The following is a 72,089-nucleotide window of genomic DNA, read 5'->3' as shown; positions in this document are numbered from 1 at the left end:
CATTTAAATCTTTTCTGTGTTTTGACAGAGAACTGAATGTTTCTTTTGTGGCTGCAGTTGGGAAGGAACACAAAAGAAGCCTGTAGGAAACTGAGCTGGAGTAGTCTTTAGCCAGAAGTCAGGAGAAAGTTGACCTATAAAGCTATTTAGTCTTTCTCAGCACCCTACATGCTGGGTTGTTCTAATTGTATCTGTGTGATGTTTAAAACTGCTTGGCAAGAAAAAATTAGTCTTCTCAGATGACAGTGCTTTATGGTTTAAGCTAAATACTTCTGCAGAAGAATCAACAAGGATAATAAAGAAAAAGGAACTGTGCAAACAACACTTTACTGAAAAGTTGGTCATTTATCCACTGATTAGTAATCCTTCATTGTAACTGAGAGCTTAAGAAAGCAAGACTTGTTTGGAAAGATTTTTCCACTTCTCTCCTTCCTATGGTAGCTTCTGGCAGTTTTTAGCTGCTGCCTTAGCAACTTTCCTGGATATACTGTCTGAAAAATAGAAAGCTAAAGATGCTCCACTGGGGAAATTAAAAGTGAACAAGTCTTTATACTTCCCAAACCACCAGCATTTTGAATGTCTACTACTTAAATAGTAACATGATTCAAAAGTTTGTACAGCTATCTTGCATCAAGAGAGCATCATGAGGTGCAAAACCATAATAATCTGCACAGGGAAATGCAACAATTTTTTTTTCAAATTCTTTGTATTTCATGGCAGATGATGATGTTTATGTTGATGGGTATTCAAATTCATCACAATCAGAAAAAGAAATATGAACACATATGCCCCTTGTGCAGCTTGATGTCATTATTACCATTTCTTAGTATTTCGATGGAACTCCGTACTCCTAAAATTGCATTAATGGTATTATATACATACAAAGTTACATAGAGAATACTGCAGTAAGCAAATGAGCTTGTAAATGCAAGATAATCCCCTAAAACACACAGAATTGCTATTTTCAATTGTGATGTCTTTATTTTATATATAGATGTTTAAATTCATTGAAATTTATCAGAATAGTCAAAAATGTCATACTGAATTATTTCATGTTATAATCTAAATTTTAAAACTAAACTCAATTATTATAAATGTTACAAGATGTTTCTCTTAATAGGCAAGGCATTTGGAATTTAGATAGTCATTTAGCACTGTTCCTTTTTCTCTGCCATCCTTGCAGCCTCCATTTTACTGACACATAGGAAAATTGTGTATTGTAAAAGTAAAGTTTAATTGTGTAGAGTAACACCCCCTAACTTTCATGCAGAAATTTTAGTCTGGTAAAATGGCTAACATTAATAACACTGTTAAACTTATAAGAATGTTGTTTTGTGCATTAGTTTTGGTTTGTCAGTGGACCATTTTTATTGCAGAAACAGTGAAAAATACATAAGTACTTTGCTGATGCACAGAAGCAATTTCTTCAGGTCTGTGGAGATGGATTTACTTTGGCTTTTTAGTAGACTGATTATATGTAGTATTTCATCATTAACAAGAATGTATTTCTAAACAGCGCTTGAAATTCTGGGATGTCACTGGCATGGAAAGCAAGATTCAGAGTTCAAAATAGAAGAAAGACTAGAAAGAAAGTTTCACTGCTGAGGAAATTTCGCTTCGTGAGTATTCAGTAAAAAGTCCCTGTAGAGATGAGGCTCTGCTTAGAACATGACCAGCAATTGCCTTTGATATTTTTCTTTGATTTCTGGACTGTTTCTGCCCCGGAGAACCAAGGACAGATGTTGCTGGGTACCTCCATTGCATGTCATGCACACATTGTCATAGTAATGCCTTTGTAAAGAAGAGGAATCATCTGGCAACTTAGAAAGGACACAGAAAACTTTGATGCAGTAGGTAACCATTTAACTTGAAAATACTCCCCAGCCTCTAGTCTTGGAAATAAGCACCAGATACATCCTGATTAAGTTTTGGGATGAGACCCAGGAGAGCATTATCCTTCCTCTGAGGTCCATTCACCTTCTCCCTGATTTTTCCATTGCCATCTTTTCTTTTGGATGAAAACACAAGTATCCAGCAGCAAGTGTCCTCTGACAGGTCTCCTGTCATGAACAAGGGCATGGAACCAGGACTGCAGGAACAACACAAAACTGTCCTGTCTGACAGTTTGGATGCAGCATTTCTGCCAGCTACCAGTTTAGGAGCCAGGGCCATTTATCCAGAACCTTTCTGCACCACAGATATAATTGTGAATTTTTACAATTGGCGATTAATAAAAGGATTACTGAATAACTCTGATTTGAATCAGGAAAAATCCTTATGTGGAGTACTTTCAGACATCTGCTTATCACCTGTACATCACTGATTGATTCCTCAATTGTGGCTGAAGATTTGACTAATGTTCTGTAAATGTGAGAAAATGGATGAGGCCCTTGGGAGAAAGAGTCCCTTGGGAGAGTTTTAGGGTGATTTTTGCACACCCATGCATTCCTTCTGTACTATCAAACTTACAGAGGAATTATATTAGATTTATCTTTGTTGCATCCTTGCAGTTTTTGTTTGCTTCTGCAAATATCTCTACCTACAAACAGTTCTGTTTTAGCAAGAACTTTCTAATAAATGAAGCCAATGTTCAGAACAACTACAAAAGTTGTCTCAAAAAAAACTGAAAAACATCTCTAGAAAACATATAAGACAACATTAGAGATACTCAGGCAGAAATACAGCAATTGGAAATGAAACTTTTTTGGTTTCAAACATAATCATATGGCTGTTCTCCAGTTCCAAAACCAATCCAATGTGTCCCCTTAGAGTGCAGTGGAGTCATCTGGGAATTGCTCACACAGTGAAACAGAGAGTACTGAGGAACAAAGTGTTCCTGTGTTTGCTTTACACTTCAGAAATGCCTTTCACTGACAACAGCAGTACCCAGGGAGTGAAATATAGCTCTCTGCAGGCATTAGAAAAGTAAAGTTTAATTTTTCTTGTGCTGACAGGCTGTAAGTTTTGTGCCATTTCAATTAAATATATGGAATAATCTGCCCTTAATGGTTCATAGAAAGACTGTAATTCCATCAGAGGCCTATGTTTAAACTGAAACGTTTGAGTTAAACTTGGTTAATATTACTATGATTCCAAAAGTAACAACTTCAACACACATTTTCATTATACACCATTTTTTTGGTCAGAGGGATCCAGCAAAAGCAGAAATATTAAACACCTCCTGAAATTAATATGATTTTATGTAAATGTTCCTTTATTGAAGCTAATTCAGCAAATACATACTTTTCTGCCAGAAACATTACTCATCTCATAGGAGGTATTTTCCTCCTGTCATGAATACTTAGTATTCTGCTGCTGCTTCTCACTGAGGCTTCATAAATGGGATTTATTTCTATTATGTCCTTGGGAAAACTTAACTGAAAGACAGCCAGACTTCTAATTTGACCTGGCTAGGCTTTCTTTTTCATTATTTCTGATGAATTTATTTACAGCCTTTGACTAAGTGTAGCATTTTGGAGCCTGGACAATTTAATAGGTTTTTGCTAATAGAAATGTCCACCTTCATTTCCTCTTGTGCAAACAAAGGTGATCCATTGGTGAGTTTGACACATTACTCATTTAAAAGAAATTACAGCTATTCACCCTAGTTAGGTCAGACTCCAAAAAGAACTCTCCCTTGATTATAACACTTATAAATGATGCAAGAGGTTCAAGAAGTAGAATTTTTAAACTAATGTAATGTCAGTTGAATATTCCGTTTTATCTTGGAATCACATAAATGTTCATAAACTTGTAAGAAAATGTAGCTATGATAAATCTGAATCAAATAGATGTTATGAAAATTTGGAAATAAGGATTTTATTTGTTCTCAGATTAAATCCATATTCCTATACCTAATGTCCAGAACAGCAGAACAGATTTACACTGAAATGATAATCCACTTGGAGGGAACTTTTCATAGTGAAAATTTCCAGAAAGGCTTGAAAATGTCTGCAGTTCTGCCACAGTTAACGAAAAACTCCTATTTTTCTTTTCAGAGAGAATGATGGGATTGCTACAGCTACTGAGCACAGCCAAGGACCTGTGCAGTTTTCAGGGTATGAACTGTAGTACTTTCTGTAAAGCCATCTTGATTTTATGCAGTGTATCTAAATCCAGCTGTGGTGGATTGACCCTGGCTGAACACCAGGTGCCCACCAAAGCTGCTCTATCACCCCCCTTCTCCACTGGACAGGGAAGAGAAAATAGAATGAAAGTCTCATGGGTCAAGATCAGGGCAGGAGAGATCATTCACCAATTACCATCATAAGTAAAACAGACTTAACACATAGAAATTAGTTTGATTTATTGCCAATTAGAGTAGGGTAATGAGAAATAAAACTAAATCTTAAAACACATTCTCCCCCACCCCTACCATCTTCCCAGGCTTAACATCACTCCTGATTTTCTCTACCTCCTCTCCTGGGGCTCCAGGAGAATGGGGAATGGAGGCTGAGGTCAGTTCCTCACACAGTTAATTTCTGCTGCTTCTCCCTCCCTTGGGGGAGGACTCCTCACACTCTTCCCTTGCTCCAGCACAGGGTCCCTCCCACAGGATACAATTCTCCACGATCTTCTCCAATGTGAGTCCTTCCCATGGCAAGCTCCTCACTACCTCCATGCAGCTCCTCACTAACTAGTCCAAGGTGGATCCTTTCCATAAGGTGCAGTCCTTCAGGAAAAAAATTGCTCCAATGTTGATCCCCCAAGGGGTCACAAGTTCTGCCAGAAAACCTGCTCCAGCATGGGCTCTCTCTGTGGGTCCACAGGCGCTGCCAGAAGTCTGCTCTACCAAATCCTGACCAGGGAAACCCAATACATAGTGCAATGTTGAACTCAACTCTGAATCCTGTAAAACAATCCCAATCTCATCAAAATAAAACCAGGCAGGCTACTGACTTCGCTGCCATTAGTCTTACCCAACAAAGTGTGACTCTAAATCATTGCCATTAATGTCCCCTCTCCAGATATTTCCTGTTTACACTAACACAAAATATTATTAGCTTCATTGCTTCCTTTTCCCATGTATTCCTCCTTCTCTATTAGACCCTCAGGCTGATATATTATGCTAATCAACTTACATGTAATTGTTTTCTTAGCCTGGAATCACCAAAGCACAGGTTATGAAGAGAATACTAAGATAATTCTTGGCAGATAGAACTCCACCCTGCCTTATGCATGAATAAAATGCTAGGTATCTTCTGAGCATCCACTCAATCACTCAACTGAGTGGCATGTTTCTTACTTTTATGGTTTTTACCTTTTGTGTTATGCTGCCTATTATTTCTCTAAAACAAACTTTTGCACATTTTGGTGTTTCACCTTTTCTTGCAAATTCATAAGCAAGTTTATATTTTGCTGATAGAACATTCTGCTTTGCTCATTAATTTTCCTTTATCAGTTGACATTGTTACAGACATACTTTGATTTTTTAAGTTTTTGTTTTATTAAAACATAAAGCCTACCCAGCCAGTTTCTTTTTCAACTTCTATTTTATTCCACTAGTTTCTGAATAAACTACACTTATATTGAGATATTTTTCTCCTGTTTCATCCTCTGTACTTCTGAGAAGTATGAGGAATTCTGTACATATGAAAATTCAGTTTATTTTTTAATTTCTTTCAGCCTGTTGTAGTGCCAACTCATAATGTAAGTTCTCATGAGGTTCTTCATTTTCTGTGACTTAGGATTTACTTGCCAGATGTTATGGAGCTCCATTTAACAAGGGTTTTCAGTATCATCTTAGTATGTCATCTACACAAAGTAGTTGCCTAAAAGAAATCCAAGTCTTGTTTTCTCACATGTGAATTTTCTACTACCCTCTATAGAAGTTATGAATATTGTGGTAGCCATGAAAATCCTGTAGAACTCTGTCATTACCTGCTTTTCTTTCAATCTAACAGGAATTTTTCCTTTCTGACTTTAGTTATCTGCGATGTAGTCATACAGACCTGAGCATCTATAGCTCATTGGGGAAAATTTCCAAATCTAAGGTCAAGTTCACCTCTGCGTGTCATCTGTAATAGCACGACATGAACTTCAGGTTTGAAATATCTTTGTTGTGACTGCTCAGGGGATCCCCTAGTCTACATTGTAGACATCTACATTGTGCCTACAGAACTTATTGTTCTTTCTCATGTCAGGTATTCCACAGCTATACTTTTCATCTAGCTGAGCCATGCAGGTAGACTGCGGAACCTCATGGTTTTGTTTCTTCTCACAGTGTTGAAATTACTGAAATTGTTAGTGACACACAGCGCCATTTAATGGCTTCTGACCTTCTGCACAGAAGATAGTTCTAGTCTTCTCCAAACTGCTCCCTCCTGCAGAGTCCACCTGGACCCTCAGTGTCTCTGGGGGAAGAACGCGTGGGAGAAACATGGATAAGGTTTTCTACAGCTCCACTTTATTCTAGCCTCTCACTGCCTCTGCCCATTCTGGAAAGTAATCAAGTCCACAATAACAGTGCTAGCCTACTGAGGGATATGTAAAACAAGCCATTATACTTTTCTCATTTAAAACTAAGTGGACTTGCTAAACTAATTTCCATCTTAACTTCATTTTGGAAAGAAAAGCAAGGATGGGTGAGATGTTTTAATTAGCCGGTCCACTATGGATGCTGCAGTTCCAGGTAACAGATGTACCCTCAGCTGATCAATATGCTGCTCTGTAGTTTTCTTTACATGAGCACCCCAGCCTTCACCTGCAATAGAGACTGTCATCTTGAATGAACAGTTCAAATTATTCTCCAGGGACTCTTTTTAGAGGCACAATAGAATAAAGAACAGTACAAAACATTGGCCTTTTGAGATGCTATATTCTCTCTTTACATAATGCATTCTATGAGATCCAATCATTATCTTCAAGGACCATCTATCTAGGAATATATTCCATAGCATTGATCTGTGGAGGATATATAGCTAGTGGGTTAATTACACAGTTAGATCATGTACTAATTAAAGTGACTCTGAAGTGTTGACCTACTACTGGAAAACGAAACAAACAAAAAAAATTGATGGCTGAGATTTAATACCAGACCTGCTGGAAGCTTCTGACATAGAAGAAGAAGATTGCAAAGAATGACTTCATTTGATATTTTATGATATACTATGAATGGAAAAGTAAATAGTCTAGGAAGCCTCTCAGGCTGCAATAAAGGAAAAAATTATTAGCATTTTTATACTTAAGTGGAGGGGAAAACTGAAATCAATTGATAGATGTTATGGCTTTGAAAGCTAAGCATAATGAAATACATTTTGAAAATGAGCTAGTATATACAAGTGTAGAAGTAAGAGACAAAATGTCTTGGTTTGTAAACAAACCAGCAGGAGATGGCAAGTCAGGATTAAAATTTAATGGGAAAATTAAAGAGAAGGGAAATAACATAAGGAAAAGCACTGACAAAGTCAGATACAACCTGACACCCTGTTAGGGTGGTGGTAGCAGTCCAAATGAAGTAGTTCAGTTGAAGCTGTGATCCTGTGAAAGGTCTGGTCTCCAGCTGAAGATACAGTGATAGCTCTCATCCTCTGGGAACCCAATAGACAGGGCTGCCTTGGGCAGTTCCAAGGCCAGGTTATATCCAGGTGGGAATGCTTGGCTCCTCCCTTCTGGGTGGAGCATCTCACAATAGGATGAGATAAGTCCATGAGTCATGTGGTGGGTCCTTGATGGCCAATTGTCTGTTATCAGGGGTGAGTCACAGCAGGAGATAACAGCTAATGCCCCACAGCTGGTGGTAATAGAATACTAAATACATCTATATTGTAACCTAGGACACAAAAGGATCTTTTAAGGATCTTTAAGGAGGAATACAGCTAGCAACAGGCTGCTATCTTGTAAACTTAGCGTAGTTAAAATAAAGATCCGAAATGAAAAGGAACATATCAGATTCTTTTCCTACACAAAGTGTTTGCATTTTCAGTAGCTCATTCTAGAGCAGGGATCACACTTGTCTGTAGTGGTAGGTGACTGTGCTTGGGTTGCTTTTTTTGGATGCAGAAGTCGTGGATAAAATTTATAATAAAAGTCTATTTTGTTGGTGCTTGAACCATTCATAGACCTTATAGTTTGTGTTGACAGTTATTGTCATGTACAAATACACACTACATAATCTGTAATTAGTAATTAACCTTTTCTTTCCAATTATGGCACTGCTTTGAAAGTATCACATCTAGAGGGCACAAATAACATTTCAGCCATCAGCTCTATGTGCCACATGCTGGACAGCTTTCTACACAACACTGACCTCCTGTTGCAAAACAAAAACACTGGATGGAGAATGAGAATCATGAACATGATCAGTGTGGCACCTTCTGAGAAAGTGGCAGCAGGGAGTACAGCCTGACAGCTCACATTTAAGAACCAGTTTAATAGCCAGGAACCACAAGATTTTTAATATTATCTAGACCAGGCAAAAATGCCTCCAGTTAGTTGTGGAATAAACATGAGCTTAGTTTTATACATACTACAATCCATTTTTCCTTCCAGATATTCCAGTTGCAAGCTGGTAAACCTGACCAGCAAAAAACTAGCATTTCTGATCCTGAAGGTGTGCATAGTGCATGCAGAAATTTTTCCATTTCCAGAATTTTTACCCACAAAAGCAAAAATTCTTTTAAAGCTAAGCATTAGATTTCCCATTACTGTGTAGGCCGCTTTGCAATTCATGCTGTATTAGTTTTTGTGAAACCATTAAGACTTTCATTAGTTAGAGAATGGTTAATGGAATGCAGTAGTTATATTAATGGTAAAACTGGAGGAAGATTTTTTTATCAAAACAGCAATTTAAAGCTCCAGCATGTTTCAGCTTGTTAGGTGAGAACATACTTTAACCACCATGTCACCTGCTAGAGGTGAGTATTTTTAGGAACAAATATATATTTCCTTATCTATTTCCTTCTACCACAAGTAACTAGATGCTCAAAGCAAAACAGAGTTTTTAATTCCTTCAAATTTTAGAGTGCCTGTTTTCTCATACAGGAACATAGGACTATAATATAAGGACTAATTTTACATCTATTGCTTTATAAAATATTTTTTGATAAGAAGAGTAGATAAAGGCAGAGTCTTCTTAGAAGTGCATGGGAATAGGACAATTGACACAAGTTAGAGTATGGGAAATTCCAATCAAATATTAGGAGGTTTGCTTGTTTGCTTGGTTTTCAATGTAAGTGTGGAATGGCCTGGATTTAATGAGACCTGTTTTGAGCAGGGAATTCAACTGGATGAAGTCTGGAGCACTAACCTAAATTATGTTTCTGTAGTTCTAGCTCTGATTCAGAAAAAATTTAATCCTATACTTCCATCTGTCTCTTAAGATAAAGATCTTTATCTTGAGATAAATATTAGCTGTTATTCTGGGTGGACTGAAACCAGCGGACATACATTTAAGTGATGTTCTGAGCAGGGAAATGTTCCTTCATCAGGGCTCAGATACACAGGAAATTAAACTACATTGTGATAAATTTTGTTTGCAAAGAATGAAGAGTCAGCAAAAGTTCTGTTTCTCTCTGTTTATTTTTGCAAGCTTGTACAAAAAAAGCACAAATTAAATTCTTTCATGGGGATCATCATGAAGTCCTACAGTTGGAACTGTAAGAAGGACACTTAAGTATATTGGTTAATATTCCCACATGGCTGCATTTCTTTCTTTCTCTTATTTTTATTCTTGTTACTACTATTCAGATGTAACACCAAAATACCTAATTAACCTTTTACATAACTAATAATTTTCTGTTATGTGACAACATTCTTGATGTCTTTCAGGTTTGATTTTGGTTTTTTCCCTTTAAATTATTAAAACTGTTGTTCAGCTTCCTTATTTCTCAGTATTCCCTCTCTCTGCTCATGGAGACAACCCAACAGAAAAATGTTTTATTTCATAAATGTGAAAATTTTGAAATTCTAACAGAATAATAGGGTTTGTTTTAGAGAAAAAGCACACCAACATATTAGCTTCATGAACATATTGAAATAGCCTTTTTCCAGTTTTCCAGTTTCTCTGGAAACTGGAAACACTTGTGTGTGTAGAGTGAGATAGGCAGTCGTGGAAACAAGGACAGAGAGTCCTGGTATAAGAAACATAAAATTTCCATTTTTATATCTTCTTTAATTTTTAACTACCATGTTTCCACTGTAATATTTCTGTTACAGATGGCAAATGAACCCAAATACGGAACTGTCCTTCATGACAGTAAACATCTGCCTGGGGACCCATTCTAATTTTCATATGTTCAAATTATATCAAAATTACTAAGGAAAAGCAAGAACAAGCTTATACTCACAGAGAATCTGTACCAATCTCTCTGTTTACTGTTGCCCTGAAATGGGGAATGTGAGTGAGCAGAGAAGGGATGGAAACACATCCCAGGAGGGGAACATCTTCACCTCCCAGGACCAGAAACCTTGAGGCGAAACCAGATATGAGAGTCTAATATCATCCAGGAGAGAGCAGGATGACAAAGAAACTATGCAGTCACATCTTCTGCTTCCTAGATCTGGCTTCCTAGATCTGGCCAGACTCAGCATCAAAGTGACAGCAGCATCAAGGCAGAAGGGTCATGCACAGATTCCTCTGATTTCCCTGATAAAGCTAAAGCAGCCATGCAGGAAGGATAGTGGGGGAGGCAGGGGATGGCATGGGGGGGACTCCATCTTGCTAATATTAGTCAGTGTTCAAAAACCCTGAGGATAGTACTGTAGAATTATATACTTCTATTTGAAGGGAGTTTGCTCCTGCACTGATTTCCTGTTTGTTTGCTACTGAGTCATCAGTAATTTTTCAAGTATTTTTAAACGTGGAAATTCCTCAGCAAGTTTGCTAATGACTCCAAGCTGAGACGTGCAGATGACACAACAGAAGAAAAGGAAGCCATCTAGGTATTTTCTGTGGAAATGAGAAGTGCAATTTACAGTTTTTTAATGTTTTATACAATTTTATGCATTTGTAGTTATTCAACAGAACAGACTAATTGCAAATTGTAATTCTAAATGGCACAATGGAATCTGATAAATAGTGTTATATTGTGCCAAAATAGTGCTACCTTTAGTACATCTTTACTTCTGCATAAATACTATCAAGTCTTATTCAAAACACCAATTGCTAAAAGCAGTGGCTGATATTTTTATATATTTTCTATAGCTTTGCATATAGGATTCAATTTTAAACTGTTAATTCAAAACACATAGCCACCAGACCTACCTACTTTTTTCCCTGTAATTACATTTCAGGAATGTCTAGACTGCAATGTCTGCCTACTTAGATACCAGAGATTAGATCCTGGCCTGGAGATTCCAGAATTCATGGAGATACTGATAAAATGTCTTATTATTTCTGGAGGTAGTGAGCAGCATAGCAAATGTCAGGATATTAGTCTGGTTAGTACCAGGGATGGTAGGAAAGGATCACAGAACAAGTTGACAGCACAAAGCTTAACTTTTAAACTGGTCCAAGCAAGAGATTGGCTGTCAGGGAAAACACACACACACTCACACACATGTGCACACACAGGCACCATCCACCAAGGATTCCACATCCCACTGTCAGTGCCAGACATCAATGAGAGGAGCCCCTGGAGATGTGGAGATGCATCTTTCCAGCAGTTTCTGCTGTCATTCTCCTTCCTGTCCTCTGCCAGTCCATGGCCTGGCTCACCAGAGTCAGACTGTTGGCTGAAGTGAGTGTCCTACTCAGCACCTGGCCAAAGTCAGACCTTGCACTGCTGTATTTCAGGTCCTCTATGTTACAAGGGTTTGAGGAACTGGGATTTCACCTTCTGCTCTCGGTGTTTTTTTTCCTCTAGCCCTCTCCTTGTAGCTTTTCTATTTTCCCTAATATTATTATTGTGATATTCTGAGCTCTGATAAGTACACAGTATCATTAAAATCAGCCTCTAAGTAATCTGTGGGGTTTTTTTGTAAGATCAATACATAATTTCTAAAGTTAAATAAATTGTATTTGCCTAGCAAGACAAAAAATCAAAGTATGTGAGTAGGTGTTTGTATGTTTTATTTAAAGCAGTTTGTATCTGTTCCTAAATTTCACATTTAATATTCTATTTGATGCTGTAGAACTGTAGAACTCTTGACTAGTGTGTTTCTGTATTTGAAGCCCGTGTTACAATCCAAATTCATCAAAATGTCAACCCCTCATTGCAACAGTCTGCTCTTTTTTTATCAGTTTTCTGTATTATTAGCTTGTAGATGCAATCACACTTGGTGCTGCTAGAGGTGTGTATGTGATCTGCCTTCATCCCCCACAGATCTGACAGTTTCATGGGTATTGATAAAAAGCAGATGTAAAATTTGACTCTGATCTGTTGGCAAATCTACACTGGCAAGCACTGACACTCCTGGCAGTGCCTGACATTCTCGTGCAGGAAAAAATAACAGCTGCTTATCAATGATGTATTAGAGATGGGCACAAACCAACTGGTGTCCGCATTCACATGAGAAAGGAGAAAACATTCACTGGCAAAGGCATCTCTAGCTTCCTACTATGTATATGGCCTACATCTGTACCTTCTGTGGTAACTGCTTGTTTTCAGACTCAAGATCATAGAGGTGAGTGCCCAGAGTTAGCTACAACAACACTGTCAGTAGAGAAACAACTTGAATATGAGCTGTCCTGGTTTTCCAAACCTGGAGAGTCAGCTGGCTCCCTCAAAGCTGGAGCTGAGCTGCCAGCCAGCAGGCTGGTGGTGTGAGGGTTCAGCTGGGCTCAGCTAAAGTGATGGTATTGTCTGCCTGGTTTTGTTGTCTCTGTGCTCTTTGGTAAGTGGCTATCTTACTGATTTCTAGATTCTGTAAACCTAACAGCTGGATTTCATACCACATGTCATTCCTGTTTATGCCATTGCAACTTGGAAGGTGAGAAATAAAAAGTCTCCTATGGAGCAAAAGCTTCCATAAACAAATACTGCCAAAAACAGACCAAAATGCTGTCATAGCAGGAGGAATTTGAAATTCAAGACTGTGTCTGCTAAATGCTTGCTAACTTAATAGTGGGTTAAAAACCTCTTGAAAATTAAAACTCTGGCCAGATGCATGAAAAGGATACATCTCTTAATTCCCACTAGTCAGATTTTAAAAAGTGCTTATTTATTTGGGCTAAATATAGTCAGACTAGCCCCATTTTTCTTAAAGAACAAGTGACAAGTTAACCTCTTTGTCTCATCCTTCCCTTATCAACCCCAAGATATGGAAATTGAGCCTACTGGTCACTGTGGTTAGGGTACTGTAAACAGATGTGAGGAAAGTAAAAGAAAGATGTACCACGTTTTGAAGGGATGTCTGCATGGAGTGGCATAGAGGATCTGGCAGGGCATGAGGCTGTGGGGGAATAAACATTGCACAGTGCACTGCAGGGTGTGCATTGGTACAGTCAGATATCCTCAGGCAGCATGCCCCAGCCTGCCTCTGGGGATGCAGGGAGGGTGAGGTCAAAGATCAGGTCTTCTTCCACTTGGTTTTCCAGCTAGGTCACAGAGATGCATTCAAACATGAGCCCGATCTTAAAATACCTGCAATATTTTGCTACTCTGGCTCTAAACTGAATATTCAGTATTATTTTCTATGTATAAAGTATAAAAAGAGTGAGAGACTCCATATAATAAGAAAGAGAATATTTCAAGTAAAGTACCATGTAAGTTAAATATCTTATAATTGTCAGTATTACACTCATCAGTTTAATTGGCCCTCTGTCTTACAGTGCAAACTTGAAGAGAATTAGTTTATTCAGAACAGAGATCACAATGTAGCACAATCAATTATTCCTCTGACCATCTTCCTCAGATGAAAATTGAGAAGCTTCTTGGTGTAAGATTTTGAGAATCACCTCAGCATTTCTGTGGTGTCTTGTTTAGACTGTAATAGTAATCCAGTGGCATGATAGATATTTTTCAAGCAGAAGTCCATACTCCAGAGACATTTTAGTCATAATATATTGTTTCAAAGCCTTTCTGTTACAAACAAATTTGCAGTTACTCAGGCTGTTAGATTCTGTTCGTTTCTTGAGTGTGCATATTTGCTCAATATTTGAGGCACTGCCATAGAGCACAAGTGAAATGCTCAGTGCCACTATCACCATAGAGGTGTGCATCTTTCCAAAATGGCTAGATCAGAGGACATCCTCTTGAAGAACACTCCTGAAACAATCCATCCTCAGCAGAGATACAGAGGTGCCAAAAGCGCTGAGAGCTCACTAGGGAAAAAAGATTTCCAGTATTTACCTGTGAATTCCAAGTTAGAAAATAGACCTCAAGTTTGTAGAGGCTTCTTTATATTTGCTTATGACTCTGTGCATGTGTTTGTGTGTGGGTGTGTGTGTGAGAGTGTGAGTGTGTGTGAGAGAGCCCACAAGCATTAAAGCAGTGAAAGGAACCATTTGTGATTAGGAAAAAAGATTAGCAGTGAGAAAAGCTATGCTCTGCTGCACATTTCAGATATGCCAGAGATTCAAAAAGGTCACTGCCAAGAGCGGTTTCCTCTGTTGCAGACACACAGTAAATGTGTAAAGTGGCCCTGAGGGCAAGGCTGATAAGACTTAGTACAAACATGTTTGATCTGCAGGGTTTTCTTTCTTTTTTTTTCTTTTTTGTTCAGTCCTGTAGTAAAGCTGTTAGTCACAGCCATTTGCAGGCAAACCTGTATTTTTAAAGCAGAAACTATGAGATTTTAGAAATGGGAATAAGACCAGTGGAGTATAGCTGCTTAAGGAAATGGGTCTGCCTGCTGACACAGGGAAAAATCATACAATAAGAGCTGAAGCTGAGCATTTCTGCTTTCTCAGGGAAAGGCAAAGGCCAAGTTTTGAACATCTGCAGGCAAAGCTTTATCCTTAATCTTTCTGTTAGGTGTTAGCAGGATCACAGAAAACATTAGCAGTATTAATAAACAGGACATATAATGTAAAAGTGCTACAGTTTGACCACTTTTTTATACTTCCTTTAACTCTAGGTTCGCTGCACATTTCTTAGTTTGTCATGCTAGTTTACACAGAGAGTCAAACAATGTTTCTGTGGTTCTGAGCACCAAATCTGCATTTCAAATGTGAAAAGCTGCACTTGTAGGGAAAAACATAGCAACTTTCTGACTGAATGAGATATAGATGCTGTCACATACTATGTCATATCCCAGTACCATCCAAAAGATTGACCCTCATTACAGTTTCACTCTCAGTTTTTATTTCAATAAAACTTTTTACTGTGTGCTTACTTAACTTAATTTAAATTATTTTGTTTTGTTTTGGGGGGATTTTGCTTTGTTTTGTTTTTTTAATCAATAATACTTCTCTAATGTCCTGAGATTGCCAGGTGGTTCTTTCATCTTTTTCCAGGGATTTTTTATATCTTTTTCCATGTAACCTCGTTACAGCTACCTAGGGGAAAAATTATGTCACTAAAGTTCACAATGATTCAGCTGCCCCCCTTTCCACCATATTTTCAGCAAATAAAGTATGGGATTTTCTGGTTTGTCTTCTGGGTTATTCCCATTCAAGAAACTTAGAGCCCCATGCTATATATACCTCAAAGTCTTTAGAAGTCAAATGATCTGATAGGCAGCAAGGTGATACTGGCTCATTAAATGTCATTTTCCTATCACTAGGTTAATTTCTCTGGACCGGCTGTCTGAGTAGTTCTATCTAGTTTCTGACTAGCTCTTCTGTGTCTCCCAAAGCTACTCCAGAAGGTGTCCAAGTAGTGGGCTACTACATAGTTTCTTTCTTCCTGGGCTGTGCATTGATGTAACATTATTCTGGTTCGTAACAGCTCTGTCTCCTTAGTAGAACTGGCTGAAATTTATTGCAGATGCTGTTACACAGCAGACCTTGGTTACCACTGTTTTAAACATCAGCAGTTTCACTATATTACAGAAGCACCAATTTTACTGGGATAAACATGCTTGCACAGCTACTCTGACCAGTAAATGCTGGGTATATGGCTAAGGGTCCTGGCAGTCACATACCTAAACCCAAATTTGAGTAAAGCACCTCACAGGCGTGAAGGAAGCTTTCATTTCTTACCTAAGTCACCTTCTAGCCCTCAGGTTCTTGAATTTCCAGCTTCTTAAATTGTGTTCTGCATGTCTCCTATGTTAGTTTTCAGAAATTAAAGTGTTGTGGTTATTTAAACCAGAGCTAGGTTAAGAACTCAAAGGAAAATTGCAAGTAGGAGTCCAGTTCTGTCAGTGGAATTTTTGTGTACATATCTCTGCACGCAACACTTAACAAGTTAGACAAGTATTTTAACAAACAATTCTCATGCATTAGATTATAGTCAATCATCTATTTGAAGGCAACAGTAATTCTGCCATGATAATTTTGAGGAATGAATGCTTTTAAGCACTCTAACACATGTTAATATCATTTTGCTTTTATTCATTTTACACCTGCTTATGGGAAATATTCTATCATACTTCACAGAAGCTGTTCTTTTAATGTACATTTAATGAAAGTTTACTGCTGCATGCAAGCTTTGAATTTTAGTTCCCTTTATTTCTGGTAAGTCTCTGACATAATTTTATACTATTGGGGAAGGCCTTGATCTGCAGACCTGCCCTTGAGAGGAAGCATGGAGAAGTCTTAGCTGATGATAGAAACCTGCTAGGGTGAATCAAATCTTAGATTTTTTTTTCTAGAGGACTTTTAAAAGTAGCTTAAAACAACATATCAGGCAATGTTGAGCTTTAAAAATGTCCAAGAAATGATCTTGCATAATCTTTTGGGCAGGGGTAGCCGATAGATTAGATATAGAACTGTCTTCTAGAAACAGCAGTTGGAATTTTAGTTCCTTACAATCTGGAATATACTCCACCTAGAGCAGAGCTTTGCTTTCTTATACATTTGCATCTGAAAGGTAAGACTTTGATTACAGGTATTAACCAAAAACATCCAATTTTCACTGAAAACTGAACTACCAGTTGCAATAGAGAAGACACATGAATAGATAGGTGTTGAAGGACAAATAGCAAAGTATCTTCCTATGGCCTGCAACTCACCCACACCTGACAAAAATTAGACCTAATATGGGGGCAAAATAGAGAAAGACTTATGTGCACTTACAAAAGACTGACTTCTCCATACCCAAATACCATGTGGAGCCAGGAGTTAAGAGGTATGAGGCCTATGCCCAAGCCTGCTCTTGGCACAATAAAACAAGATGAACGATGATGTGAGAAGGAGAGAAAAAGAGAAAGGAACAGTAAGTCTGCACTGATGGCACCAGGCAGAGGCAGAGTTGATATCAGCAATTTCTAGGGATATACAGCAACCTTGACATGGGGCTCTTTGTGTAAGGGAAGTCATGGTACTAACAAAGGTGATGCCCACAGAGCAAACTGTGACACAGAGATAGGGGAGAAGACACATATGTATATTTGTTGCTGATCTACATTAGAAGCCAAGCGTCTCTCACCTTGATTTTCAGTGTAGAAGAGTTTTATTAATATGAGGAAAGTTTAGAATTAAGAAATGGTTTATGAGATTTGTTTTGGGACATTTTATTACTCTGATGTGGTTTGACATTACTACTAGAAAGCAACACCCTTAGCCAGTTGGTTTAGGACCTCAGTATTGAAAGAGTTATTAAGCTCACATAATTATTTTTTTCAAGCAACCTGAGGTAAAAAGTAGGTGTCTGCAGCTGAAAGCCGTCACTTTTTATTTCAATAAAACTTTTTACTGTGTGCTTACTTAACTTAAGCATTTGCAATTCCTTCACGGTCCTCTGAGAGTCTGATTGATTGTGACGTGACTCCTGGATCAATACCTCTGTAGCATACCAAAGAGCTGCCAGAGCGAGCTGTGCAACTGCTTTATAGAGAGCAATCTGTCACTTCTCCCTGTGATGCAGATATGCTAATTCAGCTGTTTTTCTGGATGCAAAGCAGTTTCTCCAAGAGTGATATCTGTGTGTATGCAAAGCGCTTTCATTGACATATTTTTTCTGAATACCTGAGTACTTACTGGACGAAGTGCATTCAGTACCAAAATGGGAACCACAAGCAGTGTATTTTAATATGGTCTCCAGCTGATATAAGTTCTCCAGATTCAGGATACAAGATTGCATCTTTGCTTGCACTTTAGCTGCAGAATATTTATTTCAGCTACTGCTAATCAAGTTATTAACATTTGCTTGAACAAGCAGTCTTGCAAAGCTACTCCTTGTGCTTTCTTGCTTCATGTAAGATGTTTTGTCTTGATAACTCATCATAAAATATACTTTAGAAAATTTCAGTAAATAATATTATATTGTTCTCAGAACAAGTAAAAAGAGAGTTGAAGTTTTCCTTATTACTTGTGGGAATCCATTAGTCATTTAGAAGCTTTATGAGGCATTGTAAAAAGAACTAGTGAGCAAAGAAAAAGTCTGCAGTCATCTTTTTCACAGAGTAACTTACACATTATGTTCTATTTTCATTTCTCTTAAGGCTTGATCTTTCATATCCACCTGAACTGTCTCATAATCAAACCAAGAAGGAGCAAATTTATGCAAATATTAGGGATTTGATCTGTATTGTGGAGGGTGGAATGTGCCCCCTGCTACTCCTAAAGAAAACAGAATTATTTATTAAAGGTCAACACCACATGCAAGTTAAAAAATGTTTACTATGGACTAGATTTTCAATGGGATTTCACAACAGAAGGTAAAGCTGAACAGGGCAGATTTACTGCAGCAGCAACCATGCCTATCAATTTTGTCTCAGTTTTTAACCCCAATGAAATGCAAGGTTGTTACGTTACTGGCATTTTTAAAGCACTTCTCTTTTGGGCCATTGTGTGTACTGAAATCGAAATCTGAAACACATTTTTAAATAAAAGGATATATGGCTATGGATTTTTTTTTTTTGTACCCTTTTTTTGCTGTGTTAAAGCAAAAAATTAAAAGTTCTAATTTCAAATTCTGATGGACGAAAATATCTCTTTTGCAATGATACCTACATACTATAATTATGTATATTGAAGACAAAAATCTTTATTTGGCTCATTCAGAATTATTACAGAATCAAGTCATAACCTTTTTTTCTCACAGAACAGTTTCAGAGAAAAGTTTCTAGTTCTCTAATGGTTAACAAGTGTTTAAATTAGATATTAAAGCTTCTTGCAGAGTACTTGAACATAAAATTTCTCTATTAAAGAAATACTGTTAGCATAAATTCTAAGTTTAGAGGGGCAGGAATAAGGACATTTTTAGAGTGCCCACATACAACGTTTAGGTTAACACAGTAAAATGTGTTTGGTTACAGCAACAGTAAATTTAATTGTTCCTGCAGCAGCATCAGCAACAGCAGCAGCAAATGCTTTTAACTAGAGAAGAAGCAAATACACTCAACTGATGTTCAAATAGCAAATACAAGACCAAGGTAATTCTCAGGAATCAAAAATACCAACCTGTTTAAGCTCCTGCATAAACATGTGCAAGGTTCAACTCAATTATAGTTTCTTTTAGAATCAGGGGCAAGATTTTGTGCTTATATTGCTAACTGCATTTAGTAGTCATGCAAAACAACTTGAAAATTAGATTACTCAGAAAAACTCCATTCCAGTAACTGCTTCAAAAAGGTGCCATACGAAATGAACACATGCAAAACCAGCAATTTATAAGGTTTTAATTTAATGAGACTTATAAGAGCACCTGTATCTTATAGTATCTATATCACTAGTTCTATTGTTCAAAGAGAAAACAAAGGTAGTGCTTAAAATTAGAATATAAAGCTTGGTAACAAAAAAAACTTGGTCCAGTGTGTTTATTTCTTTTAACACTGACCCCTTAAAGAGTACAGTAGACTTTCACTCCAGATCAATGTAGGCAAAGCTAACTTTAGGTCCATGGAGTATGATCATGAAATGATTGCTTAGAGCTAACTTGTTACTGAATTCTTCCTTTTTTTTTCATTTGTTAATATTTCATTTTGAGAACACATTCTTTTCTGACAGTATTTATCTTTCTAGCTCTCATAAGGGGAAAAATGAAGCATCTTCCTTGCTTTGGGTAATGATAGATTTAAGAGGATTGCTGCTGCCAAGGATAGTTGTGGAATACAAAGCAAATAACTTAATAATTAAAATTGGGTTCTTCGTAAACAAACACTACAAGGGAACATGAGCATCTGAAAATATGTATAAACCAGAAAACACTATAACTTACTGTATCCTACCTCCCATCAACCCAACTGAAAACATGCCAGATGCCTGTATCTATGCCTGCTCTTAAAGATTTAGTTTTGAAGACTCAGGACTTACTAGCAGCACAAGAAAGTTCTGAGTAAACTTAATTTCCTTGACATAATGCAGACTGAGCACAGTTTTGCCTGTGGGGTGTGCAACTCCTAATGAGGTCAGCCAAAAATCTGTAGTCTCACTACAGATCAAGACTGAATGCTAGCCTAGTAGTAAATTTTGTCTTTTTCTGCATGGGTAAAGAAACTAGAAAAGCACAGGAGCTCTTCCTAGGTAGCACCTATCCAGAACAGGTGAGTGCAATCTCTATAACAAAAAAGCAAAAGAATTTCAAATTTCTGACCATTTGAAAATTTACTCCTCTGAAGGTAGGGAGTAACCACAGATCCCTCTGATAGTCCAGCTTTGAAATGTAAGTTTCCTATAGCTCTGGCAATTGCTGAGAGGAGGTTTAGCAGTCATCACCCTGAGTTGGATGGCAGCGCCTGTCATCTCACAGCTAAATGAAAGATGAGGGATTTGAACTCTTCCTGCTCTATGCCCTGGCCCTCGTGAGCCTCACAACACTCCTGTCTGCCTGTGAAAAGAGACACACAGGCAGATAATGAGAAAGATAAGTGTCCATTTTCCACCTTAAGGTCTAGGGGTTTTAGTTTTCATGACAGAAAACTTCATGGATGGGTTAAGATAAATTTAAGGTAAATTCAGTTCCTAAAAGCTGACACTACAGTGCTCCCAAAGCTCATTTAAAGAGCTAAACATTTCTTCCCCACAGTTCATTATAGTGCCTGAGCACTCAGTAGAAACAATTTCTCACTCATTTATAGAAGATGTTATTGACATCACTTTTATTTAATCTTCAATAACAGTTTAATTGTTCTTTTCAATTGCAAAGATAGACTATAAAAGAGAAGGAACAGCATACTAGAAGATCTTCAGGAGAACTTTAATTTGGCAAACCAATGACCAGCATGTATTTTAAGATGTGTGGTTTTAAGTGTTCAGGACTGAAAATGTGGACCTATGATTTATGGCTCTCTCAGAAGAGGTATAGCTGAAATTAGGGTAAATAATGTCCTGGAAAAAAAGTGAAATACTTTGTGACAGGACCTAAATTCAGCCAAAGCCTTGAGAAGAGTGTGTCTGCTATTTTTCTTAAGGAGAATATGTCAAAAGGAGCACAAGATAGAAAAATCTTTCTAAGCACAGCAAGTTTCTGATCAATTGGCAGGTCAAAATAAAATGCTTTGGGAACACATATATCCCTCACAGCCAGTGTGACCTTGCAGGTTGCTCCAAACTTAATCTCTGTCCTGCAACTTCCAGTGGCTTTTGGGGTTGCAGGAAATAACATCCCCACAGAGTCCATAGGAAGCATCTATCTTTTCATCACGTTGGAATTGTGACTCTGAGTGTTCTCCATTCCCAGCTACAGTTTCCTTTCCTTATCCTCTCTTTCTTCTTCCCACCCAGCAATCTAGAGGTTCACACAGACACACTCTGGCATGCACTTTGCCATGGCTAATTCATCCACCTGTGGAGGAATTATTCTGTCTATAAACCCAATAATAGTGATTGCTTCTTCTGGAGAGAAGACTACTAATAATGGCCCCTGACTGATTGGCTAGACGACTAAAGACTTGCATAGGCATCACAGTATATTTAAATTTCCTTTAATTCAGTAATTTCATAGTTCAGTAATGATCCCACTGAGCTAAAATAAACCAACTGTTCTGTTTTATTTAATCCTCACAAGCTTTTACTTGCATGTGCCAGTGAGATGTTTCTTTTCAGAAAGCCTAATGAGCATTGCTCAGTGATTGTGTGCATACAGGGTATGATAGAGCAAAATTCTATCTTAATTAAGTGATTATTATTGTCTCAGAAGTTTCTGAAGTCAATAAATAGTAATGAGCATGCACAGCTGTAACAAATAGTTTAAATACTTGCTTGTTGCCTTAATTTAAGAGTTCACTTAGGGGAGGAGGGATTTTAAAACTGTTACTGTGGAACAGCCCCAAAGGCTTCAAAGGAGATGGACTTCATGACTTACAAGAGTCAGTTAACTCCTTTACATATTTCTAATATGTGTGTATGTAATTTTAAGTTCTGCATTAATAACAAAGCATTTTCTGGATCTGAGAATGTGATTTTCTATTTTTTTTTTAATTCCTATGCAGGGCTCTACAAGCAATTTTTTTATACTTCTAATAAAGTTGGTGATATTAAGCCTGTGGAAAATCAACTTCTTTCAGTCTATTTATGTATAATAATTGCTTTTAGCTTCAGCTAATGGTAGCGGCCTTTGACAAAAAATAAATGGTGAAGACTTTCAGATTTAGAGATTTCATTCAGGACTGTACAGAATACTGGAGCCTGGACTAAAAGTCTGAAGCAAAATTTAAATGATAGTGAGATTTGTTTTTAAAATATGCTTCATTATCTCTAAGGTGGGTACCCACAGCTTCTTACCTGAGAAGGCGAGTTGTGGTGAGAAAAAAAAGCCATAAAAGTAATTTAATTTAAAATTCAGTTTGAAGCCAGCTTAAAATAAATTAGTTTTTTTCTTTTGCTATCAGTAAGGACTCTAATTCCAATTAACTTTAGAAAGAAAACCCAGGACAATTGCAACTTATGAATAAATCATAAAGTCGTATCCTACATGTCTTGTTCTGATGACAACTACTCCTGACAAATGGAAAATTTGTCAGGAGTAGTTGTGTGAGTCCTCATAATTTGTGGGTGTGGTCTTCCTTATACATGGGATAAAAAAAAATTAAAACATTTTTCTGGGAGCAGAAGTGCATCATACCTTTTTTGAGAAAAAAAAAATTCATTTTATCAAAATTCAGATTTTCAAATTTCCACAAAATGATGAGCTATTTCTAGCTTCACAGCCCGAACACAAGAAAGCCACTGATCAAGGATGGACCCATTTGCTTTTTTCTTAAACCAGATTTTTGTTGAAGTGGTAAGAGGAAGAGGCACTTTAGAAATGCATCTGTTTCTCATTAGGAAAAACACAAAACTTTTGGAAAAGTTTCCAAAAATAGAAAATCGAAGAAAGGGAAAGAAAGAAGACTGAAACAAATTTAACTTTTCTGAGTTAAGTGATAATAATTTTTTAATCATCTGAGTAGTCAATTGAAGGGGAAATGAGAGAAAGGATGAAAGAGAAGTCAAGTTGTGTTTGTCTGGTCTAAACTATAATTTCTTGTCTGAACAAGACAGACTAAGTAAAGATAGAAAGTATTAATATTAGAGCTGAGAATCCTAACCAGTGAAAACTTGAGGAGAGTGAATTTTCACCAAACAAAAAAAATTGTTTTATCTGAAATTTTACTAAAGAAACGTTTTAACAGCTTTTCACCATACAGATATAACATGAATTCCATATTATTTTATGTATTTTTTTACATGAAGTAACACTCATACTATCATATGTACTCTCATACAATTTCAAGGAGTCCTAAAAAATCTAGCTTTAAAAAATACCTCTCCTATTGATTATACAAAAGATAATTTTTACAGCAGGTACCATAACTTGAGTTTAACCAAAATTATTCTCAGCATCTGCAGTCAGTTTAAAAATACTCTGATCCCAAATATTTGGCACCAGGTATGAAGCCTGTTTTATCCTCTTCAGTCTCTTCACAGATGAGAGCAAAGGCTGAGAATGTTACTTGCCACAGACACAGCACAGGTCTACACATCTTCAGAGGTTTTGGGGTGAAGCTTCACTCTCTTTTTCAGAGGCAAAAGTAGCTTCAGATCCAAACCAAGTTACCATGGACTAGTATTGGTCAAATTCGTAATCACTGGAAGTTAAGTCCAAAAAGAATTTTTAAGGTAAGTATTAATTTTGGTATAGTCAGTCGAGAACTTAATCTCAGAATGCATGATAGAGCTGCAGGTTCTGAAAATTACAGTATTCTAATAAAACACTACCATATTCACAACATCTATAAATATTTCCAATAAAACTACTTTTTACCACCTAAAGAAATGGAACCAGAAGGCAATAACAGTAGTCTAGCCTACATAAACAAGTTAATGTGATTTGTACTCTGGATCTGGTTCAGCCATGGTCCATGACTACACTAACACCAAGCCACATCCTGGATACCAGCTGTTCTACTTCTGCCACGTTTGTAACTCCTGAGTTCTTGAGTAAATGCTGAGGTAGCCCTGAGGAGCTGCTTCTCACTTTAAGAGCAGTTGATTTTTTTTTCATATTCACTGAGTTTAAATAATTTGTGCTTTCTCCTCTTAAAAAGAAAACTATGCAAATAACAATCATTATTGTTACTGTCCACACTTGATCCCTTTTTTCCTGGAGACAGCTGGTTTGCATAAACCAGAAATGTGGAAGTTGGTTGTCTTCTTGGTTTCCTCCTTCTCAGGGCTATTTCCCCCACTCCATTCCCAATGCCATTTCTAATCATTTTATAGGCAAGCAAGCCATTAATTTCCAGCAGCAATCTGTGAATTAGTAAAAAGGTTTGTATTTCTTTCATCTCATTCAATAAATTATTTTCTTTTGTTGCACATTTTTAATTGAACTAAATTCTTTTCCTGCTCTTGAAATCTTCTGAACACATCAATATTGCTGTCTTTTTTTTAACTTACTTAACATTTATTGAAATAGGAACTATCATCTCATAAATATTTGTCTTTTTCAATTAACAGCCTTTCCACCTACAAAGACTTTCAAGAGAAGCTGGTTTTTAGCTCTCTGTTCTTTGTCAAACTTGTAGAAATATATTTAAAAAATTCAAAGAACAATTTCACCACAAGTGTATGCAGAATATTTATCATTAATTTTGAAAATATGATCTCTCTGAATACTCAAACTACGCTCATGGGACTTCAGTTGAGAGTTAGTTCAAAGCATAAAAATAAAGTTTTCTCTTATGTTATGATTGTGAAGAAGCTAGGTTCTGGTGCTGTGCCCATAGGAATGCCCAGTGCACACTTAATTCCTTAAGGGGTTCAGGAATTCCACAGCCAGTCCCGTGCCTAGGTGAGATAATAGACCAGCTTGAAGCAATGGACCAGCCTGAAAACTGATGAACACTTCACATTTAAGTATTTGGTTAATGATTACAGCAGCCCTACAGCTGATAGTTTTGAATGGTGGCAGCAATTGCCCCACAGCAATTTCCCCTCTGTTTATCCCAGTCTGTACTCCTAGATGTGCCAATGAACATCCATGGTGGAGTGTCCCAAAGTGTTACTACTTCAGAAGTGTCAGGCTGTGCACAGATAGGATATTTGTAATAGAAGAAAATGTTCCAGCAGAAATGGCCACAGTCCTTGAGAGGTGCTTTGTGTGTAGTTATAATGAATCCATAGCAAGGAGCTCCCCGTGCACTGGGGTGGTCCCACAACATCCTGGTCAGATGACTTTTAAGAACAGAACAAAATGGTAATTTGAGGAGTCTCTCCAGATTCTGCTGAATGCTGCACTGTGAGGATCCTTGTGTCTATAGCCACTGGACACACATCAGTCATTCTGATTTAGAGATCTGGTTCTCCATGCAAGGGTTACCCTATACCGAGATGCCAATTTTTTTTCTTTTAAAATTACTTTTTACTTTCCTTTGTCCAAATGTCTGTGCAACAAGGCCAAGTTTGGATGACAATAGAGTGTAGCAATAAATAAAATTGTATTTCCTACGTTTCCTAGGTCTTTTTTCAGTTCTCTTGCCTCCTAATGACAGGTTTCTCTGCCAGGAGGCAGGTTTCTCCCTTTTTCCAGTGAAGCTTTTTAATTTCTCTTGCAGGTGAGGTTTCATGGAAGATATTTTCAGGCTGCAGCAGGACATGCATGGGATGTGGGAAAAATTCTATAGTAATTAAATTAATTCTTAACTGGTTTGTGATGGATTTTCGCTTCAAAAGGTTTTATCATTAGACTCCTCAGATTGGAGAAAGTTGATTCTCATGGAACAGCATGAACTGATCCTCATGAGCAGTAGCAACACTGAGTGAACTCTTGGTTTCAGTATGTGAACAGTGCAGAATTGCTTCAAATGCAGTTTCTCAACACATTTGCCCTGTAGAGGAGCAAAATCCTCTCTCAGAAATTTAACTAAGAGATTAAACTCAGAAACAGGCATGGATTTGTAACACTGATTAGCTTTCTCCCTTGGATAGGTGCAGTGTTTAATCCTATGTCATGTCTTAATGTCTCCACTGCACAATTCCCCTTTCTCTCTTGGTGTCAGGCTGCACCATCACCTCTTTAGAAGGTGATATAAGCATTGCTCTTTACTAACTCTTTTCAACCTTTCTCTGAGGTTTCCAGGATACTCTGAGGCTCTTGTTTCCCAAGCCTCAACATCAGCAGCACTGAGTTAGTACATACATATAAGTGCTGGAGCATGTGATAACCTGCATGTTTCAGGCCTCCTTAGGTAAACTACTTCACTGGTTTTCCTTTGTTCAGTGACCAGTGAGACTCATATTTTTTTCTGGTAAATAACATACATGGCAAGAAATCTAATTACTCCTCCTTCAGCTCTTAACTAGAAAGGGGGAAATGCTTCCAGAGAAAATGAATGAAAGTGCCTTCACAAATATAATGAAGGTTCAGTGTTCAGGGCTTCCTTATCCTTGGGAAAAAGTCTCAAATGATTTTTCAGAGGATTTGGTTGACTGTTGCTCCAAGTTCTCTTGACAATATGTCCCATTTTTAACCAAAAGATGGACATTTTCTCTCTGAGTATTACCAAACATCGTCACTTTCATGTTTCTTATTCAGTGAGGGCTCACAGGTCTGTAATATATTTTCAAGACTACTCTTCTCCATTTTGGGTAGCTGTGAAGTCCACAACAACTTCAAACCCTCTCCTGAAAAAACTGCCTATGATTTCCTAATTTTTTATGACAACTGTTTCTTGCAAATACCAAATTATTCTTGATTTATCTCCACCACCAGCTCATTCCACTAAACTTTGCAGGAGAGACCTGTGTCTCACTCTATCAAAAGCATACTTTTGAGCAAAACATAGTGGAACCAACAGTAAGGATATCACATTCCCTCTGCTTATGTGTAAACACAATGGAAGTAAACCCCATGGAACCACTTCTGGAGAGTTCTACAATGCTGCTGTGATATAAGAAAGTATTTAAGCTAAATGCTGAGAAGCAGCTGAAGTTGGAAGTTGGATATAAACTGAATATAAAACGGGTATTTTGCCTCCTTTTCGAGAATCATTCTGATTGCTTTGCTGCTGTTGTGCACAGGTAGCTGGTTCCTACTCAGACCTTGGGCACCTAGCTCACTGCCTTCAATTGTAAAACTGATCTCCTCAGGTTCCCTGTACAATCAACAGTGATAGACAGAGCATCTAAGCCTATTCAAGTCAGTGTTTGGTAAAAGGTCATTTTTTGAACAAAGTCCTTCAGTCTAAGCTTTAAAGTATCTTTTCCTATGTGGATTACTATTTAGTAAAATGATGGAGAAATTATGCTACAAGCAAAACACCCCTCTGTGTTGAAAGAGGTTTCAGTCCTGTTGCACCTGATTTGGAATTGCCAGAAATGAAGAAATATGGGACTTACTTTGTGATTGCATGTGAGCTGAACTAAGAAAAAGGAGAGCATTTTGCTTTTCTTTTGCTAATAATTCATGACTACAGCTTTCTCATAAAGATATGCCTTGACTAATCTAATGTTTTATTCTTTACATTTTTTCAGAAATATCATTATTTTATTGTTGTTTGACTTTCATTTTATATCTTAATAAGTGACTTTTACAAAATTGACTAATGAGTTCTTAAAGACTACTCAGATATTGCATGTTAATTTTGTGGGACTTGGTGTGGTTCCTATGCTGAAAAAGTCTAGGGTAAAATTACCTTCATCAAAGGCAGAGGACTTTGCTGTCTCAAAGTAATTTGATTTGCATAAAGAGTTCTCACCTAAAATCTGAGGAAAAACTGTTTGTGGGCTCTTGGTTGAGATTTCAGTGAGACCAGATTTCACTCCCATGTCTTCACATAGCTTGAAAAAGTGGTGGATGCAAAAATTAACTGCCATAAATCCTGAGGCAAACTTGGCATAAAGATCCCAGGAAACAAACTATAGAAGTTCTAGAAAAATAGCAAAATAATGCCTCAAACCACAACCATGGACATCAGGTACATTGCTTATTTAGGCATGGTTCCTATGTCATGGACCATGGATGGGTTCAATGGTCTTTCAGGCCAGAATTCAGAAGTTTGACACACAAATTGCACTCATTTAGAAGATTAAGTCCATAATATGGAAATATGGACTAAGTTAGACATTTTTGTATATTTTTTTCATCTGTTAAAGGGCACTTAGATATAGAACTGATTTATATTATCATTGATAAATTATTTGTAAAACATATACTGAGTGGAAACTTGAGTAAGTTGGCCAGCTATCATCTCATCTGGGCAAATTTAGACGGCTGTCTGAAAATCACATTATTCAGCTCATCAAGACAAGTGAGAGCATGAAACTTCTAAAAGTGACATCTTCTGAGAAGGTTATAAAACATTTTTTGTCTTTAAAAGGCTATGTGGCATTTTCCACTGAAACAATACAGAAATCAGCTATTAAAACAAAATCATTCCTTTTTTTTTCTCTAGGCATTTCGCAAACATATTACCTTCTTAGTATCTATGCAGTCTGACTCCTAGCCTTACGGAGTAGGCAGCAATTGCATTTTGCATAGCTCTGAGCACATTACTGGTACCTAGTGTATAGTAAAAAATGTGAATGAGTGACCATAATCAACCCATGATAAAACACTTTTTGTCTGTCTATTTACCAAAATCCTGTTTGGATACCAATAACCCACAGATCTACTTTTCTCCCCTCTGGTCTATACTGAAGAAGTAATTTGTATTTCAGCTGCATAGAAAACTAGCAAACAACATCATTTTTTCTAGGGCAAAATGTGCTTTAGAATCCTCTTAGGGTGGGAGATGGCTTGGCAATGGGAAGCTATTTAAATTAGCTGCTGTTCTCACTTCCATTTATAACACCTGCAGTATTTGAAATTGGCATGTTGGCTCCTCAGTGATGTATTTTCATAAAAATTGGTCATCCCTGCAGCATTTGTAAGCATACACACTCCCAAATCCATGTATGGAATTACAAGAGCTCAACAAACAAAATGCCCACTTCCACACTGCATTAATTCTAAGAGGGAAAAGATAAGGCCTGTAAATAAAAAGATAAGAGTAATGACATATTCTGCCACTAAAAATAAATACACATCAGCACACTGTGTCAAACAGTGAATCCCAGTGACTGCTATTCTACTTGTTCATTTTAGCTGATGATCTTTTTTCCAGTATGGATCACCATTTAAACCCAGCAGAAGGAAATTCTTGAGTCCGAGACCCACCAATAAAAGCAACTCTCATCACAAAAGACTTCTAGCAAAACTCAGCACCTTTGCAACTTGATTGATTTTTTATTTTGCTGAATTGTCCTAAATATGAAAACTGTGCAAGCAGGAAGGGCATATCTGTTCCTGGTAAATGTAAGGGCAAATTATATGCTCAAGAATAAACATCTTTAAGACAAAGGAAATGTGGAGGTCAAAACCTGCTTTAATGCATAACTGCACCAAGATAATTTGCCTTTCCTGAAATTTTCTTTGCTACAGGGCCAGCCTCTGCAAGTGGGCTAGAGGTGAGGGCTCTATTATCATTATTACCATTATCATAATCATTATTTTAGTAGAAAAAAGATTAAATCTTGAAGATAGCAGAGAGTCTTTAGACTCAGAATATTACCATCAGGTAAGAAAACTAGAAAACATCTTGGGCCATCAGAGCTGGTGTTAATTACTCTGGCACATATAACAGTTCTTCGAAATTGTGATCTTATGACTTAAAATCATTGCTACTTCTGGAGAGAGCACTGCAGATTTTACTGCAGTGTCCAGTGCATGTTTTAGCAGTCGTGCATAATACTGGGAATATCTCTGGACTTGCTGATTAATTTGATTTTCTGAGGGGTCATTTTATTTGTTGATGGATCCCTCAGCCACAAGGGATTAGATAGATATGAAAGGAGGATGACATATACATATGCCTGCTTAATCAATCATTAAAACCTAAAGCAGCATGCCTCTGGTAGAAAAGAAGCGTAGACTGAGTTCAGATTCATGATTCTGAATCCAGTGGATCTCTGAGGACCATAACACAAGCCAGGAAATTTCATCCTCACAATTATTTAAGCATACCACCTTATCAGTAAAAGAGACGATAAATTTTGTATGTTTTCAGCTGGCTTAGTAGAAGCTTTTGAGAAAGTTGTCATTAACCGTGGTGCCTAAAAGATAAACCACTGGGGAAGTTGTACAATATAAAGTTTTATCTCAGTCTGAAGCTCAGCTCCGATTAAATAATATTTTAATGCTTACACATACACATTATAATGAATATAAAATTACTTGGTTTAATATTTCTGTTGTATTTCAAAAATAAAACCAATTTTAAAATATACAATGTATGACAATTTCTAAATGTAAGTTTATGTGTACACACAAAAATATGAATGAAAGGGCATCTTTTTAGCAAAAAAGTAGCAATCTGCTAGGAAAAAGAAAGCAGCCATACAAGAATACAGAATGGTCAGAAATCATTCTCCCTGCAGAAATGCAAACAGTATTCCATAGCATCCTTGATTATAAATATTTCTAGTACAGGCCCTGGCAAAGGCATCATTGATGGTACTTTGGTGGTTTGATGTCCACCACCAAGATTGACAGAGTTCAAGAAGCATTTGGACAATGCCCTAGGGAGCATGGTGTGACTTGGGGATGCTTCTGTGCAGGTCTGGGAGTCAGAGTCGATGATCCTTGTGGGGACCTTCCAACTCAGCTTGTTCTGGGATTCTGTGATGGGAGACTGAAGAGGGGGAAACTAGGAAATTAAATAGATTGCTCTATGGGTTACCAATTCCAGATGAAAGAACAAATGCTAACACAGTTTGAAGATTACACAGCTGAAAAAGGTAGTATATGATAGTAAGAGTTTCTGTGGAAATGCTAAACACCATGTTGATAACTGGGGGAGGGACTGTAGTTCAATAAATACTTTCTACACTCTTTGAGGAGCCTTATAAAGAATTGTGTTGGTTTTGGCTGGGGTAGAGTTAGTTTTCTTCACAGTGGCTAGTGTGGGGCTGTGTTTTGGATTGGTGCTGAACATAGGGTTGATAATATAGAGGCTTTTGTTATTGCTGAGCAGGGCTTGCACAGAGCCAAGACCTTTTCTGTTTTTTGGGCTGTCACACTGGGGAGGAGGCTGGGGATGCATGAGAAGTTGGGAAGAGACATAGGACCCCAACTGACCAAAGGGATATCCCAGACAGGATGACATCATGCCCAGTATGTAAAGGTGGGGAGAAAAGAAAGGAAAGACAAGATGTTTGGAGTGATGGACTTTGGACTTTGTTTTCCCAAGTCAGTGTTACATGTGATGGAGCCCTGGGGATAACTGAACACCTGCCTGCCCATGGGAAGCAGTGAGTAAATTCCTTGTATTACTTTGCTTGTGTGCATGGCTTTTGTTTTCCCTATTAAACTGTTTTTATCTCAACACATGTGTTTTCTACCTTTTATCTTTCCAATTCTCTCCCTGAGCCTGCCTGTGGGTGAGTGAGCAAGAGGCTATGTGGGGCTTGGCTGCTGGCTGGGGTTAAACCATGACAAGTATTTGTATGTATAAAATTTCTAAAACATTTCCAGAAGTACTGGGGTTTGCCTTTGGCAAGATATTGATGCTTTCTTTTATATTAATATAGGTTTTTCAGTAACATTTTACCTAATATTGAAAGAAAAAAGCTTTTACCTACTGATATTAGGCTTTAATTACAACTTTTAGACCCCATATGTTAGAAACAACTGATGTTAAGTATTCCTGTTCCTGCCCAGCCAGAGGCATGACTGGCAAGAGTATAACAGTTATAATGTGGAAAACAATCAATTGATGACAGTCACTTTAATTTGCAGAGAACTGTAAAAAGAAGAAAGCTACAGGCAGAATGTTTATATTCCATCCCTGTTCCTGTTTTTCCCTTCTCAAACATTTCTGACTTTCCATATCTTTAAACAGACTGTAAGTCTTGCATTCTGTTGATTTTTTTAATGTACAATTCATGAAACAGCCCCACATTGCCCCACAAGTTACAAATTCTTTGTGTCCTCATTTCATGCTTTGTCAAAAAGCAGGAATAATTAGACAATAATAGAGGGAATCCTGGCAAGTCTCAAAAGAAAATTCTCAAAAGAGAGATTTTGCTTATGCTTTTACTGCTCAAATTGTGCCTACTCTTTGAGATGACCCAAAAACTGTGGTTCAATAAACACTGAAAGTACAAAGAATTCTTTTTCTCCTTCACTCCCATGTGCCTTTACACACATTAATGTAGGAGGCTCATAAAAGGCAAGCACCAGGGCTGAGCGCCTTTATTTAGCTGAGGTATAATAATTTAATACAAGTGTAATGCACATAATGTGTTGACTTGCAAATGGAATAATCTAGGATCTTCAAATGCACCCTTTCAATAAAACAGTAATTTAAGAACACTTTTATAAACTAATGCATTCAGACAATGTATGCCTTCTCTATTATCTATTAATGAAGTTGCTTCTCCCTCATACACTTGAAATAAATGTTTAATTGACTTTCTAACTAACTATAGAACAGTGTTAAGCAAGTCTCAGCACAGTAACTTCAGCTCTAGTGTCCTGGGTGACTTATGTAAGACTAGAGGCACTTGGATTTCTTGGAAATAAGGAGCTCTGCCAGATGAATTCCTCATCCTGTATTTGTACTACAATTTTTCAGCAGACAACATAAGCAGTGCTCTCTCTAGGTCACTCCTCCACATCAGGGAAATGGAATTGAGGTTTACTAACTGAAATTTACTTTCAGCTATACAGTATTTTCAATCCTGAAAAGACACTATAAAGGTGTCCTTTATCTCTTCATGCTGAAATGCATCCCTCTCATCAATTATGTGGATACCAAAGTAGCTGAAATACTACTAAAATTATGTCCTTACCTATATTCTGCCATACACTGCATAGTCATTCTTCAGACTGCAAATTCCATAAATAAAAATTAAGTTAGTAAATTTGACTATTTTATACTAATGAATACCAAAAAAATATATTTAGCTGTGCTTCAGAGATAAATTCTCAGGAGCTAAAAGCCAACAACATCAATGTCTCAGCAACCATTTGCCCAAGAATGTTCAGTTCATTAGTGATTCCAGTCCCTATAGCTAAAATTTTCCTCAGACTTAAATAAATAGATAAACAAATATATTAATAAAGAAGTAAGTATTCCTGATTGATTTATTGTAAAGTGATCAACAACATTCAGTAGTTCTATGCCAAGATATTTGTAATGTTAGGCCCAGACCCCAGATAAAACTGCAGATTTTCTTTCTGATAATCAGCTGCAGCCAATTAGGGTTTGGTTTGTTCATTGTCCTCACCTACTCTCAGCCTGCCCATTTGATGGCTCTGGTCTAATTAGAGACATCACTGTTAGTGCTCTTTATTGGAAAGAAGAGGGAATTTAGACCCACATGCAATTTACTGCAGCATTTAATGTTGCTTTCTCAGAGATTAGTAAAATTCTTGCTGTCTCTGATGTTGCAGGTCAATATCAAATTCAGGTTATTTCTCACACTACATCTTGTAGCAGTCATTGTTAGGAGCAGTCAAAATGTTGTGACATATATTTTCTGTTCTTTCATGGAAATACTACATATTTTTAAAAAGTAATGTTTGCCCTGAAATTGACAATTTTCTGAATGAAATAAATATGTGGAGTGTGTCTCAAGGAGATTTTCTTGGCTACAGCCCATCATCATGTGCCCCATAAAGACTTCATCCACTTCAATGTAACGTGTGCCTAAAACTGGGGGGGCAGGGGTGAGGGAGGGACAGAACAACATTCCAACAAGAGAAGCAATTTCTGAGAAGATTAGCCCATAAAAGAGGTCTTAAACAAAATTCCCGCTAGTCATCGCAGGAACATATCCTCTCAACATATTTCAGGGATGCTATTTTTCAGCCTGAAAGTCAAGGTTTTATTGAGGTAAAAGATTGTTCTGCAGTCCTGCCCTCTGTTTTACAGCCACACTGTGGTTTCTTTCAATCCATTTTCCTTCTTCAGAGTTGGCTCAGGATAAATGATACAAGTGCCTGCTCTTTCTGAGCTTTTGATATGGCCTAGATTATTTCTTGGCCACAACAAAACACTTTTGGTTTTAGGTATATTGCCTTGTTTTGGTTTGTTTGTTTTTTGGGGGATATGTTTTTGTTTGGTTGGTTTTTGTGGTTTTGTTGTTGTTGTTCTTGTTGTGTCGTTTTGGTTTGGTTTTGTGTGGGGTTTTTTTGTTCAGTTCGTTTTGTTTTGGGTTTTTGTTTGCTTTTTTTTTGCTTTTTTCCTTAACCAGAGATGGAAAGATATATTTCCTAGAGATAGATTGATTCATTCCACGATAAAAAGGACTGCTATCTGCCCTGGCTGTCCTTTCTATCTCATTTTTCTATACCTGTGTAGGTGAGAAAATTATTCTTGTTCTTGTAATGCTTTTTTTTTTTCTATTAGTGCAGAGAACAAGGGGAGAGGAGAGAGAGTGAATGAGCATTGTTATCAACTTAAACTCCGTGAGCCTTTGAGCCATAATGATCCTTACATATAATTAGGGTTTTAGGTGGGTGTGAATGACTATCACAACCATCCACCTTGTGATCCTTTTTTATTATTTAGGGGTTTTTACTTCAAGTCCACCATCAATGAGTTTACATTTATTTGTTATTTGTTTTGATTTCTGTGTATTTTCAAATGCTGCAGATGCTTTAGTGTCCAAAGAGAAGGGACATCCATTTTCAGAATTAGTCATAAAGGCCTTACATAATTTTATAATGCCTAGCAGTTGATGCCTTTCAAGATTAATATCCAATGCTATGTTGTAAAAATGCAGAATAAAAGTGAGTCCTAACATGAGAGAGTTACAGCCTATGCACATTTATCTCAGAAGTACTGAGCTGAACCATTTAGTTACTGGAGCTCTATTTTAGTGGCATTTAGGTGTTTAGAAAAGTGTTTATACTACAAAGGTGGCCCCCCCAGACAACAAACCAGTTACATTCACAGTACAGAGACAGACACATGGAGAAATAATTTCCCCACTAAAAAAAATATAAAACAAGTAAAACTAGCAGTGGAATAACAATCTATTTGCAAAATAAATTTCAGTTTGTCAGTCTTTTGCAATGACATCAGAAACAAATATAAAGGGATTGATTCTTCATCAACAAAAATATGTTTCTGGAAAGCACAAAATGTGAAGAAGGATGATTTTTTTTGTGCAGTGTTTTGTTTTGCTTTTCACCCTAATTGATTGTGTACTTTGCAGGCAGGCATTTTATTGTGACAGAATGTGAAGGTATTACTACATACAACATACAGTTACCTTGTCTTTCACATTCAATACTCCACTCAATCTGCTACTGCCATGGAGAAATTGTTTAGCCACTAACACATCCTGTCAGTGAGATTCTGTGGTGATTCCAGATTTCATCTGAACTTATGTGTGGAGTGAGTCAGAGCTGGAGTCATGACAGCATTAAATTAACTTGGCTAAAATATGTTGGGAAAATACCCATTTAAATGAACTTATTTCATGGTGTGTTTTACCCCTAGTATTATCCTTTCACTTCTGCACTACTATGAAACAGTGAAATGTGACTTTTATAGGTTTTTAGAAAGATATATGATATCCAAACTAGGTTTATTGTAAGAACCTGTCATAGGTTCCAATTTTTTTTTCAAACTGTAAAGTGGCTTTTTTTTCAAGATGAAGAAGCTACTCTCTATATAATGTGATAATGGAATTAAAACCAAAAAATTGCACAATAAATTTTATCAAAGAGGATTGAAAATAATTTTTAAATTAAATTTTAAAATTTTGAATTCTTTTGTTATTGCAAATAGTTAGGTGCAATGAGTAGAACTCTTTAAACACATTATTTTTGAGATATTAAGGAATCTATTCATTAAATTCCATTTAAAAGTGAATTGAGTGGCCGTTCAGGATCCAAGACTTTAAACTGGCCAATGTTTTGGTGCCATGTCAATACTGCACCATCACCTTTTTCCTTCTCATTTGCCTCACTTAGCAATAGTCTGCAAACTACAGAGTTCAAAACACTCTGGCAGCCTGGCTTTGACTCACAGAAACAAAAAGTACATCTCCAGCTGCTTCCATCTATTGATCCACTCCTACTGTGCTGAACTACTTCTTGAAGCCAGTGTAGCTGTATATTAAACAAAATGATGCAACCTCTTTGGAAAGATCCTTGAAGAGGAGGTGGGATCAGCACTTTAAAACTTTGCTTGTTATTTAGGTCATGCATTCCTGACTAACCCATGAACTGCTGTTCACAGAGAAATTGAAATTGGCACCAGTGGGGAAGATCTTTAGAGGTGAAGGTGATCATCCTTTGAAAATTTTACTTTACTTTACTTTTAGGGTTTTTTACAGACTCTCCATCCCTGACTACTTCAAGGTCAGGATGAAATAATTTTTCACTTGTTGCAAAAAACCAAAACAACAAACAACACAAGCAACAGAAACAGAAAACAAAATAAAACAAAATGAAAGGGAAACAAAATCTGAATATCTTTTTTTAGAAGCTCTTTCCAGTATTGCTGCATTTCTCCTGGACATCTAGGCTTCAGTCTCTCCAGGAGATGTTCCCCACAGGGTGACTGACATCAAGCTGTATGTTGGTTCTCCTCTACAAACTGACAAAACAGTTTTATCTTGCACTCAGTGATGTTACCTCAAATAAACATGTAGATTATGACATCTGCATTACAGGTATAAGTGAAGATTAATTTTGTTGATGCCAAAGATGGTTGTGTTTGAAAGAGATGCCATGGTTGACATAGCTGAGAAAAACAACCTTTTGAGTGTACAAGCCCTTTTTCACTCCTTTTATAAGCTGCTCTAACATTGTATCTCTGTCCAGATCATGTTCTGTCATTTTGACTACAAGCACTTTTAAAATTTTATTTTTGAGAAAAAGTCAATAGTGTGTCTCTGAACATACCATCAAGTACTGTAAGTGGGAGCTGAATGTTCTCTTTTGTCATAAGGCTGGGAAACAGCAATTTCCTTTCGCACAGTTTCTGAGAGGGATGGAAGTGGAAAAAAGGAAAAAATATTCTTTTTCACAACTTCCTCCCAAAACACTGATCTGATTCTCATCCTTAGTAGTGATAGTCTCTTTCTATTACAAAAACCTATCTTCCAGTTATTACAAACAGTATATTTCACATCTGCTACTGCCAGAACAGCTTAAAACGGCATATGACAGAGTGCATGACAAAAGAAATCTGACAGAGTATCTCCATCAATGAAGAGTCAGCCAGGGTATGGAACATGGTCATGGTCAAAATTTTCAGTCACCAGCTGTAAGTGCAATAACCCGAGAAATGTTTTGCAAACAATATTAATCCTGGTAGAAATGTCTGAGTAAACCCTGCTTGGGTTTTCCTTCATACAAGAGTTGAGAAGTGACAATAAGAGAGAGTCTGCTTTCAAGAACTCATGCACTATTAGTTAGGATCATGAAAAAAATAAAGAGGGATTTGCAAGTATCTTAAAGTATCAGAATGTTGTCACATCACAAAGAGAAGTGACCTAACAAAAAAATTACAAGGATATTATTTACTCCTAACAGCTCAAAATTAGTTTGATTTGCTATTACATTTGCTCTTCATTCTTATATTGAAAACCTCTGCATTTACCTGGGTCCATTTATCATTCTTGCTTCTGCAGAAAAATCTAGTATACAAAAGAAAAAAAAATCCCATTTCACTGCAATAGTTACAGTCTTTAGAGTTAATCTTCGCTATTGTCCATCCAAAATATGCAGTATTGCTTACCTCAACCACAGGCTAGAAAACTCTAGGAAAGAAATGTATCTCTACGGTATTTCTCCCCACACCACAGCAATTGAGGAAAAAATTTACTTCATTGTTACTAATTTCTCTCTCTAAACGTGCAGAACAGGCAGGTTTCATCCTTCTTGAACCAAAACAAATGGTAGAAGAATTTTCTTCAATTTTCACTCCTGAAACAGAGAACTACTAGGACTAGGACACTATGACTTAAGCTTCCTTTTAGGAAAGAAATGGAAGTCAATTATTAAGTATCACTGTTGTGTGTGTGCTTGAGGTAAAGAAAATAATTCTCCATCTTTAATTTGGTTATGATAGTTGGATCTAACTTGGTACTTACATGCTTGCACAATTCTTGTTTCAGATACTTACTTTTTTCCAGATGGACAACAAGATACAGATTAACTTAAAATGGATGTCTGCCCATAGACCTTATAACAGCAAAAAAAGCATTTTTTTCTATTACAATTAATCATTGATTAAACATTTGTGCCTGTCTTTCCCAGACTGGCATTTGAAATCATACTGTTTTCCTGTTCTCCTTACTCTAAGCTGCATTTAAACTATACATTATGGTTTCCCATTCCTATTTGTCTCAGCTTCTCTTTAAATCAATTAAATTTTGGGTTCCCTTCCTCTCAAAGGTGCACAGTATTGGCATTTAAATCAAGAAAACTAACATTTCCCTATTACTGATTTGTAACAAAATGCAGCCCTTTGTTTGCAAGCACTTTCATGTTCCATTTACCCATATAATCCCAGGAGTTTGTTATAACAACATTGGATATTAATTAATGGAGCTGATTCATTGCAGACTTTGAAGAACTGGCACGAATTACTATGAGTTGGCAGGGGTGCTGCCCAAATGCTGAGCTGATCACAGTAAAAGGATGTGGATGACATGAGGACACCTTTCTAGAGCAGAGGTTTTCTATCATGTTGATGTCATTACAAAAACAAGTCATTCATAAAGCCTAAGCAGATGAAGGGAAATGACATGCAGCCTTCCTCCCCTCTTCACTCCCTGAAAAATGTGTCTTGGTTTGGGGTGGATTTTTTGGTGGGTCTTAACAGCTTATCAGCTCTTCAAGCTTGTTCTGCACCCCACTTTTTGGCTCTATAAGGACACAAGCAGTTTAAGCTCAATGAGTAAGATGGACACTTGTCACTTCTTTTCCACAGTTGTACCTGAATCTGGTATTTCTCATGTATAATAATAATAGGGCTACATCTCTTTCTTCTGTGATTTCAAGCATCTTCAAAGAGACACAATCACTTTCCTGTAAAAAAAGGTGTTGGGTGCTTTTTCTAGCTTATACTAATTTTCCACCCCATATCAGACTTTGAGGTGACTAAAGGAAGAATGTGATACACACACAACATAGACTTCTGAGGGGATTTTAAAAATTTCAAATACTTCACGCTAAAAAAGAAAAGAAAAATAAATACATATTCAAAAAAAGAAAACCCACACCCCTGCACCAACTGCACCACAGGCAACATGGAATACCAGTTTGGTTTTGGAAGCCAAAAATAAATCATGATTAAATCTTTATTAATAAAAAAAAATCTTAGTATAAAAAAGTCATTCTGTACACTTAGAGAAAGGACAAAGATGAAACTATACAATAGCAGTAAAGTAAGGCACATATGCCAATTTAAAGGCCCTTGAAATAATGTTTTCAGAATTGTGCTCTTTTCTGTTGTCATCTGCCATGCATTTATTGTCTCCACCAAGACTGCAAGCTTCCTGAAGTAGCCACTTGATACACTTGGAGTTATGCATAACCATGACAACCATCAACCTATAATAAAAATATGTTGGCTGCATTAACGTTTGTTCTTGTTCATTCCAGTGATGGACTAACATCTGGCAGGTTTAATGATGGTACATCAAAAAGTTGCATAGATAATTCTCACAAGTGTTATCATCCAGCCAAATAGTTGTTATTTTCCATAAACTCTGATGCATTTCTGTAATACCCAGTAGAATAAACAACCCATCTACTAATTAGGCTCATTTAGTCTTCAGCATTGCAGAGTTATAGTACCTTTCAAGAGCATGACAAAGGTACACTTGGATAACAACATTAATGTGATTACTTTGAGTGGAATCCTTTGCCAGATCTAGCCCATAACTAATCTGACAGACAGCAGAATACTCATAGAATTAGTCACTTAGGAACAAGTAGCTCTTTAAACCACAACAAAGCAGGCAGAAGAAATCTAAAAAGATCTAGCAGTATCAACTCTGATTAAAGTCACTCTTCTCCTTGGAAGAGGTCAGTGTCCATTAGGATTACTTGTTTCTTGGGCATCTCCTCTATTCTGTCTTCAAATACCAGCATGCATAGGTAAGAATCAAAGTTGTACCTGGGTATTTGAAGTTGAGATCTATGCACCCTGCTTGATCAAAGAAACCAAACTGATTATTGTTTCTTCATATAACTGGGCTTTCTAAAAGCAAAGCTATTGACAAGCTTTCTTCTAAACTTATACCCTGTAGCTGGTACACAAATATTTGATAAAAGACATGTGCCACACAGCAGTCCTACTCTGGATTATAGATCTGAATCTTGTTTACATCAGTGTGACTGCCTATAGAGCTGGTGTCTTAACAGCAACTTAACTGAATTTATTATTGAAAAGTCATTCAATACACATCTTCCTCCTAAACCTACGACATCTTATTTTTACTCTAATTATTCAAGTCATCAGGATATTTAATCCTGCAAACTTCCATTAGAGAGACATTTCAAATTATGAAAAATCTGGAAAGAACATGGTGGGCCATAGATATGTCCATTAAGCAGTATCATTTTAGCTACTGACAAATATTTTGAAAATACACTTTTCCACTCTCCTAAAGGTTTTGTTTTCTTCTTGCAGCTGAACCCAGACGTTAGGAAGATCCCAAGCCTCTCAGAAAAACAAGTCTGTATGTAGCATCTCAGTCAGAAAAGCCATCATGCTGTCCTTTTCAACTGTTGGTACTGCAGAAAGATATACAAGAAAGGTTATAAGTAGAATTTTCATTTTATTTCCCTTAAAGATATGTATCGCCTACTAAAGTATTTTTGAATGAATTCACATCAGCTTTTTAACATAATGTAAACTGGCCAAACTGTATAAATGGGTGTGCAAGTTCTATAAGTAAATTATTAAACAAACATCACCATAAATGTGAAACAGTAATAGGCACTAACACCTGCATAATGTGAAGTAGAATATGAGTTCATTTATTAAAATGAAAACATGAGACGGTTCTATAGCCTTACACTTGATGTATATTTTACTTTAGGCCATCAAAACAGCATTGCACCCCACCAGATGGTTTTAGCTGATTATGACTTGTTTACTAACACTTTTACCAAAAGGAGAATGAAGCAAGTAAATTATCGCCACCGTTATAAAAACAGGACTCACCTGCTTGCTGAGAGTGTTTTTCTGCCAACTGTTGGCGGAGAGGGTTCACTGTGGAAGAAGCTTTTTATCCACCAATATTTGTCAATTAACTCAGGTAACCCTGCAAAGGAGAAAAGCCCACAGCATTAGACACTGGCTGAATAACAGGAAAAACCGAAAACCATTTCAAAGAAAGGAACAATACCATGCAATGCTTTGTCCTGGTCTGTGATGTTCACAGCATCTGAACAGCAGGAGGAGCTGGAAGAAACACTGGATTCCGAGTTCAGTCTTGCTGTTTGTGGAAAACAGAGACACACTTAATGAAAAAAAAAATGCTTTGAGAGAGTACACTATTTATATGTCAGGAGTTTTTCAGACATGCTGCTACCTCGGTAGAAACAAGTTCACTGAGCTACAGAGCATAACTTCTAGATCATATACACTGTTCTACTACAGTCATTTTTATAAGAACTTTTATATCAGTTTCTCTCTCACTCTACTTGCTCTTCCCTCAAAAGCATACTGAGATCTGTCTGCATAACTTTCACTGAAGTCAGTAACAGAGCTTAAGATCATGGCATACTGCTATCAAGATTAGCAAGTACATGCTTGAACATTCAAGTCCACAATAACCCAATTGCTATATTTTCCTTCTGACTCAACTAAATACTACACTTGCACAAGTGTCCATCCTGGACCTAGGAATCCTAATACACCACATGTGCTCTCAAAGCAATGATTATCTCACATATTTAAAAGCAAGAATGTGAATTGATTTTGTACTATGTCTAAACATGGAAAGTAAATAGGAAGTACAGGTAGAAACAATGTGCTAGGCTAGCACTTATTCTACATCGTGTTTTTCAGTTAAATATGTATGTATAGAATAATCCTAATAAACAATTCTTAATAGAGCAATTTTTAAAAAAAAGAAAGGTAGATGAATAACCATAAGCAGATGCTCATTAGAACTTCAGTTCCTTGATATTAAAAACTCTCCAAGAAATTAAAAACTATTGGGCAAAGACAACTCCTTGCCTCCAGCTCATCCAGACCACCTGAAACACCTTCTGACACTTTCCCTGAGTGCCAACAACCCGGCCACTGTCTCGGGAGAGGCTCGGGGGGCTCAGCCTGCCTCCTCCGGAGACACTCCCCAGGCAGAGAGGGGAAGAGGGGAGACCAGGGCTGGGCCGTGTTTGGGGACAGCACGCTGCTCGCGGCCCCCGAGCACTCACTTCTGTAGTACTGGTTCTTGGCCAGGAGGCAGCCGGCGGAGGGGACAGAGGCCATGGCAGCGACACAACGGGGAGTCCGCGTCTCTCCGGGAGGAACCTGCGGGAGAAAGGATGCGCTGTGCCGGGGAAAGGAAAGGATGCGCCCGGCGGGAGGAGAGCTGCTCCTGCCCGTCCCTGCGGCTCACCTGAGTGTCCCAGGGGAAGCGGCCGGCGACAGGCAGAAATCACACCTTGCTCCGCAGCGAGCACCGCCGGTCCCCGGGCCGTCCTTTATGGGACGCGGCGGGCGGCTGTCCCCGCCCGGGGGCGGTGGCACAGGCGGGACAGGCGGGAGGGGACGGCAGGGGATGGAGCCCTCGGCCGGAGCCCTCGGGCGGAGCCGCCCAGCCCCTGCCCGGGTCGGCCCGGGACGCTCCGCGCGGTTCCCGCGGCCCGCAGCGGCCCCTCGGTCCTTCTCCCTGCGTGTCATCCCAGGGCACAGCTCTGCGCTGAGCCAGGGGCACTGAGAGCTGCTGCGTTAGCTACTCTCCCCACCGTGGGCAATGGGAAGAGCAGGGTGAAGCAGACAGGTACTGTTGCGGTAAAGATTTTTGTTCTGAAACGCGAGCGTGGCTCTGCATATACACTAATTTCTGTAGTGAAGCCAAAGGAATGATCCCCACTCTCACGGCAATGAGCAAAACCTATGATCGTGTAATCTTGGTAAAATTAGAACTAAGGCCAAGACAGATCACAAAATTACTTTTACCTTCCCAAGATAAGTGCACAGCTCCTTTACATTGATGTCATCATGTCACATGGCAAAAGCAGTCCAGCAGTGTGTGTCCTCAGCTGTCAAAATTGTCAACAGAAAAAGTAACAAACACCTTTGGCTATTCGATTTGCTCCTGCTCCATGACCGATTTTTTTTTCTTTTTCTTTTTTTTTTCCTTGCAGGAGCTGTGGGTAAGAACAGACGTGTAGTGTGTGTAACATCATGTTACTGTCACATGTCTGCTTGTACAGTGCATTCTATCTCAAATGGTAAGGACATAGCTCATAATAGCTCCTAGCATATTTATAAGGATGTAAACCATACTGCAGGGAAACTGCCTGTAAAACAATAGCCTCATAGCATTTGCAACAGGTAAGCATAGTGTATTTTCACAGGCTTTTTACTGATGTGCTGTCAAAGTCTTGAGAATGTGATGGTCTCTCCTGAGCAAAGATTGAAGGTGCATCACTGAGAAATCTGCAAGATTGGCACAGGAAATACTTTGCAGATGGGTTTATACCAAGCACTAGCACCAGTTACCCCATACGCTTATCTTGTTACATAAAAAGCACTGTAAGAGTAGTACTCACTGTTGCAGCTCCTTGTTTATGGATACCTAAATGTATTAGCTTGTTAATACTATTAGCTATTAGCTCATGGTATCTGTCACATCTTTTCCTGTCTTAATAAAATTTCCATCTTGAGTTTTGTTCTATTTTTGGGCAGTAAACATCTGCAACACCCCATTTGTTTCTGTCACCGTAAATGCCCTCACACTGAGCTCTCTTGAATTGTCAGATCCATTCCTGAAAGAAGCTTCTTCCCATAGAGTACAGGAAATGCTCTTCTTGGGCTGTGAGAGTGGGCATTTGTAGCAACACCACTGTGTCCTAGACAAAGTTAGTAACATTATCATTTGTTGTATCAGTTATTCTCTTTCAGTTTTAAAATCCTGTTTTAATCTAGTCATAAGTTCGTCAAGGATGTTATCAGAAAAGCTGTTTAGGCCCTAACATGCCCATGGTGCAGGCTTTGTATTTGGCAGGAATACAGACATAAGTAGCTCTCTTGCAAACCTCACATACATCCATCCTTTTCAGAGCCATGTCAAAACACACAGGAGCTGGGGAACACCAGGTCTGTAAAACTTTCAATTGCTTCACTGCTGCATGCATTTGATATTTGACTATATCATTTATCATACATGGTCATTTACCACTTTTGTTTTGGAGCCCTCTTTAAAGCACTGGAATAGAAAGTACTTATTTAATGAGAAATATTCCACCATTTCTCTCACTTAATCTATCATTATGTCCTATCGTCTTTTCTAGTAAAAATACAGAATTCTCTGAATATAGAACTGCAGGTTTCACCAGTGTTTTTTCTTGCATGCTCATTCTGGCAGACTGTTTCAAAAATACTGGTACAATTGTTTTAAAGTATTGCTACAAAACCAAGGCATGCTATATCCTTCAGCTAACAAGAAGGGATTCTGAAACCCACAGGAGCTAAGAGAGTTATCCACAAAGCTTACATGTCTCATATGAGAGCAGTTTTGGACTTAATTTTTTTATAACTACTTAGCACTAAGCCATATTTCATTTACCCACTTATAGCTATCATTTACTTCAGATCCAGATTTAAGTACTCAGTGTGTTGGTAAATCAGATTCTCAATCAGACAGTGGAAAAAAAATTGGTTAGTGGCCACCTGCGATGAATCTCAGTAACTCACATAGCATCAATTACAACCTCAGGGGCAAGGTTACAATTTAGCTTTCAAGACAGCATTCAATTGCCTTAACTACTGACCTGTTCTTTTCTCCCTGGAAGCCTTGGCTGCATCACTACTCAAATTCTGTCATGAATATGGAAGTAGTCCTGCTAAATGCATGCTATATTCTCTTGAATATAACAAACTCAGTTCATACCCATGCTTTATGCAGAAAGAGGCAGGAGCCCTATGAAATAAATAGTACATAATCCCCAATTTTGTAAAAATGCATTTACAAAAGGTACATTTCCAGCCCTTTGTCTGATTAATACCATGATCTTAACAACAGTGTTAATATAACATTTGTGTATGCATAACTATTAAATAGACACAGTACTGAATTACATGTGATCCAATGAAACGTGGATACTTATCAGAAAGTAACTTTAAATTAAAAATAATGAAATCAATATGACTGATTAAATGGATAAATCTCCCACCTTATCATGCCAGGATCACCTGATCTAACCCTTTATTAGACATTAAAAGCAAAACATCAATGTCACAAAAAGAAAAACAAACAAACAGGCTATATTGAGTTACACTTTGAAGCTGACCTGTTAATTATTCACTAGACAAAGTTTATCTGATAAATTTAGCTACTCTTTCACTTCTTGGAATATCTGTGACCATGGTGCCAGGCCTTCTGGGGACTTGTTTTGGGTATTTTCTTCCATGCACTTTTATGGCAATTTTTTTTTACTTCTCCTTGCCACTTAACCTTGTGAATTAGTGTGGCATTAGGAGTAGTGTGGCATTAGGAATTGTACAGTGTTGCTTCATGGCTCTGTTCTTTGAATGATTGTATGGGTACTCTGACAATGTTTACAGAGAGGTTAACAATTTGAGTAAAAGCATTTTTCCACATCCGTATGCAGAAAGGTACAGTTTTGGCGCATGAAGGTTGAGTATTCTCTCCCCACAAGCTTCTGAAAAAACAGATTTTGCACCTTTTCATAAATCACAGAATCACAGAATAGCCTGAGTTTAAAGGAGGGACCCAGAAGGATTGTCAAGTCCAGCTCTTAAGTGAATGGAACATACAGGGGTCAAGCCCACAACCTTGGCATTATTAGCACATTGCTCTAACCAGCTGAGCTAATCTCAAAGTAAGTCCTATTTCCCAGCCACAACTAACAGTTCTTTCAATTTTTTTACAGAAAGTATAAATCACTCATTTTTTTTAAGGGAATTGTGTCTCTGTTTGGCCATATGACTCTCCATGAGAAGACCCACTTTCCCTGAATAGTATTTTGTAACAGACTAATTATTCACTATCTCAGCAAATTTTCTCGCATAACCTGTTCTGTCAGCTTTTGGAAGGAGTCTGTAAAAGAGGCTTGCATTAAAGAAATTTCTTAGTTCCACTATGTGAAATAAAAAAACTTCACCATGCAAAAATTACTTATCAAAACCTGTTTAGTTTGTTAGCTGTTTCCAAGGACCACTTTTTTCATTCATTTTACTCTTCAAATATTCCTCCAAGCTAATATTCCATTCCATTCAGCAGAAATGTAAGGCTCATCTACCAAAACCATGAGGAGCTGAGGTATTGATGAAGAATTGAATAGCAGAGTGAGAGTTGGCAGGGGAATGGAAATTCACGTTGTATGAAAAGATACATAGGGCTACAGAGCTGCTGGGGAGACCCTGAGCACAGAAGGGTCAAGAAACGTTTTTCTTCACCACTGCAGTATGTGGCACCACTGCAAATCATCTGCTCTGTAGTGATGACTGCTCCCAGTGATGAAGTGATCGCTTACTGGGAGCTCTGGCACTTTCTTTCATTGTTATTATTTTTAGTCTTTACTACAAATGTGAATATAAACTTAGGAAAAACAAAATAAACACATTTAATGAAGAGAAAAATATATATAATTTTTTTTTTTTTTATTCCTGACCATTTAAGATATTGGATAACACTGAAAGCAAAAGGAAACTACTGAACTCTGGAGTGCATGGAGTACACCTCTGAATGATGCATATTGCCTGAGATATCAGCAAAAGTAGGGAAAACTATATTTTACATACAAACTGCATGGCCAAAATACTGAAAAAGACTGTGCATTGCTAAATTGTTAGTACATCTTTGTGGATTTACAGTTAAATGCTAGTTTTCCAAGGCTGAAAGTTACAAAGTTCTCGTTTTTCAGTCCAATTCATGTCCAATGCAGCACTACACTCATAAGAAAAAAAAGACATTTAAGCATTTGTAATTTTAGTTTTATCTTAGCATTTAACTGAAACATGTTTTTCTTTGGATCCATATGCAACAAGCTGCACAAACTTGATAAATTTCTTCCAGCAAGGTACATATTTTATGTCTTTCTCAGAAGGCATATGAATACTTGGACTTCTGTTACTTTTGTTTCTCAGGTATTCCAATGAAGAAGACTTAAGCTTCCAGCATCACCAAATATAGGAGTTATAAATTATATTCCTACCAAAAAAATATGTAATTGATTGGAATGTAACTGAATAAAGCAAAATTGAAACCTAGGCATGTTTTTGTACCATTTTAATATGTCCCTGGAAATTTATTGATCTATACAGATGAGAAAAGTTGGCTTGTTATTCAATTTCATATCCATTACAGAGATGCAGGGCCAAATCATGCATAATTTAGTATTCTTGTCTCTTTTGGTTCAAACAAACATTGAATAGCATCCACTTTTTCAAACTGCTGTTAGGAGTACTGTGCATTTTGATGTACACACACATACTCTGCTCCCATTCACTTCTGTACCTACTCTCTGTGTCCTTTCAAGTAGAACAGTAGACTCAGGCTCACCAGATTGAACACAACCTGGTACCTCTGCAAAGGCATTCTAGGAGGTGGTAGTAGCCCAATGTGCCCCACAGAGCACAGACACTATTTCTCAGCACTGAGACATGCCACCCCTCTGGCATTCTCCTTTCTTGACTAGTTGTTCTGTCACCAGGCCAGATGCTCAGAATGGAGCAGCATGAGGTGCAAAAGGAATCGGGAAACTTGTGAACAAGAAGCACAGATCCATAATTTTGCAACTGGAAAATTTCCCACTAACCTAGCAACAGAGCTGGCCCAGGACAGCATGCACCACATCACAGAGCAGAACTGTTCCAAATTTAAGAAGCCAAAGTGCACTTGTACAGCTGTGTTACAGCAAACTGTCAGACAGCTTGAAGGAGTGGTGGACTTACACCTACATGGTGAGGTTGTGACAGCAACACCTGACGAAACATGAAAGCTTTAATTCACTCACAAATCCCACCAGCCTGCAGAGGAGGAACACTGGCTGTGTAGGATTTATCACACAAGGACATCAGGTCAGATCCTCAGTTTATTATGCTTGTTGTTTCCTTCTTCTCTCAAAATTTAACCAGTTGACCTCAGAAGTGCAAACACTGACCAGGGACTCTGCCTTTTTTTTCTAGACTCCCACACACTTAATTTCATCTGAAATAGTAGTTTTAATATGCTTAGTACCATTCTTTGGCCCTGAAGACAACTGGTATGAAATGGCCAATAGCCACTTTGTTTTATACTGCAAAATAATATGTTTACAACCAAAATGGTGAAGAATTGTCTCTTGCTTGTGTTAAAACCCAAGCTGCTTGGCAGTTTTTTGGGAAGAAGCCAGGGAAAACCCTAAACCTAAGCCATTCCAGGACCTTTCTAATATCTTAATAGTACGCACAATCTTGTTCTGTCCCCTGACAAGGTTCCCTGGCATTAATTTAAGGTGACAGCACCCAAACCTGGTGTAAGAGATCCAGAGTCCAACAAGCTAGCAAACAAAGGAGTCTCTCCTAATCATCCATTGAAAACTTACCATGTTTAACATTTGAGTGTAGATGGCTAATTAGCATCCAGTTATTGTATTTCTTTAGATCTTAATGAATCTAATGCAGTGCTGTTTCCATTTCCACAGATGCTGCTGGTGGGAAGTCTTTCTCTGAGGCTGCTGCAATGCTGCCTCCACACACACAGTGCCAAGTCTTTTAGCACAGCAAGGGCTGGAGCACAGTCCCATCCACACAACCATGGAGGGCCTTCTGCCTTAAATATACAACATACCTGAAGCAAAAAAGAGGAGAACAGGAACTGCTAATCTCCACTTCTGTGACCATTTAGGAGACAAAAAAAGGGGAGCTAAAAGAGCCAGATAAGCAGCTTCTTGGGAGACCATTCTTTCGAGGCTCAATCTTAATTGACACCATTGCTGAGCCTCTTAGGCTTGTGTCAGCATGACTTACTGACACTGCACTTCAAGTTGGCTTTATGAAAAAGGAAAGGTAGCCAAGCTGAGCACTTCACTAGGCAAAAGTGCCCAGCATCCAAGCAGAATTTGCTCCAACTATGAACTCATCTCACTGGCAGTGAAGGCATAGTTGGCAGCATTTCCTGGAGCTGAGAAAAGACAGTGAGGAGCTTCTTCATGTCCCACTTCATGTCCCCTGGAAACTCTTGACATGATTTGTTTGTTATGTGTATTTTATCTGCATGTTTTTGTTTCCTGTCTTCTTTTGCTTCTCTAAGATTTTTTTTTTTTTGACTTTGACCTAGAATTCCCTTTTCTTGTCTGGATAAACATGTTTGAACTCTTAAAGGCCTGGTGATCTATCTTGGTATTCAAAGTATTCTAGGGCTCCTAAGGTTTCATCTCCTTGCATGACCAGCTGTTGCAAGGCAGCAGAGACATCTCCTGTGGAATTCAGGGTCCAAAAATAGAAGACAGCATAAAAAAGAGAGAGAGGGCTCCAAAAAGCTGAGAAAGGCTTTCAGAAAATGAGAAAGCAATATAGCCCAGATAGAGACTCCATTTTTAAACTGGAAACTTAGTTTTAACAGTTAGAGGTATCTTGTTCAAGTATGCCAGAACCCAAAATCTGGAGGTCACAAACCTGGGTCAGAGTAGCAGAAAATGACTCTTTGTTCAAGGCAGGGAAAAAGTTGTTTCATAGAACCATGGAGTAGGTTGGGGGTATAGATAGCCATGAGGAAAGACTGCTCATTGAAGGTCTTAGATTTCTTGCTAGTAAATCCAGAGTAACCATAGAAGACTTGATGGACCAAGGACCTCTTTTTCCAATGTGCTTCATGGTCCCAGGGTGTGAATGAGGCAGTCAAGTTTAGATTAGCAAACATATGACAAATTGTGCAATAAAAACCAATAAATGTCTCACCAAAGTATAACGTGGGTGCAATTGGTTGGTCTGTGTCAGGATATACTGTTTACATGCTGCAAGGCTTGGCAATCTGAGGTCATATTCACTGCTACTGAACCAGTAAATGTACCAGTTTGAAGCAGTATTAGTACAGTCCTAGAAACACAGAAGAGGAAATTAAATAAAAGATGGCAAGGGATCATTTAATCCAGTGTTTCTTAATCTGCAGGATGTATTTTGCCAAGGCACTAGCAGGAAGACATAAACAAACCATTCTCACCACAGAGCTGCATTCTGTAATGAGTGTGTTAAATAAGACCAACTGAGTTAAGATGTGTTGCTTCGATCTTCTTCCTCTTATGACACAATCTGCACTGACAGGTGTTTGTCTACTTCCTGTGACACTGAATCATATCAAAATTGATGAAGAATCACAGGAATTGCCATTTAGAGTGATGTGCTGCTGATGGCGAGGGTCTCCTTGAGGTGACTGGGAGTCTGACCACATTGGTGGTGCTGCAGGTACCTCTCCTCAGAGTGACTAGACAACTCTGAATACAGCTGCTTGACACAAAACACCTAGGTCCTTGACTTTCACTTAATTCTTATACTTAAAATAATTTCCAGACTTGCAGAAGTTTAATCTATTTCATTCTGAAAAATTAGAACTTAGGTCTACATGCAGCCTTGCAATTTCAGGAACACAAGTATACTTGTAGTATGATTTTATTGTCTAGGTTCATAGTAGGTTTTCCCAGCAAATGCCAATATTGAAAAACAAAACTTAGACTAAAGGGTCTAAAGATTAGAGTCGATAGTGCAGTCAAAGTTTTACATAGTTTAATTGAGCTTTCATGTTTATTTTCGTTTGGTCAGTGTTCTTCTTCTTCTGATCAATAGATCTGTTGTCAAGGGTTGAGTTTATCTACTTTCTGATTTACCAGTGAAAACAGCAATAGGCAGTTTGTTATTTATCTCCATACTACTGAAGTACTGAAGTTGTAATGTGGTCTTGCAAGGGTCAGTCTCAGCTATGAGGAGTCTGATCAGACAGAAAGTGCACAGCCCATTTCCCTCATCCCATTTAAATTCAGTTTTTTCCTCCCTCTTCCTTGCATTGCTGTTAAATTAAGATAACTGCAAGTTTCTCAAGTGAATTCAAGTCCAACAGATCCTTTATAAATTTTGAATGGAAAGTATTTCACACTCTGTGTGAAATTTGACTTTTGGCAGAATACTGGAATTGGCAGCAACTGAAAGATATACTAAATAATTATGTATGTGATCACAGGTTATGATTACTGCTAATTTGTCCCCTCCATTGCTCCTTCTGTTTAATATCTTGCATCTGTGACAATGCAATCTACTCCCTTTGAAGAATTTTTTTGAGAAAAGCAAGTTATAGAAGACCACAAAATTTTAGGAGGCCACCAAAACTGTTTATATACCAAAGCTGCAAAAGTTATTGTAGAACACATCAAGCTTTATAATGAAACAGAGCAAGAAGGTGAAACAATTACTCCAATAAAACTGGAAAAAAATAGTTGATGGTTAAATACTCAAAAATATTCTAGAGGATATGATACACCACTGGTGTCTGTCTTGTTGTAAGGTTTAGAGAATTAATATAACAACCCACTCAAAATGGGTACAATGAAAGAAAAGTGAGAGCAAAAGAAGGTGGGAGAAGTGCTGGATTAATTTCACATACCATTGTCAGAACAAATGCAGAGAATAGATTGTTTGAACTCTGCAAGGAAATCTTGAAATATCTAGGACTGGTTTATGCAAATCTGAAAATGTCGCCTCCACTTGGTTTATCTCATTTTCCTCCAATTAGATTTTCCAGCAGCTTAGATTCTCCATATCAGTCAAGAGAGGATAGTTTATAATTGGCTACAAGTGTTCATATTCACTCCTTCACCTCGGAGAAAATGAACTACTGTCAGCAATTTAAGGTGGTTATCAATCCTGCAACCACAATCTTAGGTTGTCTTCACTCATTAATGCAGCAGCTGCTGCTAACCTGAGAGAGAACTGCTGCCACATGATATTTGATAAAACTCCTTCAAGCCCTTTCAGGACTGCCAAAAAGGTACTGGCCTGCAGTTTGAGAAATAACTCTTAAAAAGAACAGCTTGCCCTTATACCTATGGTTTTCTTACAAGTCACCTTTGGGCAAAAGTAGTTCTGTGTGTCTGAAAGAGTTTTGGTATTGGAGTTGGGTCATTCACAGTGAGGTTAAAGTCAGGCAAGCTGCCAGAACAAAGTAGTTTTGCTCAACATTGGCTTCAGCTCTTGCACATCTGCTCTGTAATTCACCAGCTTGGTGCTGTCAGCCTTTGGAAGGACCAGTGCCCGAATAGAATACAAGACAACTACTTCCAAATACTTCAGAGGATCTGGGTTCAGCTACTTTTTGGTTTAATAACAGAGCTCTAGCCCTGTAATCTCATCTGAGTGACCCAGGGATACCAAACACCTGAAGTTAAAGCTTTTTTTATGAGTATTGTTGGAGAGATTCATTCTCAAAAACCCATCCTTTTTATTTTATTCCCTAAAATAATATTTTTATAGTTTGTATAAACTACAGTTTATATAGTTTATATATTTGTAATATTTTTACAGTTGGGTTTTTTTTTTTCCTAATTAGCTCTTTCAAGAAAATATTCACAGATAAGTGCAGCTCAGATTCAATGGTGTAAATCTTTAGGCATATTCTTCTATGCACAATTTGAAATATGCAGAATTTCAGGCAAATGTGGACAAGATGGTTATGCATCAATCAAAGCAGGCACATAGAGCAGGGGAAGCTAGTCAGCAATAAATTAAAACCCAATAAGAACAAGTCCTATGCTCAGACACTCACATTTTGCACATCATGGCTGTGATTTTGTCTGTATATCACAGATACAGTTTTATAATTTTTATTTATCTGAAAGTGTAGTACTTGTAATAGAGACATAAAATATCATCTGAACCAAACAACATTCCTGAGTATAAAAGCAGTGATTCAGATACAGTTCATTAACCTCATTTATTTTAATTGTAACCCAGTCCAAAATTATATCCTTTTCTATTACACCATAATGGCTTCTTTAATTTGCCAGAAATACAAAAACTGAGCAAAAAGAAGATCAGAAAGTCTTACTGACAAAATTTCAGTTTCCTCACAAAACATGGTTGCAAAATATTGTTCTAACAGAAATTTATACCAAAATGTAAGTGATTTTATGGCTTTGAAATTGATAGGAACTTTGATAGTTCTGAAATTGATAATGTTTAGCAATTTTAAAGCTCTCTCTCATTTCCCTTGACTTATTAATTTAAAGTTTCTCAAATTAATTGTTTAAACTCAAGCACTTAATCCATGTCAACCCTTTCATTTGTGCCACTGTTAAGTAAGCTTAGAAATAAGCAGTAAATAGTGTAATTTGGCCCTGTCACTCCCTCACTACAAACACTGGAGCTCAAAACCAGAAGACTGAACTGCTGCAGGTGTCTGCCCAAGGAGCAGGGCTCACAGGAACACCAGGGTGGCCCTGGCAGCACCGCAGAAGCACAAGAGGAGCTGTAAAGCAGCTGTGTTCCCACTGAGTGAGCTCCTCCCCCAGTGGTTTCCCTGCTGTAGTATTCCAGGTAGTAAATGAAATCTGGCTCACCCTGTTCTTTGCACTGGCAGCAGGCTCAGCTTGGAAAGGAGCATCTCGTGGCTGCCTTATGGCTCCAAATTCCATCTTCTGTAATTTTGCATCTTGCCAAAGGATCATTAAAGTAATTTTTGTCATTTTTGGTTTGCAAGAGGAAAAAGGCACAATCTTAATAGGCACCTAAAAGAACTCACATTTTTTACTTCTTTTTTTTATTGCTTTTTACAGAATGGAAGATCTGAAAGCAAGTGATTGAACCTCAAGGATTCTGTAGTAAAGCTTGGAAATGCACCATTAGCACAGGCCTTTTATAAACACACATATCTGAGCTATGTGGAAATCAGACACGGGCAGATATTTGCCTGTTCAGCTGTTCCTTTCATGGATCTGCAGTGCTGCAAGACAAGCAGGCAGCATTAACCCTGTCAGGACTGTTCCCAGGACCATGTAAGGAGGCCCCAGGCTGCAGTGCCTTGTCTGTGTCTGCAGTTCCCTGAGTTTGCCACAGGCATGTTCCTGCTTTGTCAAGGATGAAGTCCTCAAGGCTGTGACTGCAATCATGCAAGCTCTTCAGTCTCCTTTGAAAGATGTCTCTTGCTCCTGCACGGGATTCCAGGGCCTGTAAGATCACTGCCTGCTGCTACCTTACAGCATCTACACTCTGATCACTCCATTACAGCAAACTACAGCTTGTGAGATTGACAAAGGAAAACAGAGGCAGCAAAAAGCTCCAGGTGTCTCCAGATTCAAGGACAGTGACATCCCCCAGGTGGTTTCTGAAGGTTGTTCGGCTGCTGGATCTCCTTCACTGTGCTCTTCAGAAGTTGTGCCAGCACCAAAGGAACCTCTGTGATTTTCTGATGCACTAAAAGCATGGCAGATGCCACCATCAAACTCAGTTTTGCCAAGTCTTAATAGTTCTGGATATGCATCATGAGCCCCACCTGGTGATTTACATTCACGTGGTGGTAAATTCTGGATACAGAAGATTGCCTTCACGGGTCTATCTTGAAAACTGCTCAGTGCTGGAGAGGTATCACTCTTCCTTCTCTTTCCATTTTCCAAGACTAGAAATGTATGGGCATTTTTTTCTTGAAAACCTTTTCTGCCAGACTCCTTTGGATCCATGGCACAGCAGTCTGGTGTTAGTAAATCTGTTGTGGCTGAGGATGCAATGAAAGTCTGCAGGCCACCACCACCTGCTATTTTCCTGTCTGGTGAAAGTCTACACCATCCTGGACATCTTTGCTGTATTCAGAGGGCATAGCACACTCAGTTGTGCTGCATAGGGTCACAATGACATTTTTCCCTGTCCAGTGTTCCCTAGGCAAGGCCAATGATTAACATAATCTCATGGGCAGACAACTCACAGGCAATGCATGCACACAAGACTGAGCCATGCACACATCTGCTGTAGGTAGAAAATCTACAAATAATATTTCTACCCTATTATCTTTCTTTTTCCTGTTTTCAGGTCTGCATATATAAAAAAAGAAGGTGTGCCCATTTCAATACAATCTATTTAAAAATTTTGACCAAATCTTCAGCTGGAATGCATGACAATAACTTTTTTCCCAGTTTTTTTTAATACAGTTTGACAGGTAAGACTATGAAAGCAGTAGCTCATTATTTCATATTTATGAACCAAGCTGAGATTCTATAATATCCTGTCCTGATGTGATCTATTGTTGTATGCTTATTTCCAGCCACTTTTATCTGACTGCTGCTAGAAATTCTACCCACAGGTGCTGATGTGTTGCCTTTGAATACAATCACGTATTGTTGCCTGTTCTCTCAGTTTGATTTATTTTGGGTGATAAATGAACATCTTGAGGCAGTCATCAGAGTTTAATTTGACTGAACACATCGTAACTGAAAATCACAATTTTCCTAGAGCACTGTTGAAGAGCAGCTAGTCATTTCACATTTACCCATACATTGTTGGCTGTTTATTGGTTCTCTGCAACATGCACCAAAATCCTTTTTGAAGTATTTATGGCACTACTCACGTATCTTACTATCAAGGTTTTATAAGCTACAAGCAGCAGGGAAAAATTTACTCACAGAGCATGTGATACTGGGAAGAAGACAAATGCAGCACGGTTACCTGTACACATCCGAAAATATGCTAAGTTGCCTCACATACTATGAGAGCTAGAAAATCCTGTATAGCTGCATATTATCAGGTTTTTTACTTTCTTCTTCCCCCCTCAAAGCCTCTGGAGAGCCTCAGGTTTGAGAAACACTATGCTCTCCCTTGCAAGGTTTTTTTAGCACAGCTGCATAGAGGTCTTGTTCTGCTGTTACATTGATGTAAAACTGTTGTCAACAAGGAATTCACTTCCAATTTATAAAACTGGAAATGGTCTGTTTCTTTTCCTCTTTGCTATTTTTGCTTTCCTTTGCCGTTTTTTCAGCTCATACAGGCCACACCTATTGAGCTGGAGCCCTTCCTCTCGTGTTTCATAGTTTCATTTAGTTTAAGGACTAGTAAATAAACTCATTCAAGCTTCTGTACAACAGCAACCACAGGATATTGGCCTCTATTGAGCCCAAAGACTTCTCACTGGCTGAACAATATCTTCCAGGAGGCACTTGATCTCACTTTGAAGGCAGCAAAAGAGGGAAACCCTGACACTTCCTTTGCCAACCTGCCTACATTTTCCTGTAATCTCAGTTTTCCATTTTATAGTCAAAGGCATCCAGAATGATATTTTTCCTTACTTTTGGTCACTGTTAATTGCTAAGCACATGCAGAATTCTAGTAAAGCTGATACTCAAGAAAGAGGTCTTTCTTATTATAGCAATCCCATCAACTAGAGCAGCAGTTGATTTTAGCAGAATTTATTTACTTTAAAAGAGCAAAATTTTCTGGCTGAGTTCTAATGCAATAGAATAAGTATGGTCAGATTGCATATAAATAATTTTCCAAGGACCAGAATCTCTTTGCTATTTTCATAGAAACCCCACCAGAATGCTCTTCCCTCTGCTGTAAATCAACCCAGCGCCACTGCAGGTTTTACACTCTGGGGCACATGGGCTGCACCATCAGCTTCTCTGCTGGGACATGTAGGATTCCAAGGGGACAAAAAGGAGCTTGGGTTGTACATTTTTCCTCTAACTCTAAAGCTCAGCACAGCAAGGCATCTTTTGTGCCATTGATTCGTCTCAGAAAGGATATGTATGAACTTAGACAGCACTTCTGTGTGGCAATCCCTCTATACCACTCTGTACCTCCAACTTAGCCTCTGTATAGGAAGTTTAAAACTTACACTGTCCTCACAAAGGTTTTGAACCCTCAAAACTAGATCTTTTGAAATATGATCCTTTGTACCTACTTGGTACTGGTTTTAGTACTGTGAGATAAAAGGAAAGACTTTGTTGTAGTCCTCAAAAGTCAAAACCCCTTGCTAGGACCACCCTATAGTAGCTGATGCTTTAGATAATTTTCTGTTCAACTATTTATGCACCATTTTTCTGATAAGCATATTTATTTTTGCCACAGATGCACTGAAAAGACTGGCATTTTCTACCACTTTTGAGGGGAAATACGTTTTTACGCCAATGTTTGGGTTTCTTTAGTTATTCTCTGTGCATCCCATTCCAAAGAAAGTCCTGGAACAAAGTTTTTCCAGTTGAATCCATGAACTTCCTCCGAAATTAATTTAAAACTATATAAAGGAAGAAAAAAATAACTGTTCTACCTGCTGCAATAAGCAGATAGATCTTTAGGGAAAACCATTTGTGGCCTTGCCTTGCTTTGAAACCATCTTGGGGTGCTGTTGAGGAGTATTTTTCACTGCTAATGCTTACAAGTCAGGAGAGCAAGGTAAAAAACATGGTGATGACAACAGCTAGGTACAGATTCTGTGCTGAACCTCTTTAGGGAAGTAACTTTCAAAGATACATGTGGAAAAAAATACCTGCTTAATTCATATTAAAATATGTTGTAGCGTACATGTTCTGTGCAGTTTGACCTATAGATGCTATTTATTCAGTCTCACTGCAATCCCTCCTGCAGCTGCCTTATGTTTTATGGGGTGGCTTAATAGTACATGATGTAATTATGAGTAAATCTCTTTGGAAGGTGAAGTGACTTTTACATTTTAAATAGCTTATAACTTCTTGTGGAAAATGCTTTTATTTTATTTCAAGCAAAACCTCAAATGCTGGTTCTGTTGCATCAAGGACTGCTGCTGTCAGTCCCTGGCATTAAGTCAGTTGGAGAGGGACTGAACTGGTGAGGGAGTTCAGAATATTGCTCCATCCTCCAAAAATGTGTTGAAAACAACATCATGTACTTTTCAGCTGTAACCTCTCCTGCCTTTCTTCCCAGCATCAAGCGAGTGAGATACAGAGGACTGCTGGAAGAACCAGAGCAAATATGCATTAGAGTGTCTGGAAGCACAGCATGCCAAGTTACATACTGCGCTGCTCAAAGTCCCTTGGAATTCTGAGAAACAGGAAACAACACTAACCTTACCCTGAAAATCCCTGTTCTTCAGACATAAACAAAGTTCTACTGTCTGCCCAGACTTCTGTGAGTAATCTCTACATAGTACTCTTTAAGGAAAATCTGACTGAAACACAGTCTCCAGTGAATATCAAACTAAGAATGAGTACACCTTCCATAAGCTATTGTAATTCTTATATCATTCCCTTGCAGTGAAATACTCCACCCTATAAGCTGAGCATGTGATGGGCTGCCAGGCTCAGAGATGCCTCAAGCCTGGCTTTGTGAGGCAGGCAGGATGAAAGGTCTTCCAATGCCATGAGACACACTCATGACTAAAGGCCTGCCTTGGCAGGAATATCAGCCCAGAGTACAAGGCCAGCTCAAGGCCTGTTTGAATGCTCATCCATAGTGGCAAAGCTCTGCACTTCAGACTGAGCTGTACACGAGGTTTTACATACGCTGTCAGATTAGCGGGCAGTTTTCAACTCTGACGTTATTGATGCTCATGTGGAGGAGGGAGCTCATATGGTCCTCCTGCTAAAACTGCCATTTTCTGCACTCCAAACCATATCTGCCCAACTCTCTGTTTTTTTAATTTATATTCCCATGAATTAAACCCCGTGGGTATTATTCAAGTAGGGTAATTTAAAATAACCAGTCAGTAAAGTCTAGCCGTAAAAGAATATTATCCTGTTTCTGCTGAACCACAAGTAGGAGGAGCAATAGGAATAAACTTTATTCCTATTGCTCATCCTACTTTATATTTCCAGACAAGGTATTCAGCTGCCTTGATACGAAATAGTTCAAAAGTAGATTTTCTTCATTTAAGATATGGAACGGTGGAGTTGTATTCAAAAGATCTGTGTCAGCACCTCCTTGTTTCAAGCGTTCATATTAAAAAACATTATGAATGCTATTTTACGCCTGTATGTTCAAGCCAAGCAATTTATGGCGTTTAAAAATTAATACAGATTGAAAAGCCTTTGATAATGCAAAGCTCAGCACTCTGGATTTCCTTTTGCTCCTTTATATGTGCTGCCAAAATATTTGCTAACCAGCTGTAACCTTCAGCCCAGTTTCACTGGGAACTAAAATAGACTGTTGTGCTGTGGATGTGTTTCTCTGCTTTTAATTTGCTGTTCACGTATACTACAGCATGTAGTAACCAAGAGCCTTTTGTAGGGCAAAGGTAACCCAAAGGAATACAGGGAAAACAGCAAGAGGAAAACATTGAAAGTTGAATCCTACGAACAAGCAACATCCTCTGACATTTAGGTAAACCCAAGTTCAGATTTCTGAACAGAACACTCATGATCATGAGTCACATCTAAAGCATTTTCTATACAATCTCCTTTTTTTGTTGGCTATAAACTCTCTATATTCTGATTTCATGTATAAGGAAGGATTTTTAATGTGTATTAATGTATAAGCTAACATACTTCAGGACCTCACCACAACTATGAGGAAAATGAATTATTTTGATTTTGCCTTCTTTAATGCAGCTTAGAACTGTTTAAATCCTCCTGACAATAGGCAAAGCAAGCTAGAATATTTCTCTTGGTATGTATTAATAATCATATACAGGCCAAATGCTAATTCAACTAAAATCCCCTTGATCAGGTTAACTGAAAAAAAAATACTTCAGGGCAAAGTCTTATAACTGTAATTTGCAATATGCAGCACCTTTTGTCTAAGGGTTTTATAAATATTAAAACCCAGAATGCAATACATCATTATAGTCTTGACTAAAAGGTGTATTTACCATCAAACAGAGTCAAGGTCACACTCACAATTTCAGAATTCAGACTGTTCCGTGATTCAACAGCCATGTCCCAGAAGACCAGTGAGAAAAGGAGCCATTGCAAACTGGACAAGGTTGCCCAAAGGTAACAATTATAGGCTGCATCAGGCTGCAGAATAAATGATCTGCACCATCCTGATTAGCCTGCAGATTGGGAAGGCATTAAGCATCATTGTATTGCAAATTCCTAATTACATTCGGCCTCATGCAAGGTTCTTTGTCTCTGTGGCTGGAAGCCATAATTTGGGCTTTTCTCCCTATTTTAGGCTTCTTAATGTATTTTTCACAGAAAACCAATGGGATATGTCTCAAAACCATATTGTTTTAAGGATGTGTATATTCTGGGATTCCTAGCAACATGAAGAATACCAAACCTCTGTGGATTTTAATGGCTTAACCAAGTTTGTTAATACGGGGTTTAAAACTGAGAAAGAATACATCTTTGCTGCTAGAAACACTGGGAGAGTTCTTTTCTTAACTTATTTTCTGTTGTATGAAAACTCTCCCATTGCCATTATCTCTATGTGCATGTGCAAGTCTTTTTAAATACTGCATTTAGAAACAAAATTTTCTCTTAATGTACTCTCTCTGTATTTATGTATTCTAGCACATGTGCTCTACCCTGAAACTAAATGCTGAAAAGTCACACATACATATATAAAATTCATAAATACAAATTACATTTAAGAAATTTACCATAAGACTGAAATCAGCAAGTTGCCAGAGGAAAGCAAAGTACTTTACAGAAAATGAAGAAAAAACCCCTCGCTCTTCTTCTTCAGCCTTATGCTCTGATGTCAAAGAGAAGAAAAATGTATTTAAAGGCATGCTTTCATCAGGAATGCTTTTCTTGCATGCAGACATGCCAATCTTCTACATTTATAAAATATACATGTTCTGAGGAAAAGAATATTTACTCTTCTACTGATAGAAGAGAATAATTTGCAAAAGTTTGAATGGTTATGTTTAAAGCACTGAGGTGGACTGCTTCTGTGGACAGCAGGGGTTTTTCTGGTATCTGTTACATGTCTATCAATATAGAGTTGTTTTCAAACTTGTTCAAGAACAAAAGAACAGAATCCACAGGCTAAACACAATATACAGTTATCTCCAATTTCTTCAATTTCTTTAAGAAGCTTTTGAATCCTACTGCAAACCATGAGTCTTGTTTTCATTATCATGTCCTATATTCAAAATATTAATGTATGCATAGAAGTAAAGGAGATACTGTAAGGATTCTGAAAGAAATAAGTGTAGGATTGTGGACGTCTCACAGTTCTGCCTAGCTCATTACATTATTTTTATTTTGTTCAGTTGGTGGGGATGGGGATTCTTTGGCAGAATAATGTGTTCGCTGATTTAATGTGGACACAAGCATAAAAGCTAGAAAATTAATTGTTTGGACAAAACCTGCTGATTCAACCACTCAGCAGTATTTCTTGTTCTTAAAATTATCTTGTATCAACACATATTTTTATTACTTATATATGCTATAAAGAATGAAGATTAAGATTATTCTTAGATTAGAGAAGGTATTAAACTTAAATTTGCGTACTTTTCTAATTTTCTAGTTTACCTTTAATATAAAGGAAGGGTGAGCTCTCAAATTTCAATCCCATATGAAACACATTGAACAACTACCCTCCATTGAGGAAACCGAGATGGGTTAGAAATGCATTGAAAACAACAGAAAGGAGGAAAGATAAAATGTCAAGTGAAAGATAAACATGTTTGAACTAAATTCCACTTTTACCTATGTGGATACAGCTACATGGGCACATCAGTGTGCTAGGTTATGTCATGGTCCACTTTCTCCATACTGTACATTAAGCCTGAAATAATTTGCCCTGTACTGAATGTCAAGTCAACTGCATTGAAGAAAAGTATTTCTGGGACTAACATGGGAAATTACATTTTTGAGAAGTAAGGGAGCGTACAAAATGAGAGGACATTACCGTCTCTGCATTCAGACCCTCACACATCCTGCTCCTGGAGGCTCTGCTCCTATGAACCCACTCATACATTGACTCACCAACTAACAGCGCCTCATATGCAAGATCTAGAGCTTCTTTTTTGAAGGCAGGGCCATTAGCCTTACCTCTGTGCAAGGCTCTGCAGCTAACAAGCCCCTCTAAGCACCAGGCTGTCTCCATGTACAGCCTTGTGCTGCTCCTGTGTCTCTTCTGAGTCACACCGTGGCTGAGCTCCTGCCAGGTCACCCAAGGCACATGGTGGTCTGACTTCCATGCTGTTACCCATTACACAGAGCTCTCTAATTGGGTCAGGAAAACAGGGAGAAGTATTTTAATTAGTCAACCTGCTGTTCCTTCGTTCCTGATGTACTGTGCACTCCTCCTGCACAGACATTTCTTATGGAGCAGCTCATTGCTGACATGCCTGTGTCCTGACTTGACTCCCACTAACCTCCCTAGGCAGGCAGTCCTTCAGCACTAAAAAGGCAGCTCTGGAAGGGTGTGAGTTTGCTCTGGTTGCTTTATGAGCTGACACACAGACTAGCAGGCTCAATGACCATGTCCTGCTAACCTGACCCATCACATAGCTAGTGAATGCCCAGTCTGTGGCCAGGGCAGAGGTAGTACAGAGTATCTGAGTGCACCTGTTTTGTGAGTTTGCTCTGGTTGCTTTATGAGCTGACACACAGACCAGCAGGCTCAATGACCATGTCCTGCTAACCTGACCCATCACATAGCTAGCGAATGCCCAGTCTGTGGCCAGGGCAGAGGTAGTACAGAGTATCTGAGTGCACCTGTTGGGTGATCATGTAGCTAAAAGCACCCACAGGGAAAGGTGGTGTGGAGATGCCAGCAAGATTTCAAAAAACACTTTCGCTTTCTGTTTGGGAACCTGTAAAGATAGATAACTCAGTGCATAAGTTTAATTGAACAGGCCTCCCAACTTTGCTAGAGTTGGGAAAACAGTATGAACCATGTCACAGTGTCCATATGTAGAGCACTCTCCTGAGAGTATTCTGCTCTTCTGCAGCATATGCTTGTTGCAAAGAGAAAGGTAATAAAGGTTTTTGGGTTTGTTTTTTTTTTTTTTTCTCTTTCAAGCAACAACAGGAAAAGAAGCAAGGTCTTACACTGCAGCCAGAGATAAACTCTCTAATGGCAAGATCATTGAGTAATGAAGACTGCCCAGGGAGCTATAGTGTCTGCCTCACTGGGATTTTTTAGAGCAGGACATAACACAGCCATCTGTCAAAGATGATTTATATAGAGCTTATTCTGCCTTGGAGCAGGGCATAGTCTAACTGACCTTTTTGGATCCCTTCCAGACCAGTTTTCTGTTATTCCCCATGCTAAGATGCTTCTGTAAATATGAAGTATGCTTTTATGTATTATATTCCTTTAGTACTCAGGGGGAATAACTCTTACCTCTTATAATTTATCTGTTTCCTGAAGCCAGTTCTATTTCATTAAGCTTAATTACAGTTTAATGCACATTTCTTCATTCTATATGTACAGTATTCACATATCTATATATATACATAAATTAATCTGTAACTCTGCAGTACTGGAACATAGTCACCCTTAGCTTTTCTTTTAATCACAGCTCTGCCAGAGTCTAGCATTAGGTCTCTGCCCATATCTGTCCAAACTGTAAAGGTGAAGGATAGAGCTCATCATCTACAGAGATGATTGTTTACATGTTGTTAGTTGAAGCTGGCAATTAAAGCCAGGCTGAAATGTAAGAAAAAGCTGTAGCGCAGGCAAACGAGAAAAAAAATCCACTTTCTGTAAAGACTGTCTGATCAGTGCCACATGATGGAGTGCAGCATCTTTGGTGATGACCCTGTTTTTCTCATCCACAGCTATATAGAACCCAATGATTCAATAGGTCATCTTAAATTGTTGTAACTGCATGGTGAGATAGGCAAAGGCAGACTATTTTGCACTAGTAATTTCTAATGTTGTCAAAGATATCTTGAAAGCAAAAATAAATCCTATATTAATGCATAGTGCCACAGTCACCGTGTCCAGTTCATTACCTTTTTCAAAGGGTTTTTTAATGGAAATTATCACTTTCCATTGAGTGTTTAATAATCCAGACTCAGATTTTCTTTGTTGTTCACAAATTAGCTTGTGTTAGACATTTAATGCATTCTCCTTTATATTATGCTGATCACTCACAGAATATCTTTTGCAAAACCAGTAAGAACCAGGTTTTACATGCTGTGCAAAACAGGATATGCTGGCAGATTCTTCTGTGCCATTGAAATAGTTCTAGCATGTTGACAAATTAATTAATGACACTATAATAGAGGGTTTTCTGCTCAAAATCTCGTCACTTCCTTGAACATAAATTATCTTTACATACTTTCTATTGAGACACATAACCAAGTAAGCTATTCTTCACCATAAACCAGTCCCAACCGTTTTTTTTAAAGCATGCAGATGATCTAGTGTCGATCTCCCCACTATTTATATTATTATTAAAATAGGTGTATATGCATGTGCATATGTATACTTAGCATTTAGGGAAGTCTTTTATTATGCTTTTTTCCTTGAAAATCCATGAAAGGGGGCAGAGTTGGGATGACTGGTGTGTAATGATTCACAGCACTAGTTGAGTTATTAACTTCAGTCCATACCAAAAATTCTTGCTTTACCTTTTTCCCCATTATCTCATCTAATTGTAATGAGGCCTTTTAATTTTCTTGTCCTTGATGTACAAGGGAGCTGCTGAGGTCAGGAACAATCTTCTCCTACTGTCTCTCCCCTCCTGCAGACCGAAGAAAATTAGAGCCAGAGCATGTGCATTACTGTTTGCTCCTTCTCCTGCTCAAGTTTTCATCAGGTCCTTAGCTCCTCTTCTCAAAGGCTGCTAATGCTTGATGTCAGTGGGAAAAAGAGCGAGCCTGTTTCATATGCATGACCCGTTAAAGAGGGCATGCCATTTAAGGTGAGCTGGCAAGTAGAATGAGATCACTGGCTGCATATCCATAAACACACAGAACAGGGTCTTGTTTCTGGGAAAGGTCATAGCATGCTTTCTAACCATGTGGATATTCTTTCTGCTTTCCAGAGCAGGCTGCTGCACTTATTCTGATCTGTGGACAGAAGCCCTGGTCTATGCCAGCCCCAACTCCACACTCAGGAATTTTGTGGAAAAGATTACTTGCCCTGAACTGAAGCTGTGCCAGAAAGAATGCTAACAATTAATTCTTTTTTGTTTCAACAACATGATGCAATTATGTGATGATTCTTGAGCTAGTTTCCTTGTCCCATGTCATTTATTTGAATAGTTATGGAATCAGTTTCTACACAAGGCACAAATCCTAGAAGTCACAAAAAATCATGTGCTCACAGCACATAAAAAAAGGGTCTATATCTCAACCATAGTAACAAAAGCAACCCTGCTGCTACCATTTTCCCTCATGGAAAGCACTCCCTCTGGATCCATACCAACACCATGGTAGGATGTATACCTATATAACAGAAACAAGGCTAACAGTAACACAAACTCTTTCACTCTGCAAGATCTGATATGAGCTATATCTTCCCATTAACTTGTCCATGTACAAACACAAAGGAAGACACAGGCATACTGTTAGACACCCAATTTACAATCAGGCAATTTACTTAGATGTTGCTGTGAATGAGTGTCTGGTCTTCAAGGAAGTACTACAGATCATTTTCCCAACTGAACATTTTCCAGCATCTATGGTATATGAATTTCAACAGATACTTTTTGCTTTTATAATGTTTTAACAAAATGAAATATTGCTGGCTATTTTTATTACTGTAAGTGCTCTTGGGTAATAAACTGATTAATAAAGTTTTGTGATTGATTTACTGGTTTAAAATAGGAAATCAATACATTTCATTAACAGATTAGCTAATGGCTTCGTATTATCTACTTTGTGTATAAACTTAACAGAAAAAGGCTTTGATGCTTTACTACATCCACATGGAGAATCTGAGGCTGTGGGTCTTATAAAAGGTAAGTTACTGCTCTCTTAAGTACCAGCCCATGCTTATTTAAAAATTTAATGCCACATAAAGGCTTTTGTACCTGCCACACTCTTTCCTGTCTTGTCCTCACTGTGCCCCACACAGAATTTTACCAAACACTGTCATCTCTCTTTAAGGGAAAGGCAGTGTCCTGTTCTGCTTCTGGAGTGGCAGGGCCATCACCAGCAGATGCACAAAATGTTGGCCCAGGGGTGTTGTTCACTGCCATCATCATTCAGTGTAAGGTCACTCTGTAATACCGCAGAATTTGCTCTCTGTATTTGTACTGCTAAGTATAATTTAAAAATAATAATAATTTGTGCACTTTTTGTACTACAAATTCTGATTTTACAGTCTTTTCTCATGAGAAATTGCAGCTGAAATTTGCCAAGAGTGTGCTTTTGATATTATTTGCATGCTGCCATTAATGTTAGGATTTCTTGCATTTCAACATGTAAGAAAAAAGCAAAACTACATTCCCTTCTCATTAAGGAAAAAACTGAACTACATTTCCATCTCATCTAATAATTTTGGGTCTCCAAAGTGTTTTTCCCTTTCAATTACTATCAAAATTATTAACAAGCCCAAAATAATTGGGGTAAGAAAATTTAAGCAATGAAATAATTTTTTGTTATTTCAGTCTGAGTCTTGTAGTGTGCTCATCAGTTTTGAAATTAAGGTTATTAGCCTCCAAAGCAACGACTTTCAGCACAACAATGACAATGCATTTGCACTCTTCTTATTAGCATTAATGAAATGTTCATCACCAGCTCTCTTATCTTCAAACCTATAAAACTTGTGCTTATGCTTTTGTGCACTTCTTTGTTTTTATTTAATTTGCCTGCAGTTAAAATCTATATTATTTTAAAAACACCATCAGAGCTTTGGTACTTGGCTGATTTACCTGCTCAGCTCTGAAAGGGCAGAGATTACTCGCCAGGGCTGCTTGGAGAATATTCATTAAGGAACAGAAGGGACAGAAAAAATCTCAGGTCCCTGGGAGACAGGACAGTTGTCTCCTACATGTTATTTAAAAAAAAAACCAAAACCTCAACAATCTAAATCACCTTGGAAAGATAATGGGTGACAAAGAGCAGCTGTTCTTTTTATGATGAACCAGCCTCAACATAAAAAAAATGTTACAACAAAAGTGAGCCTTGGGAGCAGAAAAGCATCATGATGCAGATATTAAGCTTGGTGGCAGGTGTGACCTACAGTGAACTTTATCCTGTTTCTGTTCATCACTTATATGACATTTGTAATCATTCTAGTCTTTTAAGGACACTGAGTTGTGGTTATATTTAGGGTTGAGTTTCTTATTTGTAAAAAAAAAAAAAAGAAAGCACAATATCAAGCAAAGACAGCAGCTAGTACTGACCCCTTCATGATGAAATAATAGAGCTTTTCATTGTGCTGACTTGAGCCATATAAGGCTGAAATTAAGAAATAACAAACATAACTGTTTAAATGTTTACTTGTATAGCACAGCTGTCTATTGCAAAATGTTGTTTGGTCAAAAAACAAAGTGTTCATTTTGAGTATGTTTCTGGTGGAAAATTATTAGACTTATTCAAACTCAAGACACAGTGTTTAGTATTGATTCTTCCCTACAGTTCCATTTAGAAACTTAAATTCCAGGCCATAGAGGAAAATTTGGAGCTAGTGTTGTTACAGCAGACATTACCAAGATTAAGCATTTGGACATAACTTGGGAGAAGAAAGCATTTTAGCATGATGGTTTTGGTATTTCCAAATCAAAATTCTCTGGAAAATTTCTCTCCCGAGAGAAACTTAAAGTTTTATTATTTAGAATGAAAACGCTACATAATGTGAGAATTTACCCCCAGGGTAAAATCTGGTGTTCCAGCCAGCTCAGCAGCCACTCACTGTCCCCTGGAGCACAAGTACCCCAGAGCCCTCACCCTCCAGCAAGAAGTCAGCAGAGTGGCAAGCAGAAATCTCATTAGATGGCACTGCTACAAAACTATTTTAATAACAGATTTAAATATAAGAGACCATACACCTCAGCAACAGTACCGCTTGCTTGGAAATACATACACAGAATCAAAATTGTAAGTTCTGGAAAGAAAGAACAAAGATAATAGAAAAAAGCAGAAACCATTCCTCAATTTATCACATTGAACAGTTGAACTGCTTATGCTACACACACCTCTATAAACAAGGTAAAATCCTGTTCTGGGTATTTACAGTCAAGCTCTCTTTGAACTCATCTGACATTTGCCAAAGCACAAAATCTTTTCCATTATTTCAACTCAATGTCTGTATTGATCCTGTATTATAAGCAATTCGTCCTTTTTACATCACTACTCAACTTGCAAACAAGCTAAAACTCATTCTGAATCACAAAATATAATCCAAGCTTGAGAAGAAACAAACAAAAGATTGATTTGAAGGCATAGATCAACCTATTGCCTCCCACTTCCACTTCTGAAAACTAAGGGCAATGTTCCATTTTCTCAGCTTTATGTTCTCCCTGATTTTCAAGTGAAGGAAATGAAATATGGTCTGATCTCATTTATTTAGATAATACCTGGAGCTCCAAGCTAGGAAATGGATTTTCATGCTCTTTTGCTTACCCAAGTTTTGGTGACCGCAATGCAAGATCTAAAGCTATTAGAAAACATCCAAAGCAGGGCTACAGAGATGGTCTGGAGGGGAAGCCATACAAGCAGTGGCTGAGGTCACTTGGCACTGACACACCAATAGCACTGACAGCTGGGTGAATCCTCATCGCCTTCTTCCCTTTCAGATTTTACACTCTGTTGGGCTCATATTTTTCTCATCAGATTATTGGGCTCATCACTAACCTTGTCTCTAAAATCCTTAAAGACTTGACAGACTTTGTCACAACTTTTTCTCAACTTAGCAGCTTTCTCAGCAGCCTGAGTCAAGGCTGTGCAGCCAAGATATATCAGAGGTGAGCCGTCAGTTCCTGAAATGTTGACAGCTGAAGGTCTCACACCCAATTTTTTACAAAGAAGGCTACAGACAAAAGAGGTTATATTAAGGAGAGCCACCATCACAGTACAAATCTAGATATATCAGTCTTCATCTTTGCCTCTAGAAACAGCAAAAGGTGACTACTACTGATGCAAAACAAGGCGCTAGCCGTATTTTTGAACTGCATTTTTTTGCTTATCAACGAGGATCCTCCCTGAGACCTGTGTTATGATCATGTATCAACCTCATATCAGGCTCCACAATTATTAGTTAACTTATAAGCCATAAAATTATATGTTTTGATTAAAAAGTTATAGCCATCATCATTTGGCTAATGGCAGAGTCTTTTAATTTCATTCCTGCGATAGAATAATGATGAGCAATTTACTGCTTTTGAATACACACAGCAATAGCACAGGCATATATTTATTGTACTCATTATCATCTAGGAAACCTAATCAAATCCTCCTATATGAGAAAAGTACAAAAGTTTATAACACCATTATTAAACAACTTTGAAACAAACAGCTATGGCAGATATAGGGCATAAAGACATCATCACCCATCCACAGCTGGCCTCATGCCCAGAAAGCTTAGGACAGTGAGTGATACCAGGGTGTCATTGTGGTCAAAACTTGCCATGCTAAAGAAATAACTGCTTTTTCTTGTCAGGGATTTTCATGAAGATCACCTGCTTTCTTTTGGTGCTGAACCTACGCTGCCCTGTGTATCTGTTATGTTGAGAAACAGCAAGATGCTCAGTCACATTTAGCACCAGGCTTCTAGGGAACCCTCTACTGTTTTTTTCTAATAGCTTTTTGGGTTGTCCTAGGTCTCTTCTGTTACTGAAGGGAACTAGCCAAACACAAAGTAAAGAGAATAAACAAGTGCTAAAACAGCTGCTTTGGGAAAAGCGAGACTTGAGCTTCCTCTGGTTGGTGGTTCAAGACATCTTTGGGACTGCCCTGCACAAAGGACATGCTCAGGAGATGCTGACAGATTTTAACTTCACACACTATGTATCCATACCTCTGAAACACACCTGGTTTTTCCAGTCTCCCAGATGAAAAAATGGCAGTAATTTAGAATGGATGATCAGGGGTCCAGAGGTGAAGCTTGAAAGAAGAATAATTTCAGACTGATAGACAAAATGTATCATTGAGGATAAAACTAAAGGAATGTAAGGAACGTTATATGCCCTGTTCTTGTTTCTTCTATAATATTATCATAAACAAATAACCAAATTATATCTGCATTAAGTCATTTGTGTATGAAAATCTTCCCTCATAAGTACAAATTAGGTAAGCTGCTCCCCTTTCCTGCACCTCAGATTTATTGTCAGATTTATTGACCACTGGCTCTTAAGAGGAACAATTTGGGACCTTTGAATGGTACTTTAATTTTGATCAAATGCAGAATTAATTTCAAGTCCTGCACTATCATCCATGTTAACAATTAGATACCAGTAAAGGCAAAAATAACTCCATGCATTAGTATTGAGTCATAGCCTTTAACATCAAGAAGTCTCCTCTGGTAAGTCTGCATCCTTAAGAATTGCCCTGAAATAAGATGTTGTGTCATTGAAATGGCACTGTTTTGCATCATGTCTCCAGATCAGTCAATTTTAGTGGTTCTAACTATGAACAAAGTGTTTCTCTTATATGAAAAAATGTCATACAAACACACAAAAACAGCTTTACTGAAATAAAGGTAGAAGGGAAATTATAATTCCTCAGTCAAATAAATAAGGCAGATGATGGCTAGAAAATTACTTGCCTTGTTTACATAGAGACTAAAGGACATGATATAGCCTATTCAGTTTCGGTGCCAGTTTAATTTCCACTGAAGGATCATAAAAATGCGTTAATAATGAGAAATTCTGGGAAGAATCTGATCTGACAAAATGTAATTTCCAAACAGTTTAACCCCAGTACTACTCTGTTGATTCCATTATGTCACCCCTGATTTACCTTTGACACAAAGCATAGGATAATTGATGTCTTCTATTAAGTGGGATGTTTCATTTTTAATGAAGAGTGGTTGCTTGCTGCTTGAGGATTGCAACTGGATTTATCCCCAAGGGTATTGCACTGAAGTCAGCAGAAAAACAGGGTAAAGCAAGACCATCCCATACCGTTGTAAAACTTACTTCATTTTTAAAAAGTGAAACTAACAGCAGTCCTATTGCACCACTATTATTTTAATTATTTACTTTTTTTTTCTCATTCACATTTTGTACAGTGCTTGTCTTATTAAACTGTATATTTTTGTGTTAGATATATTTATTTATAAAATAGGTATCACAGAGCATCCTTCTGTGGAGGGTCCTGTAGACTGCTTGGAGTGCTTGAGAAAAGCAACTCATGCAAATATGGAACAGAACCTCAGACAGCACTAGATAATGAGGGAAGTTTAGCCTTCAGATGTTCCTTCCCATTCCTGCTTATGTGCACCCATCCTGTTGTGTTTGTTTCTGTCCATGTCACTCTTGCCATTTCCCATGAGATGCCACAAGCAGTGACACATGGTGGGAAGAACCTAGGAAGAACCATCAGTAGCATTTTCCTCAGATAATAAACACAATATAAAGTCGGTTTCCAGGTAAGAATGGGTAATGGACCTTATGCAGTACCATTATATTCACTATATTTTGTATGCTGATTGTCACAGGACCTGAGGCCTGTTTAACCTGGGATAAAGACTCAGAAAAAAAAATTACATCACAACGGGAAAGAGTTGATGAGGGGTTGTGT

At 38.0% G+C, this 72,089-nt stretch overlaps 1 protein-coding gene and 1 long non-coding RNA gene across 3 annotated transcripts; one reads left to right on the top strand and one right to left on the bottom strand.

The window, feature by feature from the left end:
* Nucleotides 1-39,700: 39,700 nt before the first annotated feature.
* On the bottom strand, nt 39,701-43,127 carry PPDPFL (pancreatic progenitor cell differentiation and proliferation factor like). Its single transcript, XM_085052811.1, has 5 exons — nt 42,998-43,127; nt 42,813-42,909; nt 41,777-41,866; nt 41,593-41,692; nt 39,701-41,159 (listed from the first exon to the last, which is right to left on the bottom strand). Exons 2-5 carry the CDS (start codon nt 42,865-42,867, stop codon nt 41,147-41,149), a joined length of 258 nt encoding a protein of 85 aa, XP_084908937.1. The 5' UTR covers nt 42,868-42,909; nt 42,998-43,127; the 3' UTR covers nt 39,701-41,146.
* A 77-nt stretch (nt 43,128-43,204) lies between these two features.
* On the top strand, nt 43,205-66,673 carry LOC146441985 (uncharacterized). Of its 2 annotated transcripts, none has more exons than XR_014850114.1 (4): nt 43,205-43,392; nt 54,369-55,557; nt 58,477-58,680; nt 65,447-66,673. It is a non-coding gene; the product is annotated as an uncharacterized LOC146441985 (long non-coding RNA). The 2 variants fall into 2 exon arrangements; XR_014850115.1 differs by having other exon boundaries at nt 54,369-55,173; nt 65,447-66,669.
* The last annotated feature ends 5,416 nt before the right edge of the window (nt 66,674-72,089 follow it).

This window comes from Lichenostomus cassidix, chromosome 2, assembly GCF_008360975.1.
Source record: "Lichenostomus cassidix isolate B80296 chromosome 2, HeHo_3.0, whole genome shotgun sequence".
NCBI classification, from domain to species: Eukaryota; Metazoa; Chordata; class Aves; order Passeriformes; family Meliphagidae; genus Lichenostomus; species Lichenostomus cassidix.
This window is presented reverse-complemented; position numbering and strand designations above follow the sequence as displayed.

Excerpts from the sequence above, each read along its gene's own strand:
- PPDPFL (XM_085052811.1), bottom strand. The coding sequence starts at position 42,867 with ATGGCCTCTGTCCCCTCCGCCGGCTGCCTCCTGGCCAAGAACCAGTAC. Across the intron at positions 41,867-42,812 it reads CAAGAACCAGTACTACAGAA|CAAGACTGAACTCGGAATCC; the intron begins GTGAGTGCTCGG and ends TTCCACAAACAG. Across the intron at positions 41,693-41,776 it reads CCAGGACAAAGCATTGCATG|GGTTACCTGAGTTAATTGAC; the intron begins GTATTGTTCCTT and ends TCTCCTTTGCAG.